The sequence below is a fragment of the Triticum urartu genome, chromosome 6A (genome assembly GCF_056163025.1).
Source record: "Triticum urartu cultivar PI428250 chromosome 6A, HENAU_Tu73, whole genome shotgun sequence".
Taxonomy (NCBI): domain Eukaryota; kingdom Viridiplantae; phylum Streptophyta; class Magnoliopsida; order Poales; family Poaceae; genus Triticum; species Triticum urartu.
The window spans coordinates 606,738,587-606,809,948 of record NC_141878.1 but is presented as its reverse complement, the minus strand read 5'-3'; the positions used below and the strand labels follow the sequence as shown (position 1 = coordinate 606,809,948).

General features: G+C 47.1%; 3 protein-coding genes and 2 pseudogenes across 5 annotated transcripts; 3 read left to right on the top strand and 2 right to left on the bottom strand.

Moving 5' to 3' along the window:
• Positions 1-5,303: 5,303 nt before the first annotated feature.
• On the bottom strand, positions 5,304-7,759 carry LOC125515672 (monosaccharide-sensing protein 2). The gene has a single exon (XM_048681188.2). It carries the CDS (start codon positions 7,582-7,584, stop codon positions 5,407-5,409), a length of 2,178 nt encoding a protein of 725 aa, XP_048537145.2. The 5' UTR covers positions 7,585-7,759; the 3' UTR covers positions 5,304-5,406.
• A 21,022-nt stretch (positions 7,760-28,781) lies between these two features.
• LOC125517105 (F-box/LRR-repeat protein At3g58900-like) lies at positions 28,782-33,410 on the bottom strand (annotated as a pseudogene).
• Positions 33,411-39,388: 5,978 nt separating this feature from the next.
• LOC125517104 (uncharacterized) lies at positions 39,389-46,527 on the top strand (annotated as a pseudogene). The gene is made up of 8 exons (XR_015609325.1): positions 39,389-39,694; positions 40,703-40,852; positions 40,945-41,054; positions 41,823-41,886; positions 42,078-42,129; positions 44,113-44,241; positions 45,371-45,490; positions 46,038-46,527. The product of XR_015609325.1 is annotated as an uncharacterized LOC125517104 (transcript).
• A 116-nt stretch (positions 46,528-46,643) lies between these two features.
• LOC147967233 (uncharacterized) lies at positions 46,644-50,318 on the top strand. The gene is made up of 4 exons (XM_087529361.1): positions 46,644-49,114; positions 49,205-49,341; positions 49,422-49,595; positions 49,699-50,318. Exons 1-4 carry the CDS (start codon positions 47,430-47,432, stop codon positions 50,226-50,228), a joined length of 2,526 nt encoding a protein of 841 aa, XP_087385487.1. The 5' UTR covers positions 46,644-47,429; the 3' UTR covers positions 50,229-50,318.
• A 7,837-nt stretch (positions 50,319-58,155) lies between these two features.
• On the top strand, positions 58,156-70,288 carry LOC125513167 (uncharacterized). 2 transcript variants are annotated; one of them, XM_087529363.1, is made up of 8 exons: positions 58,156-58,743; positions 65,927-66,139; positions 66,236-66,380; positions 66,533-66,596; positions 66,752-66,803; positions 67,721-67,864; positions 69,063-69,182; positions 69,792-70,288. In XM_087529363.1, the coding sequence occupies exons 1-8, from the start codon at positions 58,273-58,275 to the stop codon at positions 70,056-70,058; spliced, it is 1,476 nt and encodes a 491-aa protein (XP_087385489.1). In that variant the 5' UTR covers positions 58,156-58,272; the 3' UTR covers positions 70,059-70,288. The 2 variants fall into 2 exon arrangements, with proteins under 2 accessions (XP_087385489.1, XP_048534155.2); XM_048678198.2 differs by having other exon boundaries at positions 58,159-58,743; positions 69,789-70,288.
• Positions 70,289-71,362: the final 1,074 nt, after the last annotated feature.

The following is a 71,362-nucleotide window of genomic DNA, read 5'->3' as shown; positions in this document are numbered from 1 at the left end:
ATATGTGATGATATCGTTGTAAACTTTCAGTACAATGCTTATTAAACATTGGCGTGAGCAATTCATAAATATTGCAGAAGATCATTCGGTACACAGTCACAAGCGATGAGAACTTTGTTACCTTAACCACATTGAAAAAAAATCCTTGACTCCATTTCACATCAAACACCGCTCCGTCCACTCAGAACATCCTTGCCATTGTACACAGGTTCCTCTCCGTACACCAGTTCTGCACGATGCCATAAAACCACACTACCGTGTGCAACTGACATATTTACAAGCGTGACTCACTAAGTGTCTACTCAATCCATGCCTGTGGTGCCACACACCCGTGACCCTAGAGACTACACACCTGTGCATCATTAACCGAGCCCCTCTAACCAGATATTCGGACCGATGCCTCTACTGTCGTACATCCGTGCCTCTAGAATCTTGACACCAGCAAGTGGGTTCAAAACCGTGCCTCCAGACAACCGTGCTTGTACTGACTACCCTTCCGTGCCTCTGTTTGCTTGATCAACGTGCCTCACTTGAAACCCATAGTAACTCTACGTGCTCCGCATGCGTGATCGCCAATGCTACTTTGGTGTTGCACAGACGCGTCTCTCAGTATACCCGTACCTCCACAACCGTGCTTGTACTGACTATAATTCCATGCCTTCGTTTTGCTCAATCCACATGCCTCACATAAAACCAACACTAACTCTACGTCCTACACACACACGTGCCTCTCGCATGAAACCCATAGTATCTCGCCCGTACAACTTTGGCGCTGCACACACGTAGCTCTCAGTATACCCGTGCCTCCTCACGACCATGCCTGCACTGACTTCAATTCTGTGCCTTCATTTGCTTAATCCATGTGCCTCACATAAAACAGATACACAGCCGTGCCTCAGAGTAAACAACACACGTGCCTCTACTGTATTGATAACTATGACCCCAATTAAATAACATTCGTCCAAAAGAACATCTTTAAAAGAGATGCACAACCATACCTCTTCTACAAACATACAACAGCAATGAACACTTAGGTTCTTAGGTTCATATCGTTTCATATATCAAGACAACATTAACCTGTAGCATAGATTTTTAAACAAAATCCATTTATGTTCAAAGGCTATAACTAACATCACTGCGGCAGAAGATTGAAGATAACAACAAGCCTCCCGTCACGCTCTTTGAAAGTTATCAGCACCAAGCTGTTTACTTCAATAGACGATGCCTGGAGAAAATCACTGAAACCTTCCTGTTTGAAGACCATTCTACTACCCAAGCCAATGAAGTAGGAGCAAGGAGTGCTCACATATATATCATCATCACCAAATTCCAAAGTAACTTCAAGGGTTAAAACGCCAGTCCTAGAAAAAGTCACAAACTCCTTTAGACTCCTCACAACAATACCAGGAATAACCTGACAAAAAACATCAAGCTATCAGAAATAAAACAAAAATTAAAAACTATAAATAGAAGAGATAATAAAAATAAATAAATAAACAGAAACAAAGAAAAAACAGTGGAAAAAAATCTGACCATATGATGACCATTAACATTCATGGAATCAATCCTGTGAACAAAAGGACAACACGGTATGTAGACATCTTCAAAGAGTTGACACCTCATGAAATACATCTGCTGATAATTAAGAAAAACACCACGGGTGTAATAACAACTCCCAACAAGTTCCATCTCGGATTCGCTCAAACCATCAAGAGCTACAAAATATAATTACACAGGCTCAAGGGAATAAAAAAATCATCATGTGCAATAAAACAAGCTAAACACTTCCTTAAAAATAAACCTTACCAACAGAAGGTAAAGGAGACAACGCATCTCCACGACCAACACGATAAAAATCAATACCAATCCATGTTCCATAGTGTTCAAGCCTAATGGTCATTATATCACGAGGACGAACACCATAATCTGACCAATCGTTCCCAGGAAGGACCATGGAATTTACTCCTAGACCATGACTAAACAGAACACCATACAAATAACCCTCATTGCACTGAAAAGCAAGATTAGTATCTTCGTCACCCCTCCTTATGGCTAAAGCCCTACACTCCTCGATGTAACGAGCAAGATGAGCTCTAACACTGCACGGAACATACTGCACAACAAATCAAAACAAGGATCATAATCAAAACCTAAACAGCATGAGAAGCACCAAAAGAAATAAACGTGTGTGCCAAAAAATGAACAATTACAAAATGATATTCTTACAACATGCCTCCAACAACGCCGATCCAGGACCACGCTGAACCCATCTACAGAAGAATCAACAGATGAACACGGGCCACCAGGCATACGGCAACAAGGACAAGCCATAATTGCAAGGAACACAATGATTATCAAGAACTAATCACACAAAACCCAGTTGAAACTTGACATCTGATAGTGTTGGTAGTCCCCACCCGTAACTACCCCATAAATCTCCATATCCCGGAAATATAATGGGAACAAAAAGAGAAACGTGAAAGGGAAACAGGGAACCCACAACCGGTAGGGAACGGCGATCACGCGAACGGGGAAGCGCGGTCGACGCTAAAGAAGGACCGCCGTAAAAGCAGGCAACAAGCGCGGCGGCCGGGACATGGGCCGCCGTAACCATGAGACAAGAGCGGCGGCCGCGACGGACGGAGACGACGGCAAAGAAAGAACAGTGCTCCACAACGGTTCACCCACACCAGAAAGAAAACAGATCTCAAAACATATCAAAAGATTTTACAAAACATTAAAAGTATAAGGACTAAAGTGAAAAAAAAGAAAAACCAGAAAGAAAAACCAGAAACCGGAAAACATGGGAGACGTCGTGCGCGCGACAAGTGTCGCGCGCGGAGCGCCTCGGAAAAGCCTCCCGACCGCTCCGCGTGTGACACTTGGCGCGCGGGGAGCGCTCCCCGACTAATCGTTGCAAGGAGCGCTCCTCAATTAGTGATTTCGGCAGGTCGCTCGCGGATTCCCCGGCGGCTGCTGCCAGAGGGGAAGGGAGTGCGTTCTTTTTTCAGATGAAGAGAGAGCTTGCCCATTAAACTGCATGGGCCAGGCCGGGACAGGATTCACGGGGGAAACCCAACTCTCGTACTGCGCTTGCAGCGGCCCAGTCCACCAAACTATAATTTTTTTTGTTTTGATTCAGCACCGACCTCCCTCTCACTTTAAAAATGTACTTCCCCTGTAAAGAAATATAAGAGCATTTAGAACACTAAAGTAGTGATCTACACGCTCTTATATTTCTTGACGGAGGGAATACAAGATAATTACCCTATTTAAAAAAATAACTACCCTCTTCATCTCAAAATAAGTGACTCGACTTTGTATTAACTTTTTACTAAGGTTAGTACAAGATTGAGTCACTTATTTTGGGATCAAGGGAGTAGATAATTACATGTGCATTGCTATCGAGTATAAATATTGTAGTAGTTATTCCATGATTTATGTATCCATATTAATTGGATCGCGTAAAATAAATGTTACCAAATCCTGTCCGTGGTATACGTATCTAAATAATTTAGGATTGTCGATAGCAATGCACATGTAATTAGATAATCACCGGTATTTGCTGGAATGGGCCGGCCCAGTAGTGCAGTCGCTCATGCGCGCGCACTAATTTGTTTTTTCTTAGTTTCTTCTTTTTATGTTTTCTTTTCTTTTTTGAATACATGGTAATATTTTTCCAAATACATGTTTTATATTTTATTATTGACAATAAACATTTTATAAAACTAAAAGAACACTCTTTTACTTGGTTCAACATTTTTAAATTTGCATACACTTTTTTCAAACACATGTCACGTATATTCTGTTAAGGTTATGACACATTTTTCTACAACATGCAAACATTTTTTTACATTGTACAAAAAGTGTTTGCACTTTAAAATTTTGTTCAGGTTTCAGAAAAATTTTGTGTTTCAAAAAGTGTTTGCACTTTATTTTTTATTTCAGGTTTAAGAAAATGTCTATGTCACCCGCAAAAAAAATAAAAGAAAATATTTATGTTTCAAAAGGTTTTATCTTTATGAAAGTTATTGGTTTTTTAAAGTATTCGAAATTTTCAAAACTGCATGTTATAAAATGTTCAAAGATTTAAGAAATAAATACGCTTTCAATACTTGTTTGCCCCTACAAAAAGTTTTCAAAGTTCGACGCTTTGGTTTCTGATTAAATTTTTCGGCCTCTTATTCTGTAAGTCTGGTCCAAAGTTTGACTCCACGGCATGTTTTTCTCTTTTGGATTTATTACGTGCGCGTTAAGATAAAGAAAGAAATACTTTTATGGCGCGTGACAAAAAACAACTTCCTTTATGTCTGGTGGGCCGGCCCAGTAAAGTCCGCAGCCAACAATCCGAAACATTTTTTAAAAACATTATTTGCGAAATAATTTATGAAATTCCAAAAAAAATATTCAACAAATGCGACACAATTCTGATAATCCGAAAAAAAAAAATCACAGCATGTGAAAAATGTTGTAATTCTGACATTTTTTGACAAATGTGATTTTTTTTAAATCACGAACAACTTTTTTTAAATGCGAACAGAGTTTCAGCATTTCAAATATTTTTTGAAGAACACAAAATGAATTGAATTCCTGCCAAAAATATAAAGCAGGAATATTTTTGTACTTCTAAACATATTTAGAGATGTGCGAGCATTTTTTAAACTTCACGAATTCTTGTTGTGTTATAGTGGGCCGGCCCAAATTCTTGTCCGTGAGAGTAGCTGCTTATCCCACCCAGGATTGTTGTATTCGTGTTGTGCCAAACAGACCTAGGGTCTAAAATAGACCGGGATTAGAAGTTCAAAGTGCCAATTTTTGGGATTCAATGTTCAGGGTTTGATTTAGTTTTCTTCTACAACTTCAAGGTTTATTTTAGACTTTTTCTGTTTATAGCCGAAGCGGTTAGCCACACCTTGTTCAAGTGAGGGGCCGCCGCCACGTACAGCCACACGTCATTCGTGTCCATGCTTCGTTCCAGTTGAGGGGTCGCCACGTACAGCCATCGTGTTCACGTTCTATTTTCCCGGGTTGTCTTCTTCCCGGATGTTTTAAGTCATCTTGAAAACTTTTGAAATCATGCACACGATATTTGTGCCTTAGAAAGTCACATGATTCAAATCCAAGCACAAACTACATTTCGAGGAGAAGAAGAAAGGAAGAAACAAAACATAATTTGAACTAATGTACTTATATCAATAATATAATTTGTAGTTTTTCTTTGGTCCAATTTGGAATCAAATTTTGTTGAGATTTTGGTTTTACATCGCATCTATATATGTACCCCATTGTGCTCACGCTGTCCATGGTTTTGTTCATCCAAAATTTGAAATGACGCTCACACAAAATACATTTGGCACACAAACAACAATTCAAGCAAAATATCATTATCCTTCCGCGCGGCGAGATTCATTCGTCGTGGTCGAGCTTTGGCATGCCCTTGGAGGCGACGTTGAAGAACTCGGCGATGACCTCGAGCGGCAGGCCCTTGGTCTCGGGCACCCGAAGTGCGACGAAGACGAGCGCGACACAGCACACGGCGGCGTAGATGGAGAAGACCCCGGTGAGCCCCAAGTAGTCGAGCATCACCGGCATGCTGTAGGTGACAGCGATGTTGCTGAGCCAGAAGGCGAGGGAGCAGATGGCGATGCACATTCCGCGCACCCTCGTCGGGAATATCTCGGAGCACAAGATGCCGGGGATGGGCCCGAACCCCATGACGAACGTGCAGATGTAGACGATGATGCTCGTGGTCGACACGGCGGCGTGCATGGTGGTCGCCAAGGGGAGCACGTCCGCCGTCACGAGGGACACCAGGGAGACGATCAGCACCGGAATCGTCCAGCGAAGGAGGCTCCGGCGTCCGGCCACGTCCATGAGCCGCATGGCAACGGCAATGGCGGGGAGCATGAGGAGCGTGGTCAGGCCGGAGATGAGGATGGCGGCTGAGTCGGAGCTCAGGCCAAGGCTGGCGAGGAGGACGCTGACGCCGGCCTGGTCGAGAATCTGCGGTGTGTAGTAGAGGATGCCGCTGATGCCGGAGAATTGTTGCAGGATCTGGATTGTCACGCCGCACACCAGCGCGTGCCGGACCCCCGGCTCCAGCAGATCCCGCCACCGCGGCTTCTCCACCACCGAAGACGACGCCGGGTGCACCATCGCTGGGCCCATCGGGGTGATCAGATCGTCCGGCTGCAGGTGGTCGTTGGTGGTGCTGTAGAGCGCCGACTGGTTGACCAGCGCCGCCGCATGCACGTGTTGGCCGTCGCCGCCCGGCTCCTCGTGCAGATACATCCTCTGGACGGCGCTCTGCGGCGTGCCGTCCGCCGCGACACCCTCCGTCCACTTCCACGCGAGCTGCCACCCGCCGCCGATGCCCATGGTGCTCGTCGTCTGGCCCATGCCGATCCCGCTACTGGTGATGCTGCTCTGCGCCCGCATATCCAGCAGCGGCGCGCGGAGGCCCTCGTCATCTATGTTGTCTTCGCGGGAGCCGGCAGCAATCTTGTCGTCATCATCGCTGGGCGCGGCGTTCTCCTCGTCCCAGTCCATGCCGCCGTGGGCACTGAGCATGCTGCCGAAGTTAGTGAAGAGCGTGTTGCCGTTGCCGTCGACGGCGGCAGGCTTCATGTCATGGAGGCCGCCGAGGAGCGCGACTACGGGGTCCTGCAGGTGGTCAAGCATGCTGCCCATTCGCGACAGCCCGGCGATGCTGCCAAGCAAGCTGCCCTGCCGCGACATGCCCATGGAGAGCATGCTACCCTGGCCGCCCAGCGGCACCGGCTGCGCCACCCATGACATCCCGCGCTCCGGACCGTACAACCTGACGGCGGCACCAGCTTGATCACCGTCGTCTTCTTCAGGCGCTGGGCCGACAATGTACTCCTCGATGGTGGTGTCGCCGCCGGCGCCGAGGCCCTCGGCAAGGAGCGCCATCTCACCGTCGACGTCCTCGCGGCCCCTGAGCATCCGCAGCACGGTCCGGGCCTCCTTCATCCTTCCCTTGCTTACCAGCCAGCGCGGCGACTCCGGCAGGAAAAGCATGGCGACGGCGACATACACCAGCGATGGCAAGACGAGCACGCCCATCATGACCCGCCAGTTGGGGCTGGGCGCCAGTGTCATGGCGAACACCATGCAGTAGGCGAGGAACATACCAGTCGATCCAGTGAGCTGCGGGAGCGTGCTGAGGAGCCCCCTAACCTCGGGCGGCGCGGTCTCCGAGATGTAGACGGGGATGAGCGTGACGGCGAGGCCGACTGCGAAGCCATCGACAAGGCGGGCGAGGAGGAGCACACCGACCGTGGGTGACCAGAGCATGAGCATCCCCGCGAGCGTGTAGAGGAGGGAGGAGGCGACGAGCATGGGGCGGCGGCCGACGCGGTCCGAGAGCGAGCCGGAGAAGGTGGTGATGAGCGTGGCGCCGATGAGGGAGGTGGCGACGACGAGGCCCTGGAGCGCGGGCTGGCCGTGCAGGCCGAAGTCGCGCTTGATGTAGAGCAGCGAGCCGGCGATGGTGGCGTTGTCCCACCCCTGCAGCATGTTGCCCAGCGCCGCCGCGAGGGCCACCAGCGCCGCCCCCCTCATCTTGCCGGCTTGCTCGATCGTCCGGCAATGCTGCGATCCAAGAAGAACGGCTGCTCGATCGGAGACAGGATCGAGGATCGATGGATGCAGAGCGCGATGTGCTATCAGCTATATAATAACTTGGAAGTCGTGTGGTGAGAAGAGATGGGAGGTAGGTGGAGGAGTAAGGAGGGAGGCGGGAAGTCGTCGTCGCCATGTTGTCTTGGATCATCACGGCCGTGCGAACAACTACTTTCTTCACTTGGCTGGTCTCATCTGTCACCAGCCTAGCCTAGCTAGCTACTCCTACTAGTACAATTAAGCATAAGTGCACATCTTGGAAAAAAATTTGGACAAATGATAATATGTCAAATTTTTCGCTATAAATTTCATCTTTTCTTAATGTGTTGATGTACACTTATCACCTTTTTTTGCATGTAGGAGAAAGCGAGCATGGGACATTCGAAACGCGGCTCCCCGCGGATGGAAAAATAAAATATTTTTGTTTAATGTTACAAAAATCGGGGAAAAAATAGACCATTATGTTTGTGCTCCAAAAATAGACATGTAGTACATTTTCATGGAGCAAACACATGTTTTTTTAAGGAAGTAGACCCAAGTATTAATTGCAACATGTGAAGAAAAAACAAGTTTGGTGCCTTTTTAGAGCACACACTTTGTTTTTTTTACCCAAATCATAAAATTATTTCCTTTCTCTATGAGCCTTTGCATGCAGGTAGAGCATAAGTAACATGTATGTGTTCAAACAAAATAGATTTATTTGAATTTGGAAATATTCACTAGCATTATAGCTAAACTGTCTTTCTTGCGTTGGAGATGGAAGTTTTCCGTGGCTTCCAGTGGTGGGAGTATTAGCTTTGCTATCATTTTCAGATCTAATTTTGTTTCTTCCCACGTCATCATTTTCTAAGTCTACATATCCGAATGGTTCATTTGACCTTTGAAAAAAAATCAACATTGCAAGAAATGAAACCATAACCAAGAATACGTGGATCATTCCTATACTTAGAACAACTATATACTTAGAGCAACTATAACCAATGAAACCATAACCAATAAACCATATAATGTTCGACATATCGTCTGATTCAGTGATTTATCAGCCGATTTATCGCTGCTAAGATTATATCTTATCTATGCTATTTTTATCATTTGAGCCTATTTATTGCTCTGGCAAGCGATTAATCAGGAATCTAGCGATTAGTCGGGTTGGGCACCTATTGTCATAAACCCCAAAACAGTGCCTCCCCTTGAACAGCCTCACACACAACACATTTCATCCCCCCTTCAATAGGACAAGTGCTAGTGTTGTCCTATTTTATTTGTCATTGACTCATTGTTTAACATGAAATATGTAGTTATGTAGTGTTGAGTAGGGCGTTTTGGAGCTCGGCCTCCATGGAGGCCAGATTTTTTGAAAAAAAAAATCAAAATTCACACTTTTCAATTTCAGAAAAATCTGAAAAAAATCATACAAGTAAACAAGGATGTTATGTGTATGTATGTAAAATTTGAGGATGAAATACCCTAAAATGTGATCTGTGCAAAAAAGACAAATTCATGGACTTTGAGGATGAATAGTGCATCTACTAAAAAGTCTCAGATTTGTTCTTTTTGTGTAGCATTCATTTTAAGGTGTTTCGTCCTGAAAATTTACACACATATGCTTTATGTCTCTAAGTATGTGTGTTTTTTTTTTCAAAAAAATTTGAAACGTGAAAGTTTGAATTTTGACCAAGTCAAACTCGGGCTCCATGGAGCCCGAGCTCTAAAGAGCATTTTCGTGTAGTGTTGTCCTATTTAAAGGCTACGAGCACACTGTCGATTGTTTTCCTTTTTACCTTGTTAGTGCTTGGAACCTGAGAATTGCAAGAAAAAACAGGCCGATTAATAGCCGACCGATAAAATCATTTAATCTCTCGATTGCCAATTAATCTTTAATCCCCAGCTGGCCAAAACGCTAGAGATAAGCGATATCGTGAACATTATTAAAAGCACATCACAAGATATGCAGTTGACAAAAACTAGCAGAATTATCAAACCTATGTATATATGACGTGGAGGCCGAGCTCTGTATTCCGTATCCATATCAGATATGCTTATAGCTAGCTAGGGTGACCACTAACTAATTCAGTGTGCACTGTTTTATAGATTAATTCATTGAAGTGTGGGATATAAGTATACCTGGACGCGAGCCGAGCCGAGCCGGGCTCGCCCCGAGCCTGCCTTATCTCGCCTCTTCTCGAGCCGAGCCGAACCGAACCCAGTGGTCAGACGAGCTAGAGATTGGGGCTCGGCCCGAGCTTGCCTCTTGCTCGGTGCAGCTCGGGAGGCTCGGCAAGCCTAACAACAACTGGTCGCTGCCACATAGGGCCACCATCTGGAGCGCCCGGGAACGGCAGTGGAGGATGGCACCCAGCAGCATGCGGGCGTCGGGATGGTGCTGCAGGGGCGTGAGGAACTTGCCAGCAGGACGGCCACGGGAGTTTGAGGTGGTCATCTCCGTTTTCGGCGGCCGCGGGGCGTGAGGAACTTGCCAGCAGGACGAGGGGAGCGAGCAAGTCGTCAACTACAACGGCCGCGGCGGCGAGCAGGAAGAGAACGCCGGCGAGCGTGGCCTCAGCCTGGTGGTTCGTCTGCGTGTACGCAGCCGCGCTGGAGGCCGGGATGCAAAGCTCGCGCCGACGCAGGGGCTTGGGGAGGAAGGAGAGGAGGGAAGGGAGGAGCAGAGGGGAGCGGTGGTGTGCTGTCAACGACGCCCAGGCAGGCGGAGTGCGGCGGCGACGAGCAAGTGAGCAACCCTAGCGATTGATTCCCCCGTCTGTCTCTCTGTAGTCATTTCGCTGGGCTAGATGGGCTCAATTGGGGTGCGTGTTGTTCATCTGGGCTTTGTTGGGCTGCGAGCGTTTAGCTCGCGAGTTGGACCGAGCCGAATCAGGCTCGGCTTGAGGTAGAAACAAGCCCAAAAGCACAGCTTGGCTCGGCCTCTTTACTTGTCGGGCCGAGCCTAGCTCGGGCCAAGTTGCAGCGAGCGCGAGCCGAGCCCAAAAGCTCGAGCTGAACGTCCAGATTTAGATATAAGCTAACAACATGTCTACAACTATACTAACAGCACATTGGCAATTCCCAATACTATTATTGTTATTGGCGTCCCAATTGGATCCTCATTCTCTATATTTATGGTCAAAGTTTGGCTGGCCTCCAAATAAATAGTGACAATAATACTGTAGATTGATACTACATCTACATTTCAAACCAAATTAAACCATCTCTTTACTATCTATAATATGTGAGGGATAAACAATGTTTTGATCTGATGCCTATATGTGAATTATCATGGTAAGGAAATTGAATAGACATTTTAACATTTCCATGGTGTGCCAGCAATTAAAGTTGCCAAGATAAAAATTAAGCAGTTGTTTGGTGTTGAAAACATGCAATCGATAAGAACTAGAAAAATTGTTATCAGGCCTATGGATATCTTACATCGAGGCAGGATCAAAATCTTTTTCTTAATATAGTACAATCATAGATGCTCACCCATACATTCATTGGCTTAAATCTAATTAACACTTTGAACTACTTTGTAAATTAAGAAGCACACCCAATTAGTTAATTTAATGGCCACCCTAAGCTATAATATATGTCAGACATGGGTATGGAGTGTGCAAGATTCCTACCTTTGTGTTGGCTCAGTATCTCAAATGTGCTCATAGGGTAGGGTGTGTGTGCGCGCGCTCATATGAGTGAATGTGGGTCATACATACGCCCATCCTTCAGTAGCTACCACACGCTCAATTCACCGACAAATTCACATGCGTTATATATATGTTATATGTGCCCTTTTTTAAACCCAGTATATATCCATGTTCGTATATTTTGAATTTGCAATAACACGACTACACATGTGTACTCACAGAAGTTGTGTGGGACTCACATTATCGTTTTGGACTCATCCCTCATGGACCCTCCTCATGTTGTACCGGAGTACATTTGAAATATATGCATGCTCGTTTATGGCACTCTGAAGCAGCGGCACGTCTACAACTATACTCACATCACAATGCCAATTCTCACATTAATTATTGTTCTTTGCCTCATTGAGAAAACAATAATATGGTGGTCACTAAATCATCATCATGCATGCGTTGGAATTTTTCCTATAAGCTGCCGTTGACCTCCCACGATCAATTCTGCACTCAGTCCACCTATATTTATAGAGATGCACTCAATTTTCTATGCTAATTCATACCCTCGTATTTCTTTCCACGTCTGGTGATCACCCATCCCCATATATTATTTCTGGTTAATCCATCATTATCCAGGCGTGTATTTGATATGCATCGTTTGCATATGGTTACTTTATAAGCTTATAGTCCAAGGATATGATCCATAGTGATGTGTCCTTTAAAAATATCTAAAGCGTGAAAATGAATTAAAATCTGGATCGGGGAACATATGACTCGACGATGACTCATGCATACTTAGATACGGACTAGAAATACTATGATAATTATATGTTTAATGATCTATTCATTCCTTGTTGTTCGCAAAAGTATTTGATTTCCTTTTCGTGACCAAAAATGTCCCAATGACCAAAATGCCATGATGACGTCGATGGATGGAGAGAGAGAGAGAGAGAGAGCAACAAAAGGGAGAGGAGGCAGTTGCGGCCATCGTCTATGGAGAGGTGGGTGCCGAGAGGAAGAAGGTCGAGTACAGGGGTGGATTAACGAGCTGCTCGGCTCATTAAGTTTGTGCTCGTTAAGCTCGTGCTCGTTAAGCTCGGTAAGATTAACAAGCAAAAAACCCTGCTCGGCTCGGTTCGTTTGAAACTCGTTAAGCTCATGAGCGCTCGTTAACAGATTTTGATGTGTTACAGTCTACATGATGAGTGTGTAGATATGGTTTTTAAGAAGGAAGATAGTGACTACAAAAGAAAATGCACTAGTTTGTTGCCTCCTATGTAGATTAGATTGAATAGATAGGCTGAGGTGCTACAACAATTTTGTCACGTAAAATGAAATATGTATTGTGTTGTTACTAACGAGCTAGCGAGCTACTCGTGAAACTCGTTAACTTGTTCGTTAAGCTTATTAAGCTTAACGAGTTGAAATTGATGATAGGCTTTATTTATTAAGAAGCGAGCCACGAGTATAACGAGCCAAACTATCGAGCGCTCATTAGGCTTGCGAGCTACGAGCTTTTGGTCTTGCCCTAGTCGAGTATGATGCGGTCATGAACAAAGACCAAACACAACTAAAGATCATTGCTCAAAGAACTACCTTTACAATCCTTATACCATCTGTGGCATCAATCTCACCGAGCCACCGTCAGTCCCCCGCTCCACCCACGATGGTGGGGCGTCAGGTCCGGCCAAGCAAACCTCGGAGACGCCCCGCTGCAGTTGCATGCCACCATCTGAAGGAAATATGCCCTAGAGGCAATAATAAAGTTATTATTTATTTCCTTATTTCATGATAAATGTTTATTATTCATGCTAGAATTGTATTAACCGGAAACATAATACATGTGTGAATACATAGACAAACAGATGTCACTAGTATGCCTCTACTTGACTAGCTCGTTGATCAAAGATGGTTATGTTTCCTAACCATAGACATGAGTTGTCATTTGATTAACGGGGTCACATCATTAGGAGAATGATGTGATTGACTTGACCCATTCCGTTAGCTTAGCACTTGATCGTTTAGTTTTTTGCTATTGCTTTCTTCATAACTTATACATGTTCCTATGACTATGAGATTATGCAACTCCCGTTTACCGGAGGAACACTTTGTGTGCCACCAAACGTCACAAGGTAACTGGGTGATTATAAAGGTGCTCTACAGGTGTCTCCAAAGGTACTTGTTGGGTTGGCGTATTTCAAGATTAGGATTTGTCATTCCGATTGTCGGAGAGGTATCTCTGGGTCCACTCGGTAATGCACATCACTATAAGCCTTGCAAGCATTGCAACTAATGAGTTAGTAGCGGGATGATGTATTACAGAACGAGTAAAGAGACTTGCCGGTAACGAGATTGAACTAGGTATTGAGATACCGACGATCGAATCTCGGGCAAGTAACATACGATGACAAAGGGAACAATGTATGTTGTTATGCGGTCTGACCGATAAAGATCTTCGTAGAGTATGTAGGAGCCAATATGGGCATCCAGGTCCCGCTATTGGTTATTGACAAGAGAGGTGTCTCGGTCATGTCTACATAGTTCTCGAACCCGTAGGGTCCGCACGCTTAACGTTCGTTGACGATATAGTATTATGAGTTATGTATGTTGGTGACCGAATGTTGTTCGGAGTTTTGGATGAGATCACAGATATGACGAGGAACTCCGGAATGGTCCGGAAGTAAAGATTGATATGTGGATAGTAGTGTTTGATCTCCGGAAGGGTTCCGGAATTCACCGGAAGGGGTTCCGGATGTTTCCCGAAATGTTTGGGCACGAGAACACTTTATCTGGGCCAAAGGGGAAAGCCCACGAGGCTTTTGGAAAGTGCAAAAGGAAGTTTTGCGGAGACCAGAGGCTAGATGCCAAGAACCCTGGCGTCTAGGGGGTAGACGCCGGGAACCCTGGTGTCTAGCCCTGGAGTCCGAGAAGGACTCTTGCCTTTCGGGTGAAACCGACTTTGAGGAGGCTTTTACTCCAAGTTTCGACCCCAGGGCTCAACATATAAATAGAGGGGTAGTGCTAGCACCAAAGACACATCAAGAAACACCAAGCCGTGTGCCGGCAACCCCGTCCCCTCTAGTTTATCCTCCGTCATAGTTTTCGTAGTGCTTAGGCGAAGCCCTGCGGAGATTGTTCTTCACCAACACCGTCACCACGCCGTCGTGCTGCCGGAACTCATCTACTACTTCGCCCCTCTTGCTGGATCGAGAAGGCGAGGACGTCACCGAGCCGTACGTGTGCAGAACTCGTAGGTGCCGTGCTTTCGGTACTTGGATCGGTCGGACGTGAAGACGTACGACTACATCAACCGCGTTGATATAACGCTTCCGCGAACGGTCTACGAGGGTACGTAGACAACACTCTCCCCTCTTTTTGCTATGCATCACCATGATCTTGCGTGTGCGTAGGAAATTTTTTGAAATTACTACGTTCCCCAACAGTGGCATCCGAGCCTAGGTTTTATGCGTTGATGTTGTGCATGAGTAGAACACAAGTGAGTTGTGGGCGATATAAGTCATATTGCTTACCAGCATGTCATACTTTGGTTCGGCGGTATTGTTGGATGAAGCGGCCCGGACCGCCATTACGCGTATGCTTATGCGAGAATGGTTCTACCGACGTGCTTTGCACACAGGTGGCTCGCGGGTGTCAGTTTCTCCAACTTTAGTTGTGTTGGAGAACGTAGCAGAATTTTAAAATTTTCTACGCATGACCAAGATCAATCTATGGAGTCATCTAGCAACGAGGGAGAGGGGAGTGCATCTACATACCCTTGTAGATCGTGCGCGGAAGCGCTCAAGAGAACGGGGTTGATGGAGTCGTACTCGTCGTGATCCAGATCACCGATGACCTAGCACCAAACGGATGGCACCTCCGCGTTCAACACACGTACGGTTGGGAAGACGTCTCCTCCAACTTGATCCAGCAAGGGGGAAGGAGAGGTTGATGAAGATCCAGCAGCACGACGGCGTGGTGGTGGAAGCAACGGTGATCTCGGCAGGGCTTCGCCAAGCTCAGGGAGAGGGAGGAGTGTCACAGGAGGGAGAGGAAGGCGCCAGGGGCTAGGGTGCGGCTGCCCTCCCTCCCCCCCACTATATATAGGGTCCCTAGGGGGGCGCCGGCCCTAGGAGATCCAATCTCCAAGGGGGGGGCGGCCAAGGGGGTGGCTTGCCCCCCAAGCCAAGTGGGGCGCCCCCCACCCCTAGGGTTTCCAACCCTAGGCGCAGGGGGAGGCCCAAGGGGGGCACACCAGCCCACCAGGGGCTGGTTCCCCTCCCACTTCAGCCCATGGGGCCCTCCGGGATAGGTGGCCCCACCCGGTGGACCCCCGGGACCCTTCCGGTGGTCCCGGTACAATACCGATTACCCCCGAAACTTTCTCGATGGCTGAAACTTGACTTCCTATATATAAATCTTCACCTCCGGACCATTCCGGAACTCCTCGTGACGTCCGGGATCTCATCCGGGACTCCAAACAACTTTCGGGTTACCGTATACTAATATCTCAACAACCCTAGCGTCACCGAACCTTAAGTGTGTAGACCCTACGGGTTCGGGAGACACGCAGACATGACCGAGACGACTCTCCGGTCAATAACAAACAGCGGGATCTGGATACCCATGTTGTCTCCCACATGCTCCTCGATGATCTCATCGGATGAACCACGATGTCGAGGATTTAATCAATCCGCATACAATTCCCTTTGTCAATCGGTACGTTACTTGCCCGAGACTCGATCGTCGGTATCCCAATACCTCGTTCAATCTCGTTACCGGCAAGTCACTTTAGTCGTGCTATAATGCATGATCCCGTGATCAACCACTTGGTCACATTGAGCTCATTATGATGATGCATTACCGAGTGGGCCCAGAGATACCTCTCCGTCATACGGAGTGACAAATCCCAGTATCGATTCGTGCCAACCCAACAGACACTTTCGGAGATACCTGTAGTGTACCTTTATAGTCACCCAGTTATGTTGTGACGTTTGGCACACTCAAAGCACTCCTACGGTATCCGGGAGTTGCACAATCTCATGGTCTAAGGAAATGATACTTGACATTCGGAAAAGCTATAGCAAACGAACTACATGATCTTTGAGCTATGCTTAGGATTGGGTCTTGTCCATCACATCATTCTCCTAATGATGTGATCCTGTTATCAATGACATCCAATGTCCATAGTCAGGAAACCATGACTATCTTTTGATCAACGAGCTAGTCAACTAGAGGCTCACTAGGGACGTGTTGTGGTCTATGTATTCACACATGTATTACGATTTTCGGATAACACAATTATAGCATGAACAATAGACAATTATCATGAACAAAGAAATATAATAATAACCATTTTATTATTGCCTCGAGGGCATATTTCCAACAAGTTGAACCAAGTGTGGCTACACCCGGTCCTTGCGAAGGTTAAAACAGCACCAACTTGACAAACTATCGTTGTGGTTTTGATGCGTAGGTAAGAACGGTTCTTGCTAAGCCCGTAGCAGCCACGTAAAACTTGCAACAACAAAGTAGAGGACGTCTAACTTGTTTTTGCAGGGCATGTTGTGATGTGATATGGTCAAGACATGATGCTAAATTTTATTGTATGAGATGATCATGTTTTGTAACCGAGTTATCGGCAACTAGCAGGAGCCATATGGTTGTCGCTTTATTGTATGCAATGCAATTGCGCTGTAATACTTTACTTTATCACTAAGCGGTAGCGATAGTCATGGAAGCATAAGATTGGCGAGATGACAACGATGCTACAATGGTGATCAAGGTGTCGCGCCGGTGACGATGGTGATCATGATGGTGCTTCGGAGATGGAGATCACAAGCACAAGAAGATGATGGCCATATCATATCACTTATATTGATTGCATGTGATGTTTATCTTTTATGCATCTTATCTTGCTTTGATTGACGGTAGCATTATAAGATGATCTCTCACTAAATTTCAAGATAAAAGTGTTCTCCCTGAGTATGCACCGTTGCCAAAGTTCGGCGTGCCCAGACACCACGTGATGATTGGGTGTGATAAGCTCTACGTCCATCTACAACGGGTGCAAGCCAGTTTTTGCACACGCAGAATACTCAGGTTAAACTTGACAAGCCTAGCATATGCAGATATGGCCTCGGAACACTGAGACTGAAAGGTCAAGCGTGAATCATATAGTAGATATGATCAACATATTGATGTTCACCATTGAAAGCTACTCCATTTCACGTGATGATCGGTTATGGTTTAGTTGATTTGGATCACGTGATCACTTAGAAGATTAGAGGGATGTCTTTCTAAGTGGGAGTTCTTAAGTAATATGATTAATTGAACTTTAATTTATCATGAACTTAGTCCTGGTAGTATTAGCATATCTATGTTGTAGATCAATAGCTCGCGTTTAGCTCCCATGTTTTATTTTTGATATGTTCCTAGAGAAAACTAAGTTGAAAGATGTTAGTAGCAATGATGCGGATTGGATCTGTGATCTGAGGTTTATCCTCATTGCTGCACAGAAGGAATATGTCTTTGATGCACCGCTAGGTGACAAACCTATTGCAGGAGCAGATGCAGATGTTATGAACATTTGGCTAGCTCAATATGATGACTACTTAATAGTTTAGTGCACCATGCTTAAACGGCTTAGAATCGGGACTTCAAAGACGTTTTGAACGTCATGGACCATATGAGATGTTCCAGGAGTTGAAGTTAATATTTCAAGCAAATACCCGAATTGAGAGATATGAAGTCTCCAACAAGTTCTATAGCTAAAAGATGGAGGAGAATAGCTCAAGCAGTGACTATGTGCTCAGATTGTCTGGGTACTACAATCGCTTGAATCAAGTGGGAGTTAATATTCCAGATAAAATAGTGATTGACAGAATTCTCTAGTCACCATCACCAAGTTAGTAGAACTTCGTGATGAACTATGATATGCAAGGGATAACGGAAACAATTCCTAATCTCTTCGTAATGCTGAAATCGACGAAGGTAGAAATCAAGAAAAATATCAAGTGTTGATGGTAGACAAGACCACTAGTTTCGAGAAAAGGGCAAATGGAAGAAGGGGAACTTCAAGAAGAACGGCAAGCAAGTTGCTGCTCAAGTGAAGAAGCCCAAGTCTGGTCCTAAGCCTGAGACTAAGTGCTTCTACTGCAAAGGGACTGGTCACTGGAAGCGGAACTGCCCCAAGTATTTGGCGGATAAGAAGGATGGCAAAGTGAACAAAGGTATATTTGATATACAGATTATTGATGTGTATTTTACTAGTGTTCGTAGCAACCCCTCGGTATTTGATACTGGTTCAGTTGCTAAGAGTAGTAACTCGAAACGGGAGTTGTAGAATGAACATAGACTAGTTAAGGGTGAAGTGACGATGTGTGTTGGAAGTGGTTCTAAGATTGATATGATCATCATCGCACACTCCCTATACTTTTGGGATTAGTGTTGAACCTAAATAAGTGTTATTTGGTATTTGCGTTGAGCATGAATATGATTTGATCATGTTTATTGCAATACGGTTATTCATTTAAGTAAGAGAATAAATTGTTGTTCTGTTTACATGAATAAAACCTTATATGGTTACACACCTAATGAAAATGGTTCGTTGGATCTCGATCGTAGTGATACACATATTCATAATATTGAAACCAAAAGATGCAAAGTTAATAATGATGGTGCAATTTATTTGTGGCACTGCCGTTTAGGTTATATTGGTGTAAAGCGCATGAAGAAAATCCATGCTGATGGGCTTTTGGAATCACTTGATTATGAATCAGTTGATGATTGCGAACCATGCCTCATAGGCAAGATGACTAAGACTCCGTTCTCCGGAACAATGGAGCGAGCAACTGACTTATTGGAAATAATACATACTGATGTATGCGGTCCGATGAGTGTTAAGGCTCACGGCAAGTATCGTTATTTTCTGACCTTCACAGATGATTTGAGCGGATATGGGTATATCTACTTAATGAAACACAAGTCTAAAACATTTGAAAAGTTCAAAGAATTTCAGAGTGAAGTGGAGAATCATCGTAACAAGAAAATAAAAGTTTCTATGATATGATCGGAGAGGTAAAATATTTGAGTTAATAGTTTGGCCTTCAGTTAAAACAATGTGAAATAGTTTCACTACTCACGCCACCTGGAACACCACAGTGTAATGGTGTGTCCGAACGTCATAACCGTACTTTATTAGATATGGTGCGATCTATGATGTCTCTTACCGATCTACCACTATCGTTTTGGGGTTATGCATTAGAGACAGCTGCATTCACGTTAAATAGGGCACCATCTAAATCCGTTGAGACGACACCGTATGGACTATGGTTTGGCAAGAAACCTAAGCTGTCATTTCTTAAAGTTTGGGGTTGCAATGCTTATGTGAAAAAGTTTCATCTTGATAAGCTCAAACCCAAGTCGGAGAAGTGCATCTTCATAGGATACCCAAAATTAACTGTTGGGTACACCTTCTATCACAGATCCGAAGGCAAGATATTTGTTGCTGAGAATGGATCCTTTCTAGAGAAGGAGTTTCTCTCGAAAGAAGTGAGTGGGAGGAAAGTAGAACTTGATGAGGTAACTGTACCTGCTCCCTTATTGGAAAGTAGTTCATCACAGAAATATGTTCCTGTGACTACTACACCAATTAGTGAGGAAGCTAATGATGATGATCATGTAACTTCAGATCAAGTTGCTACCGAACCTCGTAGGTAAACCAGAGTGAGATCCGCACCAGAGTGGTACGGTAAACCTGTTCTGGAGGTCATGTTACTTGACCATGACGAGCCTACGAACTATGAGGAAGCGATGATGAGCCCAGATTCCGCGAAATGGCTTGAGGCCATGAAATCTGAGATGAGATCCATGTATGAGAATAAAGTATGGACTTTGATTGACTTGCCCATTGATCGGTGAGCCATTGAGATTAAATGGATCTTCAAGAGGAAGACGGGCGCTGATAGTAGTGTTACTATCTACAAAACTAGAATTGTCGCAAAAAGGTTTTCGACAAGTTCAAGGTGTTGACTACGATGAGAGTTTCTCACTCGTATCTATGCTTAAGTCTGTCCAAATCATGTTAGCAATTGCCGCATTTTATTAAATCTGGCAAATGGATAAACAAAACTGCATTCTTTAATGGATTTATTAAAGAAGAGTTGTATATGATGCAACCAGAAGGTTTTGTCAATCCTAAAGGTACTAACAAAATATGCAAGCTCCAGCGATTCATCTATGGACTGGTGCAAGCATCTCGGAATTGGAATATACGCTTTGATAAGTTGATCAAAGCATATAGTTTTATACAGACTTGCGGTGAAGCCTGTATTTACAAGAAAGTGAGTGGGAGCACTACAGCATTTCTGATAAGTATATGTGAATGACATATTGTTGATCGGAAATAATGTAGAATTATTCTGCAAAGCATAAAGGAGTGTTTGAAAGGAGTTTTTCAAAGAAAAACCTCGGTGAAGTTGCTTACATATTAAGCATCAAGATCTATAGAGATAGATCAAAACGCTTGATAAGTTTTTTCATGAGTACATACCTTGACAAGATTTTGAAGTAGCTCAAAATGGAACAGTCAAAGAAAGAGTTCTTGCCTGTGTTACAAGGTGTGAAATTGAGTAAGACTCAAAGCCCGACCACGGCAGAAGATAGAAAGAGAATAAAAGTCATTCCCTATGCCTCAGCCATAGGTTCTATAAAGTATGCCATGATGTGTACCAGATCTATTGTATACCCTACACTGTTTTTGGCAAGGGAGTACAATAGTGATCTAGGAGTAGATCACTGGACAACGGTCAAAATTATCCTTAGTGTAATAAGGATATGTTTCTCGATTATGGAGGTGACAAAAGGTTCGTCGTAAAGAGTTACATTGATTCCAGCTTTGACACCGATCTGGATGACTCTAAGTCTCGATCTAGATACATATTAAAAGTGGGAGCAATTAGCTAGAGTAGCTCCGTGCAGAGCATTGTTGACATAGAAATTTGCAAGATACATACGGATCTGAATGTTGCAAACCCGTTGACTAAACTTCTCTCACAAGCAAAACATGATCACACCTTAGTACTCTTTGGGTGTTAATCACATAGCGATGTGAACTAGATTATTGACTCTAGTAAACCCTTTGGGTGTTAGTCACATGACAATGTGAACTATGGGTATTAATCACATGGTGATGTGAACTATTGATGTTAAATCACATGGCGATGTGATCTAGATTATTGACTCTAGTGCAAGTGGGAGACTGAAGGAAATATGCCCTAGAGGCAATAATAAAGTTATTATTTATTTCCTTATTTCATGATAAATGTTTATTATTCATGCTAGAATTGTATTAACCGGAAACATAATACATGTGTGAATACATAGACAAATAGAGTGTCACTAGTATGCCTCTACTTGACTAGCTGGTTGATCAAAGATGGTTATGTTTCCTAACCATAGACATGAGTTGTCATTTGATTAACGGGGTCACATCATTAGAAGAATGATGTGATTGACTTGACCCATTCCGTTAGCTTAGCACTTGATCGTTTAGTTTGTTGCTATTGCTTTCTTCATGACTTATACATGTTTCTATGACTATGAGATTATGCAACTCCCGTTTACCGGAGGAACACTTTGTGTGCCAGCAAACGTCACAACGTAACTGGGTGATTATAAAGGTGCTCTACAGGTGTCTCCAAAGGTACTTGTTGGGTTGGCGTATTTCGAGATTAGGATTTGTCACTCCGATTGTCGGAGAGGTATCTCTGGGCCCACTCGGTAATGCACATCACTATAAGCCTTGCAAGCATTGCAACTAATGAGTTAGTTGCGGGATGATGTATTACGGAGCGAGTAAAGAGACTTGCCGGTAACGAGATTGAACTAGGTATTGAGATACCGACGATCGAATCTCGGGCAAGTAACATACCGATGATAAAGGGAACAACGTATGTTGTTATGCGGTCTGACCGATAAAGATCTTCGTAGAGTATGTAGGAGCCAATATGGGCATCCAGGTCCCGCTATTGGTTATTGACAAGAGAGGTGTCTCGGTCATGTCTACATAGTTCTCGAACCCGTAGGGTCCGCACGCTTAACGTTCGTTGACGATATAGTATTATGAGTTATGTATGTTGGTGACCGAATGTTGTTCGGAGTTTTGGATGAGATCACAGATATGACGAGGAACTCCGGAATGGTCCGGAAGTAAAGATTGATATGTGGATGGTAGTGTTTGATCTCCGGAAGGGTTCCGGAATTCACCGGAAGGGGTTCCGGATGTTTCCCGAAATGTTTGGGCACGAGAACACTTTATCTGGGCCAAAGGGGAAAGCCCACGAGGCTTTTGGAAAGTGCAAAAGGAAGTTTTGCGGAGACCAGAGGCTAGACGCCAGGAACCCTGGCGTCTAGGGGGGTAGATGCCAGGAACCCTGGTGTCTAGCCCTGGAGTCCGAAAAGGACTCTTGCCTTTCGGGTGAAACCGACTTTGAGGAGGCTTTTACTCCAAGTTTCGACCCCAGGGCTCAACATATAAATAGAGGGGTAGGGCTAGCACCAAAGACACATCAAGAAACACCAAGCCGTGTGCCGGCAACCCCGTCCCCTCTAGTTTATCCTCCGTCATAGTTTTCATAGTGCTTAGGCGAAGCCCTGCGGAGATTGTTCTTCACCAACACCGTCACCACGCCGTCGTGCTGCCGGAACTCATCTACTACTTCGCCCCTCTTACTGGATCGAGAAGGCGAGGACGTCACCGAGCCGAACGTGTGCAGAACTCGGAGGTGCCGTGCTTTCAGTACTTGGATCGGTCGGATGTGAAGACGTACGACTACGTGAACCGCGTTGATACAACGCTTCCGCGAGCGGTCTACGAGGGTACGTAGACAACACTCTCCCCTCTCGTTGCTATGCATCACCATGATCTTGCGTGTGCGTAGGAATTTTTTTGAAATTACTACGTTCCCCAACACCATCGTCACGTAGGTCCCTGACACAGCCATCGCAGCTCTACCCCTCGCCCACACCAACAGTGCAGCCAAGCACCTTGTAGTCGTGATGCCTCGCGCGGGCACTACATCCTCGCCTACTCACCACCACCTACGCCATGACGCGCCAGCCGAGGAGGAAAGGAGGCGCCCCACCGCTGCTGAACAGGCTTCGCCCGACGCACCCTCCGGCTGTGGCAAGGTAGAAGAGATGAGCAAAAGGCACATGGCCGAGGGAGTGGGTGTGGGCTAGGGTTCAAGGTATGAGATTGCCAATCGTGTCTACCACACCGTGAATGTCAACCTGATGTGGGCGACAAACCGTATTTGGGCTTGCAGCCATACATTTAGACGGCAACCCCTATTTGACGCGCGCGAGTTTCAAAATGACCTGGCTTCGTTGAAGTGAGGGTCCCCTGCGCCCTAGTTTGCGCCAACCCATGTCGCTCTGCTGTTTCTTTTTGTTTCAGTTTTCTGTTTCTATTTCTTTTCTTTTTTTTCCATTTCCTTTTTTATCTTTCGTCTCTTTTTTCATGTATTATACAAAGTTCATTGCATGTTTAGATAAAAAAACTCTTCATTGTATATTTAAGTAGAAGTTCACCCTATATTGAGAAAATGTTCGACATATCTAAAAAATCATTGTGTTTTCAAAATTGTTCAGCATATACCGCAAAAATGTTCAATGTGCATTTTAAATATTGTTCAGTGTATATCACAAAAATGTTCAACATGTATTTATGTTTGTTCAGCATAATCACAAAATGTTCAGTGTGCATTTTAAATTATTTTCAGTGTTAAAATTGTTAAATATATATTTTTTTCATCATATATAATTTTTTCTAACAAATGTTCAGAATTTCAAAAGTTTGTTCATGTTTTTCAAATTTGTTCACTTTCTTGTAAAATTTTTCATATTTTAAAAGTTAGTTTGAATTCGAAATTTGTTCAAATTTTCAAACATTATTCTCATTTTTCAAGAAAAAAATTTCACAACTTTTTCAAGAAATATCGACACAATTGAAATAAAACCAAACTGCCGATGTACTTAGTACTTTAGGTTTAGTGCTTCCATTTAGCAACAATCAGTCGCTATCTCTACTGACTAGCAAGGCAGGTATGTATCTATTGAGAGGTCGGGAGTTTGACTCCTACCGTTCTATTTTCTCTTTTCGTCCCATTCATACATTCGTCGTCCCGTTTGTGCGCCCGCTTCAGTAAAAGCTTGCCTATTGGATGCACACGCGCGTCCAATACGAGCTCTCCATTCAAACGGGTTGTGTTTTCATTTCTTTTTTTTTCGGTTGTGCTTTCGTTTTTGTGGGTCATTCAAAATTATCCAATGTGTCGGGCCAGTGGCTTACAAGCTCAAGTTACCAGACGGGAGCCAAGTCCATCCGATGAAGCAAGCATTACCAGCGTCTTTTATACTACACTAATGTTAAAAATGTTCTTATATTATGAGACGGAGGGAGTAACTAATTTCGAGCTTTATTTGTGACTCATCAAGCAAGGAAAGAAGATGGTGGCGCAATTGCAAAACTTACACATCTTTTGGAAAGAGAGAAGAAACATCGAGACAAACTGAAAACCAAAAGGAAGACGCGTGCTCTGGAAGCCACGGCCGGCCCATGAATAGCGACTGCAGCTGCGTGTGCGTGCGAGGGGTATCAAATGTAATCTCAGCTGCAAAATTTGGTGCTCTTTGAGTAAAATTGGTTGGGGGTTTCTTTTCTTTAAAAGTAAAAATTGGTCTGGGCAACCTACCTCGTCTGTTTACCCCCAGCTAGTTTATTCCCGCAGAGACGATGTTGTTGGTGGTGCTAATATTTGATTTTCTGATGATAATTGGTGGATGAGATTTTATAATTGAACTTGTATTAGACTAACAAACATGCCCGTGCGTTGCAACGGGAGAGAAAAATATCATGAATATATCCCAATAAGCATGGCTCAAGACTCCTAACAGATCCACGTCCTCTAATTTGACACGACGACGCCTGACCGTGTCACCGCTTATCCTTCTTCCCACCTTCACGGACAATGACCGTATGTGATGCCCACCTGATAACAATGCGTCAAATGTAGTCTATCCTAAAGCGATGGGTTCACCAGGCATGTCACAATCATTGTGTCCATGCAAGAAAATGTTTAAAACTTCAACAACTAATCTCGGCGAGCTAGACATGCGGGCTGCCCTTCTCGAGCTACTCCTTGCACCTAGTCCATACACCTCCCCTCATACTTCTACTCCCCTCTGCATGAACAAGCAATGGTTGCCATGAATCAGGGTTAGCCCGGTTGAGGAGGTGGATCGTGACACATCACCGAAGGTGAAAGGCTCATCGATGACGAAGTGGAGGGAAGGGTGTAGAGGCAGGACATCACATGACGAGATATGACTTGGGTTTTCCTACTCCCCTTTGTAAGAGAGGATGTGTAGTGCCTCATTGACAACGGCATAGTGAGCGGCAACCATGGTTTATGTGTGTATAATCCATAGCAGTGTATGTACGTGCATCGTCTATGTATAATCTAGCTTCTATCAGCTAGTGACACATATCAAGTGTAGCATCATAGCGCTCATTGAAGTTCTCAATGAATTGCACTGTGAACATCAAGCATGCGCCAACGCGTCTTATTGTCACGTGCATCTTCACGGGAAAACGATTCAACTCGCTCTTGTTAAATGGAGGAGTATAGGAATGTTTCCCTCTACATATTCATGGGGTTCAATCGATTGGAAATCCCGAACGAGCAGGTTCTTTGTCAGTTTGCGGCCATACGTGGTTGACTCTTAGCCGGGGCTCGGATGTATAGTTGTGAGCCTGAGATTTATCTTCACCTCAGCGTCTGCAAGAGTTAGGCTAAACCCCATTTCTTACCTACTTGTGTGAGTTTGAATTGACATAAATATAAAAGTGTCTTACTCATGCCTGTGCCAGTTCAACCAACAACCCATAAGAAATGTATCTAAAAAATGAACATGAGTGAGCTGTCTCGGTTCCTTAATAAGGTGAGAATAACGGTGGACATGTAGGTCTCGCTGTTTTTTCTCATTCTTTTTGTTTTCTATTTCCTTTTATGTTTATTTTTTTTCCTTTTTATGTTCCTTATTTTTTTGCTCAAATAGTTGTTTTGAAATTTAAAATATTGTTTGCAATGCCAAAAAATGTACTCATTTAAAAAAATCACAAATTCCAAATTGTTCACATTTTAAAAATGCATACATTTTCGAGAAAACTGTTCTTTCTTTCAGAAATTGGACACTTCTTAAAAAGTGTTCCTTTATATGTTTACAATTCAAAATTTGTTCAGCGTATATCACAAAATTTTCAATGTAAATTTAAATATTGTTCAACATATATATGTTCAATGTGTATTTAAAAATTGGTCAGTGTATATTACAAAAAAATTCTACATATATTTAAAAATTGTATAAAGTGTATTTAAATATTGTTCACCATATATCACAAAAATGTTCAATGCATATTTAAAAATTGCTCAGAGTATGTCACAAAAATGTTCAGTGTATATTTAAAATTGTTCATCGTATATAAGAAATTCAATACATATTTGTAATTCCAACATTTGTTCTTTTTTCAATAATTGTTCACGTTTTTAAAGATTGTTTGTATTTCCAAATTTATTCATGATTCTCAAACATTATGTCAATATTTTAAGGAAAATTGTTCAAATTTTTTCAAGAATTATTTGAAATAAAAAAAGATTTGCGGCTGTAAATAATACTTTCAATTTAACGCTGCTAAATAGCTGCACTAAGTGGCTAGCTCGTGTGGCTGGCAGAGCTGCTACACAGTGTGAGATTGGCGGTTCAATTCCATCGGCGCACTTTTATTTTAAGTGACATATTATTTTTCAACCCAAAGGACCTGCAAGCCCACACACGTCGCTTGGCCCATAACTAAGGCAACGGGTTTAGAATGAATACGCGAGGAGAGAAGCAACCTAGAAAGAGATTGGAGAGACGCGTCAAGCCAGCGTTCGCTTCGGTCCTTTAATATTAGGTATAGATATAGATATCGCTATCTTCTGACACGTAGCCAGTACATGTATATAGGAAGCATCACTAGTAGAAAAAAGACCTAATGTGAAACACATTAGTCTCGGTTCAATTTTGGCCCGATACTAATGATACCATTAGTCCCGGTTCGAACGGCTATGCATTAATGCCGATTCGTGTTAAATCTTTATTACTGGTTCGTGCCACGAACCAGTACTAAAGGGATGGTGGCAGGCTGGCGTCAGGCCGGAGCCCCCTTTAGTACCGGTTTGTGCCACGAACCGGGACTAAAGGGGTCTGACCTATAGTCCCGGTTGGAGACACAAACCGGGACTATAGGGCAATTTTCAAACTCTACCCCCCCTCCGTGTATCGCCATTTTAGTTTTGGAAAAAAAACAAATGATAATGATAAAAAAAATTCAAAAAATAAAATTCTTCGAGATGTAGTATAACTACATCTACTTGTTAGGAAAATTAAAAAACTTAAATTTGGACATGTTTTGCAAAAAAGTGTTATGAAAAAGTAAAAAGGCTATAACTTTTGCATACGATGTCGTAAAAAACGTATAATACATCAAAATGTTCAGCACGAAAATCCGCATCCGATTTTGACAGCCTACGGCCTGTTTGCAATTTTTTAGAATCCTCAAATTCTAAAAGAAAAAAACTTATGCTCAAATATCAGTTTTTTTGAATTTTGGTCAAACTATGGTCAAACTACTTATTCAAGAAATATTAGTGTTACTAAATAATTATTCAAGAATATTAGTGTTACTAAATAATTATTTTAGTTTTTTGAATTTTGGTCAAATCTGGTCAAACTATGGTCAAACTGTGGTCAAACTACTTATTCAAGAAATATTAGTGTTACTAAATAATTACTGTTTTCTAGAATAATAGTTTCAAACTCAAACGGTGAAACGTGTGACCTAATGCTCAAGCTGAAATACTGAGGGTTAATAGGATTGATAGCTTACATTTGTTAGGAAAACAACAAGTGCAGACTTAGAAAGTAGGGGGAATAGAACTCTGAAGTTAAGCGTGCTTAGGCTGGGGTAGTGAGAGGATGGGTGATCGGCCCGGAAGTTAGACGATTTGGAATGAGTGAACCACACATGAGCAGTTAAGAGGGGTGATTAGAGACTAAATCATCAAATAATTCAGAAAATTGAAAATCGAAAAAAATAAATTTTTTTTCCAAAATTTTCAAAAAACTAAAAACCTTCAGAGTTCCCCCATACCACGGCGCGAGCTCACGCCACGTGGTGGTCCTTTAGTCTCCACCCTTTAGTGCCGGTTGTAGAACCGGCAGTAAAGGCCCTTACAAACCGGTAATAAACCTCTGTTACTCTCAAAAAGACAAATCTATAAGTACATTGCAATCTACATAATAGACAAATTAGTGGTTGTTTTTTTCTAATTATTTTCATCCCGAGAGAGAGAGAGAGAGAGAGAGAGAGATATGGTATTGCCAAGTTGTGGAACTATGCCTTTTTTATTCAATCATATGACAACTTTGTTTACAAAAAAGGTTTCGGAACATGGTGAAGCCTTTGTACTCAAAGTGAGAGACTCGGAACATGGTGAAACTCAACCGCCTGGATCATACGCATATTGGAAAGCAGCAAACGTCTAAGTTTGTCGAGTGATTGTGGAATATTGAGATGATCAGTCACACCGCGGCACGCAATCATCTCAAAGTCCTCCAGACTGCAACAGCTTGATAGAACATAGCAGGCCCGGAAGATGTCCAATTACTTCTTTTTGCGGGTGATGTCCAATTACTTGGACGCAGTGCAAATGAAGGCTCCTGAGTTTCATAAACCCACCACATACATCTATATCTGCAGGTTTTATGGAAACATTAGTGATAAACAAGGACTCAATAAAAGGGCCATATTGATGAAAAGCCTCCAGAGGAAAGTGATATACTTGTTCAGTTGGTCCAGCATTGTTTCTTTCTGGCAACAGGTTCATATCAATAATCTTAGCCTTTGATGCGGTGGCAAAGCGGACATCCGATGAGTCCCTCTGAAGCCTGCACCTGATGCTGAATTTATTGAGCCCTATTCCACTATGCTGCTGAATAACAGAACTTACTGTCTCGATGAATTTTGCTATTTCCATTTCATGCTCTCGGTATCTTCAGTGGGCCTGTCAAAGAGTCCTACGTACGTCGTTCCAAGGCTGCATTCAAAGCATAGGTTAGGATGCTGTGTCCACAGCTTTCTCCAGTTTTGGGACACAATGCTTGTACTGGAAGCCTCTTTCAGTGACAGCAGTGACAGTATAAGAAGTTGAATTTCCTACACAAAGAAATTAAGGATGGGTTTTAATTTAATTAACAGGACGAAAATTATTGGCAGTTTTGATAAAATGATGAAGGGAAAGAGAGAAAGAAAGAAAGAAGAACCGGACCTTGAAAGGTCCTCCTATTGAATGAGGTGGGACCACAAGACATATCCCAACAAACTATGGATCCAAAAATTGTTGCAAACATGAGTATGATGTTTAATTTGGAACAGAGGACCAATTTGAAGATGGTACGTAGCATTTAACAATGTTGGACCAATTTGTCATGATTAATCCCTAACCCAAACAAATGAAGCGGCTACGATAGGAAAGGAAGGGAAAAAAATAGTTTGGGTTTCTGTTTATTTACCTCAGGGAGGTCCTCCATGTGGAAGGAAGAGCCGTCGCGGTGTTGTTCCGCTTTGCCGGCGCGTCCTCCATAATCTATCACTGCCGGTTGGGTGCTCCTCCATAATCAGGAAGATACGTATTTATAATTTTCTTGAGTTGAGACCAACACCGACGTACTTGGCTGTTTTCAATTTGGAATCCTTTCAGTTTGTCATAGAGACGGATAGTATTTCCCTTCTTTCTATTAGTTCTACTCCTAATAACAAAAAAAATAGGGGTGGGAGGGGGGGGGGTGATTTTTACCTCCGTCCGTTTGGAAGGGGTGAGCCCCAACTCCGTCATCAATGTTGGAAAACGTTCACTGAATTCAAAAAAAGTGTATTAATTTCGGAAAAAGTTTATCGCATTTAAAAAACCCACGAATTAGAAAAAGTTTATCTAATTTTTGAAAATATTCATCGAATTGAAAAAAAGTTTATCTAATTTGAAAAAAGTTCATCAATTTTGAAAAATGTCATCAGATTTTAAGAAAGTTTGCCAAACGAGGAAGAAGGTAAAAGAAGACAGAAAACAGAAGAAAGAAAAGGAAAAACAGAAAAGAGAAAGCAAAGAAGATACGAAAGAAAAACGGTGAAAGTAAGCACATCAAGTTTGCGTGGTGGGGTTGTTACTGCAGCGTGGAATTAACCAGGAAGTCCCGGGTTTGATTCTCACCAATAGCAGATTTTTTACAGTCTGAAAAATAGAAAAAAAGTTAGATGGGCCGGCCCAATGGGGAGGGGGTGTGCGCCCGTTTGCAAATTGTACTGTAACAATGCTGACGGCGCCGAATAGCATTCGCCAACTGACGCTTAATGTGCCAAATAGGAAACACCACTTGCTAAACGACCATGATGGATGAGGAGGAACCACCTTATCTGGGCCCAATAGCAAGCCGGCTAATTCAGTACATGCAGAATGAGACATCAGGGAGGGATTCCAACCGGAGCTATACGGGCCAGCCCAATATGGGCTCCTGCCAACAGTTTTTAGTACTACCCTGTAAAACCTGTTTTATGCGTGTTTCTGTGTCAGCTTTCCTAGTTTGGGTTTGGGCTTTTTGTGTTTCTTTACTAGTTTGTTCACTTTTTGTGTGAGCATTTTTGATACACCAACAACATATTTTTGATACACATTGAACATTTTTCAAATATATGATGAATTTTTTTCATGTACATGATTTGGATTTTTTTGAATATGTGTTAAAAAATTCAAATACACGTCGACATTTTTTAAATGTATGAAACAGTTTCTAAACTACACAATTTTTTTCAATATAACGAGCATAATTTTGAGTCAAAAATGCCACTTACATTTTTTGTATGGTCAGAATTTTGTTTTTAATTATGACATCCATTTCACATTTTTTTTAAATGCATGAATATTTTTAAATTTGTAAACATTTTTATAATGTCACGATTTTTTTTAATGCTATAAAAAATTTAAAACTTGTGGGAACATATTTTTTTAAACTGCATGAACATTTATGGAATGGGCGATGTACTTTTTAAAATTTAAATATAATATTTTGCATTTTCAGATATGTGAATGAAATTAATAAAACCAAAAGAACAAAAGAGAAGCCAGCGCTCCTGCGCACTGGGTCGCCCCATTATGGAAACACTTGATGTGAGGGAGGTCTTCCTTTCTTGCATGAAACGAGACTTGGGAGATTTCGCCCCACCAGGGATATATGTCAAAGGGATCCTTTGTCACCCTATCTTTTCTTAATTACTGTTGATGGCCTTTTTTGCCTATTAAAAATTCGTTGAGAGGTGCACTATATGCATCTTAGTTAACCACTTGGTCTTCGCAGGCAACATCATGCTATTTTTTAAGATAGATGATGACATTCCACAATAGGTGCTGGAAGCATCCTGTGGCGCGTCATGCCAACACATTAATGGACATATGTCTTCTTTTTATTATAGTTGAAGATGTTCAGATTCTCAGAAGAACCATGCTATGCGGACGACAATTTTTGAACGATTCATGCATGACGATTAAATCCAGCCGGGGAATCTCGTCCTGAGCGGAGCAACAGCCATTGGATTCTTGGTTGTCCATAGATCGTCTACGCTTTGTCGTTTGTGAAGCATTTTCATTCGCAGAAAGATGAGATCACGGCTATCATAAATGTTCACAATGAATATGTAAGTGAAAAGTATCTTGGCATGCCATCGGATACCAGGAGGTCATATAATGGAGTATTCGAGTATTTGTGAGAGAGGATCTGCGAAAATGTACAAATATGGATGGGTAAGTTGATGTCATGGTCTGCTATGGAGGTACTTACCCAATCTGTAGCTGAAGCAGTTCCATCCTATCTCATGTAATGTTTGAGACTACCTCGGGCACTCTTCCCTCACATTAACTTAGGGCCCGTTCGGTACGTCTCCACCAGCCAACTTCAACGTCTCCGCGTGTGGAGACGACCCGAACGCTTTTGCTCCTGGAAGCCAGATCCGCAGAGACGCTCGCGATGCAGTGCAATTTGGTGAAGCAGCAGATTCCCAGCTCCCAGAAAAACAGAAGGAGATGAGAGAAATTACAGGTGCTTTGCCATTCCGAAGTGAATCTAGATCGAACCGGTACGCACGACTGACTCCTCCCTCCCGATCGAGCGGCTGCTCTGCCCCCATCCCCACTTGCGCGTGATGGGTTGGGCCCATGAACAGGAGCTGGAGCGCCAGAGCTCAGCCGAACGCTCCTGGCTAGCGCTGGCTCCAAGGAGAAGCTGGCTGCGCTGGCTCCCAAGAGAAGCTGGCTAGCGCGGGAGCCAGGAGAACTTCCGAACAGGACCTTAGTATACAAAAGTTTTGGTGGAAGGACATTTGCAAGCCAAAATCAGCACGTGGGTTGGGTTTTAGAGCCATATAGTGTTTGATCTCTCTTTGTTGGCAAGATAGGGATGGATGGAGAATGCTAAAAAATAATCCTAACTCACTAAGTGTGAAAATTCTTAAGGAACGATATTACCCAAATGAGATTAACTACTAGTAGCGTGGGGTCATAAACAAACGCTACTGGTAAAATTCTATCTATAAGCATTTTCCTAATAGTGCTAGGAACACCTAGATGAGATTAGAAACCACATATACTCCTTCCTTAAGGGGCCCCGTGGTGGGGTTTCTTTAGCAGAGAACTTATAGCTGCTGGAGGACAGAATCTCTGGCCCAAAGAATGCGGAATTAACACTTCCATTCTCGCCGGAAGAGGTGGGGAGGGCCATCGCCTCTATGAAGACGGGGTCAGCACCGGGGTCCGACGGGCTCCCGGTGTCTTTCTTCCAGAAATTCTGGAATGTACTAAAGCCAGTTAAAATGCCAATGTTCCATGAATTTTATGTTGGGACTTTTGACATGTCTCGAATAAATTACGGTATCATTACCCTGATCCCCAAAGTTTTTGGGGCGGCGGACATTAGGCAATTCAGGCCCATCACGGTGATCAACGTGTTGGAACGAATCTTCTCCAAAGTCGGTGCGACCAGACTAGCTAATGTAGTTGATCGTCTAGATCATCCTCTACAAACCGCTATATTGAAGGGTCGACAGATTCATGATGGGATCTTGGCCCTTCATGAAATTGTTCACGAGATGAGGTCGCACGGACATAAGGGAGTGTTCCTTAAGTTGGACTTTCAGAAGTCCTATGACCAGCTAGACTGGTCCTTCTTGCGGCTAGTCCTTCAACGTCGGGGCTTTGATGAGAGATGGTGTTCTTGGGTCATGCAGTTGGTCCGGCTGGGTAATACGGTGATTAACATTAATGGTGAGGTAGGGACATTCTTCATAGCTTTTGCGGGAGTGAAGCAAGGGGATCTGATTTCCCCGCTTCTCTTCAACCTCGCGGTTGATGCCCTGGCAGACATCCTGGATAAGGCTAGGAGGGCCGGCCACCTATTGGGGTTACCCACTTGCAGTACGCCGATGACGCCATGATCATGGTGGAGGGGTCTGACCTGGACATGATCAATCTCAAGTTTCCCCTACTCTGTTTTGAGGCCATGTCGGGTATAAAGATTAACTTTGATAAGAGTGAGGTCGTCATCCTAGGATTCTCGGTGGAGGAACAACAAAGGATTGCGGATAACCTCAATTGTAAGATGGCATCATTTCCCATTACTTATCTGGGAATGCCATGGCCGACTCGACAATCCTGATGAGTGCCTTCGACCCATTGGTGGGTCGTGTGGCATCTCGGTCTGAGCCCTGACACAGACGATTCACCTCCAAGGGGTGCAAATCGGTCTTGATTAGCGTTAACCTGCCAAGCCTTCCCTTGTATATGATGGGATTGTATATTCTATCAGAGGGCGTCCATAGCTCCTTTGACAAAAAGCTTGCTAGGTTTTTCCGGCAAGCCGCTAATGGGCGCCAGAAATACCACATGGTCAAGTGGGCGGACATGTGTATGCCCAAGGACCAGGGTGGGCTCGGCATTATGGCCTCCCGGCGTATGAACGTCGTGCTCATGTTGCGATGGGTGTGGCGGATAATACGTGGTGCAGGTGGCTTATGGCTTCGGCTCATTCATGCTAAATACCTTCAAGGTGAGCCTCTCCTAGCATGTTCCTGCCCTGGAGGTTCGTAGTTTTGGCGATCCATGCAAAAGATCAAGGAGGAAATCTGTATTGGATTTCCTTCTCCTTAGGGAATGGGGGCGGGATCCAATTCTGGCTAGACCCTTGGTTAGGCCATGAGCCGCTGAGGAAAATAACAAGTGCAGACTTGGAAACGAGGCGGAATAGAACCCGGAAGTTAAGCGTGCTCAGGCTGGAGTAGTGAGAGAATAGGTGACCGGCCGGGAAGTTAGATGATTTGGAATGCTGATGGATGATTAGAGATTAAAGGTTAAATTGAGAAGTGATGCGGGTGATTAAAGACTAAATTGTAAAATAATTCAGAAATTTGAAAAATAAAAAAATCCGTAAAATTTTCTTTAGGGAGGTTGGTAACCGGGACTAAAGATGGAGTTCCAGACAGCGGCCACGTGGATGGCCTTTAGTCCCGGTTCTGAAACCGGGACTAAAGATAAATAGGCCTTTTTCTACTAGTTGTGTGTGTGCGCGCGCGCGTGCGCTTTGTCTGATGGGCGACGGTCGGCAGGCCCACAGTGGGGTGGTGGTGGCTACAGGCGGTTGCAACTATGTGGTAACAGGGAGGGCAGTAGTCGGTCATGTGGATATCTAGTACATCGGCTACTACTGACAGCGAGGAAGGGGAGGCGCGATTTTCGTTGAAAACTGAGCCGACTTCGACATGGCGCACGATGACAACGTCTACTGTAATGACCTACCTTTTCAAGTTGCAGTTCAAACCACTTGAATGAAACCCAAATCTTTAGGCTTGCACCGGCCAAGGGCATGAACCTTTAAGTTTTTTTATTCAGCACCAACCCTCACTCTCTTTTTGAAACAAAAAAAGACAACTCTATATCCAAAAAAGAGAGAAAAAATCAGCACCAATCAAACATGTTGCCGCTATCCTCGAACAACAGCGAGCCCTGCAGCAGCCCGAACAACCCATCAATGCTAATCTGAAGAAAAATAAGCGTTATAGTGGATTAGAATCAAAGTGGGAAGTGGAAGACGCGAGGAGAAGTGGGGCGAGGCAGCACATCGTCCTCCTCCTCGGACTAGGCATTGTCGCTCCAGGGCGAGTCATCGGGGGATCGGTCTGTGTTGTCTTCTCCATCGTAGGGGAGTTCGGGCTTGTCTTCTCCGTTGAGGAGCCCCATCCCAGACGAGGAGCCAAGGGGTTTGGGTGGTGCCACGGGGGTGGTGGAGCCATGGGGGTGGTGGAGCCATGGAGGTGGCCGCGGGTGCCCCTTTTTGGTGACCTGGTCGCCGGAAGTCGCGGAAGAGCACACCCCCAGCCCCCTCCACCCCTCCCGACGACTTGTTTGGCCAGCCCATGCGCGGGGCGGGACACTCCTTGTTTTTTTCCAAACATTTAGGCAACATGATGAGTGGCCAAGTAGGGAAATATAAAAATTCTAAGTACCATTTGTTATTACGATACAAATTATAAAAAATGCCAATCCTTAATAATAAAAATGCCATATTTTTTAAAAGTCCATCTCTTGATAAATGAAAATGATGTCTCTTAAATAAATAAATAAATGTCATCTCTTGATTTCCAAAATGCCATGTGATGTAGTTCAAAAAAGTAAGCTACCACATAAAAATTTCCAACAGACAAATCACCATCTACTTAAAAATGGGGGAGCCTGGGACTCAATCCCAGTTCTCCTGGGTGCGAGGGTGAGTGGCCAGCCATTGCGCTATGAGGTAGTTTTTTTATTATACGATATGCTTGCTAGCATTTATCAGAGAGAACGGACTTCTTATATAATCCGATGTGGCTCTGATTGTTGCGCCAAGATTCGCGCAAACTAAACCGACGGAAGATTGGGGGTCGCGACGAAATCGTCCACATCTCACCGTCGTTTTCGGGAAATAAAAAAACAGCTATGCGTTCGCCTGGGCACGCGATTGCTGCCGAGGTGTTTGGTTTTGATCCAACCCCATGCCTCCTTGTGCTCCCCGTTCCGCCCGAGCATGTTGTGCATCTCCTGTGGTGGGGGCGGAGTGATGCGGCTCAGCCACACCAATACCTAGTTGTTGTCTCTCTGCAAGACCGTCTCGTCCTTAATGGAGTCCTACAGGCACGCCGACTGAAGGTTCAGCTCGATCGCCAACACCCAGTTACTATCGTTGGTGCAGTTGAGCACCGGGAGGGAGAGGCTAATGCCGCTATAACCACTGGTCTCGCACACGACCTCCCTTATCATGATCTCATCATCAGTCCCGCGACATGCCATAATGCAGCCACGACTCTACAGGTGATGCCGTTTTTGCCGCGGTGGCGCCTTGGAGCCGCCAGAGGCTAACTGTTGCTATGGTGGCGTCTTATAGCAGCCGGAGACTGACCACTGCCGTGCTCCTCTACTCAACATGGTCGCCTGAACAACGCTCTGATGTCAATTGTTTGTAGGAACTACTATTCTCGGGCCCCAAACTATGAGTGCCCGGGAGCACTCTTAGTAGCTGGCTCATTGTGTGTTACTACTTGAAACTCAGCTGATTGAAGCAGGATGTTTTTTTCTCCTGATTTTCCTTTCTTAAGAAGAAGAAATACATGCCTTTTAGAGCATCTACATCCGGGTACCCCAAATTAACCGTCACAAAACGCCCAAGTGGACGACCCGATCATTAGCCAGCCTCAAATGCCTGGGCTGTCTGGCGCACCTCATATCCATCCCAAATGTAGGGCAGATATGGGGCGGCCCGGACGCGTCCGCCACGTTGGCTTGGCGCAGCCTGGACCACCGGTGCCCCACAAATATCCTCATCTAGAAAACCCTAGACAATAGTCAATACACAGTCCACTTCACTCCCCTCTTCGTCCACTACACATCTAATCCCCACCGATCTGAATCTAGCTATGGCCGACGATGGAAACAACATTGCCTCCGCTGTAGAATCCGGCGACCCCGACGACTGGGCGAGCCGGCTACGTGAGCGGAGCCCGATGGTGTGGAGGAGGTCACCCACCGCATCATATTGAGGCGGTCGCACATCGACCAAGGTGACACCGGCAGCGGCGGCTCATCTTCCTCAACACGCTTTGCTGACGACGTAGCACCGGCAATGTCGTCGACCCATCCCGCCCATCGTTCAGCTCCTGCCCCTCCGCTCCCTACATCATTTAGGTATGCCACCCACGACCACCAAAGCAAGTTCCCTTTGCTCTAGAACTGGTACCAAGGCACCGCTGGGTCCTTGTGCCCACACTGGCGCCTGCGTGCATGGGGACGCCAGAGTATGAGGCACGTGCAGCCCGCCGCGAGCAGCAACAGGCGAGGGAGAGGGCATCAGTGGGGTAGGCACTGACGCACGATGGTCAAGCGCGAGCACACTGGTCGATCCTGAGGACGTGCTCTTCATGTCAGCCCTCTTCCGCTCTCTCACGATGGCGGAGATAGATGGTCGGCGCCTCCGTCGCAAGAATGCCAAGGCACACCGACTCAGCATTGAGTTGTCGGAGCGCCAGGCAAACAAGGATGCATCGGCCAAGGCGAAGGTGGTCTGCCATGCGAAGGAGCAGGACAGTCTGATATGAAGGTTCTCGGGGCAAGCGTGCTCGAAGGACTCCGACCTGATGGACGGCTCCACCTCCAGCTCGAACGACGAACCACCGATGCACGCCGACGTCTACATGGAGCAGGGGCACAACCACACTGATAAACAGAAGAGGAAGGTGGCGGCGAGGAAATGGTGATTTCCTCCACCCTTCCCCTGTTTTATTTATGTTTAATCTATGTTTTAAGTAGTTTCTAATATGGATTTGCACTGTTTGTCGAGGAACTTCTGATGAACTATGGTCCTTTTGTCCCGCGATGAAATGGTGATCTGTTGAACTGCTTGTTGATCGTGTTAATACTAGCGCTGCATGGGTTTGGGGTTCCGGATATGAGGGACGCGGTTGTGGAAGCTAACATATGAGGCGTGACCAGTCAATGCCCACGGACGAGCCCGGGCGTGTCCCGGGCATTTGAGTTCCCGAATTTGCTATTCATGGCTTTAGATTTTTTTAGAACACAAATAAACTAACTCCATGAGGGTGATGACCGCAGTGCTTATGTCAATGTCCTAGATGACATCACCGCTGATCTCATGCCCTAGGATGACATCCTGGCTGACCTCACTAGTTCAGACATTGTTTAATCCTGCACTAATTATGCATCTAGAAATGGCGAAGGGATGGGACGTCTACCAGCGAGGTTCACGGAGGAGGGGCGGATCGATTTGTGTCCGCGTATGGCTCATGGTTAGGCTCAACGACAGCATGTCGCGAGGGCTGTGCAGTTGCGACTGCCCACTACCTATCTGAATATAGCTATGGCCGACGATGGAAACAACAGTGGCTCCGGTCTAGAATCCGGCGGTCCCGGCGGCTGGGCAAGCCTGCTGCGCGAAGCGGTACCTGACGATGTGGACGAGGTCACCGTCTGCATCGTGTTGAGGTGGTCATGCGTAGACCAAGGTGACACCGGCACTGGCGGCTCATCTTCCTCAGCACGCACAGCCCATCGACGCAGCGCCGCCGATGTCGCTGACCCATCCTGCGCGCCGCGCAGCTCCGTACACTCCTCTCCCTACATCCTTTACGTATGCCTCCACCACCACTAATGTGGGTTCCCTCTGCTCCGGAACTGGTACCCGTGCATCGCTCGGTCCTCGTGCCCGCACCGCCACCTGAGTCTGAGGCACGTGCAGCTCGCCGCAAGCAGCAATGGGCGAGGGAGAGGGCGGCGGCGGGGTAGGCATTGACTGCATGCCGGTCACACACGAGCACGCCGGTCGATCCCGAGGACGTGCTCCTTGTGTAGGCCCTTCGCCACTCTCTCATGATGGTGGAGACGGATGCGCAGCGCCTCCCCTGCAAGAATGCCAAGGCACACCGACTCGGCATCGAGTTGTCGGAGCGCGAGGCAAACAAGGAGGTGGTGGCCAAGGCGAAGGCGGTCCGCCATGCAAAGGAGCAGGAGAACCTAATACGAAGGTTCTCGGGGCAAGCGTTCTCCAAGGACTCCGACCTGACGGACGGCTCCATCTCCAGCTCCAACGACGACGCACTGCCGCATGCCGACGCCTACATGGAAGAGGGGCACAGCCACGCCGACAACCGGAATAGGAAGTGGCCAGCGAGGGAAATGGTGATTTCCTCCACACTTCCCAAGTTTTATTTATGTTTAATCGATGTTTTAAGTAGTTTGTAGTATGGATTTGCACTATCGGCCGCGGAACTCTTGATGAACTATGGTCCTTTTGTCCCGCGATCAAATGGTGATCCGATGAACTGCGTGTTGACCGTGTTAATGTTAGCATTGCATGGGTTTGGGGTTTCGGATATGAGGGACGGGGGCTGTGGAAGCTAACATATGAGGCATGACTGGTCAGTGCCCGCGGACGAGCCTGGGCGTGTCCGCGGGCACATTTGAGCCTGGGCACGTCCATGGCTTTAGATGCTCTTATAAGTTATAACACAAATAAACTAATTCCATGAGGGTGATGACCTCAGTGCTTATGTCAATGTCCTAGATGACATCACTGCGGACTCATGTTCTAGGATGACATCCTGGCTGACCTTATTATTTTAGACATGGTTTAACCGTGCACTAACTGTGCATCTAGAAATGGCGAAGGGATGGGATGTCTATCAGAGGTTCACGGAGGAGGGGCGGGTCGATTTGTGTCCGCATATGGCTCATGGTTTGGCGCAACGACGGCATGTCGCTGGGGCTGGGAAGTTGCGACCGCCCGGGGGCTAGGTGCGGTCACGAGCGACCACGATTTGACCCTTTTCGGTAAATCGTAAATCTTAATATGGTGAATGGCTTGCTAGGGACGGGGTGAATCGATGCAAATAAGCTCAGCGCCATAGTATACGCCGCAGCAACCTGGTGACTCGGCTCTACACCACCTGGCGCTCAATGTGCACAATGAACCTACGCGTACCACATTCTACATCAAATTCCAAAACACCTGGCAGGAACGGGACTTGCACAAATTCTGACCGGAATTGGCACCCACAGTATTTGTTTTATCCGGGGGGAATTAGTGGAATTAATTTAATGGGATTAATTGCAAAAGTTGGTGGCGTGCTGTGAGGAGGAGTGCCAAAAGGGGCTGCATCGGCCGCGTGATCGAGCCTGGACTGACCGCGGCTGAACACACAACCTGCTGAACTGGTAACGTACGCTTCTCCCTCCATCTCCATCTCCGACGAATCTGCTCGTGTTCCAGTTAAGGACGACTTCAACACCTCCCCGGACCACTCCGGCGACGGCAACGTCCCCGTCCAGTACAATCAGGTACTAGGTTTTCCCTCCCTCTTGCCCAAGATCGGCTCCGCCCTATCTCCTATTCGGATCTATACAGGTTGGTTTGTGTTGGGTGGTCGCAGGTGAGGAATTGGTTCCAGAACCAGAGGTCCCGCACAGTCGCATCAGTCCACGAAGATGATGATGCCCCCGGTGGCCGAGGAACACCACCCAGTGGCCGTATCCTACCCAGGTGCTGGAGGAATCCCCATCTTAAGTTGATAAGTTGTTTTTTCCCCATATTTAGATGTAATAATTTTCCCCATCTTAAGTTCAGTTGCTAGGATGATACATGATGGTGTGTTTCTGAAGATCTGGTGGTCGAGAATTTCTGCATATCAGTGTTATGCTCCTTCAATATGTTGTTTGCAGGGGTACCTCTCTCGGTGTCTAGGGCTCCTTAAAGGTTTTGCATGCCATGAAGCTTGTCGTCGTGCTGTATCGATTAGTCGTTGACGCCATTTAGTAAATTGCACGGCACGTGGTTCGTGCGCCTGTTACATTTATGCACAACTGCAGGAAGATAATGGCAATCCAATTAATATTGGCTGGTATGAAATCAAAACAAGCCGACCCATTGCCTCGGTCATTGAAGATCCTTTGGGATATTCCAGGACACATGATTGTTTGGTGGGCCGTTAGCTTTATTCAGAACAGTAGACAAAATTTTCAACTCAATTTCATGTTTGCGGCTTCTGACGCTTCATAGCCTTAGCATGTAGTTCTTTTCATTTGTGGGCCCTTCAAAGCATGTCGTCGCACTGACTCGGCTATATAGGCTTATTTCGGCTATTGCAGGACACATGGTTTGTGCCCCCTTTATTTTTATTCATAACTCTTGGCCACATGCATGGCACAATTTTCGTGATTGTCGTAAAGAAGATTTTAGTTTTGTAACCGACCAAACACATACAATGTATCATGTTGATTATTGATTATTGATACTGTCGTTACCAATCAGGGAATATTTCTTCGGATGGTGACAAGGTCATGTTTGAAGCAAAATCTGGTAGAAATGGCGCATGGTATGATCATATATACATCTTTTGTGTCCTTTGATGTCACATGTGGTCTGTTTTTGGGCCTGTGATTTAATTTTCTGCGTTAGTGCGCATGTGGTCTGTTACTTGCATAAACCTTTCAGTGTTACATGCTTGACCATAGAACTTTGTTTCAGTGTTACATGCTTGACCATAAACCTTTCTTGTTGTTACAGGTACGATGTTGCTGCCTTTCTGTCCCACGGGTTCACTGAAACAAAGCACCCGGTAATGACCATAGAACTTTTTGTTAAATATGACTGATGTTACTAAATTCTTTTCTGACATTCTTTATTCAAGAACTTTGCTAGATCTAATGCAGTATTGATGTCACAACATTTTGATCACCTGTCTTATCTAACTTTATGTTATACGAGTCCTGTGTGTTGGGGAAGTATCACTACAAGATAGTGCAAATAAAATACTGAACAGTTAAGAAGACATAAAAAACATTGAGTATTTGCTACTTTAGGCTCATATGGAAAGCCCATACTTGGTGGTATAATTTTACTTGCACATTGTCTGTGTTTTTTCATGTAAAACAAAATGTAAATTGGATGTTTCTTTCAAAGATTATATAGCTGTGTAGACGTCTCAGAGTTTTAAAAAGGAAAATGTTAGTTCACACCCTTCAGTTATCATGAGAAGCAATTTTAAACCTTTAACCACAGCGCTACTACACCCTTGAGTTGTGGAAACTGAAGCGTAGCAAACTACAATGGTGGTTTTCAGCTGCATTGCCACCATGGAACCCCACTGACCCATTCTGCCCATGATCTATTGTCAGCATAGGGAAAATATTAGATTATGTATATGGTGCAAACGTGCAACATAACATCCTAACGCGCGACACAATCTACACCACCTGATTGTGCATTCCTTGTCGTGATCATGATGTCATGATTGGATCATCAATGACGGCATGACGTGGCCCTGATGACAGCCATCACACAGTAGTCTCCTCCAAAATGGATTATTCAGTTAAATTCTGGTCTGCTCCACAGGACATTGTCGTCGTCCCTGCATGGTCGATTCATAATCAAGTCCTGGATGCTCCTCTTCCGCATAGCCAGCAACAAGGAGGGGCATCTCTGAGCCAAAGTGCCCTCCTTCTAGGTGAAAAACGAGCCAGACGCCAATCACTAGAACAAACAAACCTGTCAAGCTAGGTTCTTGTATTGTACATTTCCTTAAGGAAAGAGGCAACAGAAATAGTACTGCTAATTTGCTAGATTACTGTTTTATTTGTCTTCTGATATTTCATCCTAGATGAAGAAGGGTGCTAATTGTTAGAGATATTGCCACATTACTAGTTTGTTAATATTATGGGTATATGGTCATTCTCAAAAAGATATTAACACTGATGAGGGTTCCTTGTACTTACTCTTCTATGGAGAAAATGAAACCCAAAGAAGTGAATGGGGATTTTGTTTTGTCTACAATAAGGGAAGAAAGGGTTGAAAAAATGTGCAGCAAAGCCAGCAACAACATATATAATAAAAAAAAAGTGCAGCAAGCTGGCAACAACACTCGGTGCCAATATCATTGCATAAGACTTTTTTTCAATGAATAACTTGGCGCAATTTTTCAATGAATAACCAGGCGCAAATTCCAGACCCAGACTCGTATGCATTTAAACTGTAAAGCATATGCATCCTTGCTGTGTTAATTTCCAAATTAACTAACTGATCCATGGACCTCTGCGCTTACTACCTGTCATCCACACCATGGCGTTACTAGCTGCCAACACTTTGTTTCCGTACACTATGGCTGCCCAAGTTGGATGATTTTCAATAATTCTACTATTTCTTTCTTCCAGTGTTCTTTGGAGAATCACAACAGCAGTAGTAGTATTGTTATAGACTCTAGTTACCTCCACACACACCAAAGGAAGAAGTCACAGCCATAGTGTACGGAAAGAAGTTTGCATCATGTAGGTGTAGTGTATGTAGTAAGCGTGGAAGGCAAACATGCTTGACAGACACCAATGGGCTAGTGGGGGAGTTGCACAAACCGTCGAGTCCTAAGCGATATATGTGGTTAGGAGTGATTTCCTCTTCTTCTCACAGTCATCGGTGAAAACTAGACTCGATCATTTCGAGAATTACGCAATACCCATGTTCCTCTAGTGTTTAATCACTCTCGACAGCGGGTTCAATACATGTGCATTACGCCAACTGTGCTTGCATTTATTTGGTTTTTGTGTTTCAGGAAGTACTAGTTCGATTTACTTGGTTTGGACCTGAGGAGGATGAATGGGTTGATGTTTGTAAATGTGTGAGACAGCGTTCTCTTCAATGTGTTACTGTGATGCCTGGGGATCTCATTCTTTGCTTTAAGGTAGCCATCATAAACGACTTCTGTTCACCTGACTTGGCAAGTTAGCATCTCACAACATGATAATTCATATCTTCATGAAACTTTAAGGCCCTGTTTATTTGGGCTTTTCCTTCTGCTCTCGCAGCTTTTCCACTTTGGAAAAAAAGCCAGAAAAGATCCTAATACAGGCTATTTGCTTCGTCTTTTGGCTATTGAATAAATATTATTATATGATGGTATAAGCTAAAAGCCGAAGGAAAACGCACATATTTTGGATCTTTTGTCGCATTTTGTCGAAGCGGAAAAGCTGCAAAAGTATAAGCAAAAGCCCAAACAAACAGGGCCTAAATTACCCATCAGAATACTAAGCCAGTTTATTTTAGCCACGGAATATGTATCCACTCCCGCACAGCTGCTCCATTTTGCTTTTGTTATGCACTTGAAAATTCTGCTTGTTAACTAATTATTCCATTTTGCTTTTTTATGCACTAAAAGTTGTTATTACAGTTTGTGAGTTTTCAAATAATTGTGGTTGATAACACCTATTAAACGGCTTTACTATAATAATCTTTAAGAATTGTAAGTTTCAGTGCTGCATGTATTTAACTACAACATGTGTTTCCTGTGTATTTCCATATTCTTGGTAATCATATTACATAGTAACTCACTGTGATGCCACTTGGTCCAACCGGCACATGACCGTAAAATCAATGCATTTTATTATGTCATAATTTTTAGTACTAAAACTGATTTTAATATAAATCGGGTGTGAATTTATCCAATAAATATTATTATTACTTTATTATTAAATTGAGCACTGAAAGCTTCTTTTTTATTTTATAAAATAAAGGATCTAACCAATATCTGGTCATTTATAAAGTGGATAAACCAACCTTCATTAATTAAGGTTGTCTACTAATCCTCATGTTGGTAGTTGCACACAAACACTGGTATACCGATAAATTAGAGCATTGAGAGGAAGTGTGCATGACCTTACTGCTCTTTCGAGACAGTATTATACACTTCGAGGGAAAGTTGATTAAAGAGACAATCAAACATTCATGTGATGTAGCCGTCTCGTAATGTAGGGTTATCATTTACTCGAGATGATTTCTCACTAGAATAAATTTTTCTGTGCTGAATTGAACAGGAAGGCAAAGAGCAGGCCCTCTATTTTGATGCACACGTTCTTCAAGTTCAAAGGCGCATGCATGACATAAGGGGGTGCCGCTGTAGGTTTCTTGTTTGTTATGATCATGATCACTCTGAGGTAATTCTCCTTTTGTCTACACTGTTGAGGGTTCATGCATTTACTCTAATTCCATTGCTACACCATGGTTGGATGTCAGAATTTATTGAGGCTTGGGTCCTGGAGATGCATTTCAGTTATAGGGCTGTTTATTATGACAACTAAAACCCAAGTTGCCTGGTTTATCAGACCTCAAGCATATATGATTTATAAGTAGTTGGCTATGGTTTTCTTCTTCATAACATGCCTGGACATCAATAAATGAGTAGCTCGTCACGGTCCTTTCTCTACCCATTACCCATCCTAGTTTCTGTAGGCAACCAAACTTACTTCAAAATTTCCATGTGATTTCATTTCCAGTCTGCAATTTTTTTCACGACCAAACAAAAGAAATCTAAATGTTCTAGTAAGATTGATGGGAAAGAATAATGTAATATATTATGTTTTTATTCTAGGCTAGTTATCTTACTATATTGTCAAACAAAACGGGAAGAAGAGTAACGAGTTTAGTTTGTTTTATGATGTTTATACCAAATAATTTAGTTTTGCATTTCTGTTCATGTGACAGGAGTTGGTTCCACTGAGCAAGGTACGCCGTCGATCAGAAACTGATCACATGCACCAGAAAGCCCAAAAGCCACACAAGATGATGGATGTGAACACTGACAAGGTTACCGGGTGCCGGGGTACTGATCCACGGGCACCTATGGGACCGGCGGGCCGGGTCCCTTTCAGTTCGGCGGGGGCGGAGATCGTGCAAAGAGCAAATCGAGGCGAAGCACGCGAGCGATTTACCCAGGTTCGGGCCGCACGGATGCGTAAAACCCTACTCCTGCTTTGTGATTTTGTATTGATTTCTAGCTCGGCAGCGCGGAGTGCTACAGTATACACCAGCGGCTAGCAAGACCGAGCATGAGTGTTCGAACTGGCTAACCCCCCTCTACGTTGCATACGGGCCTTCTTTTATATGCTCAAGGGGCTACCGACAGGTGGCAACGGAGGTAAAGGGCAAAAATGGAAAGGTGCTGAGGTAGGCACAACTACCTGCTGCTACAGTGTATCATACCTAACCCTGACGGCAGGGGACAAGGGTCTTAAATGCCCGTCTGAACAGTGCGAAAAGGGACCGCCAGGGACGCCACCGTTCGCCACGATGGCGATCTTGTCAGCGCCGCTTGCCACCGCACGTCCCTAGCTGCACAGCCTTCCGCCACGTACGCCTGGAAGGGCCCCAGAGCGACACGTTGGTGGATGTGCTGGAGCGCGGGCGCGGAGAGGTGGCTTGCCGCGGCAAGCGCCTTGCCGCGGTCGTTGTCTTGTCGCTTCCGGGAGCTTGTCGCTCACCGGGTCTTGCCGGAACGCGTGGTGCGCCGCGGCAAGTTCCTTGAAATGCCTTGAGTGGCCTTCCCGGCAAGATCCTCTTGCCGGGGTCTTGTCTTCTTGACTTGGACACTTTGTTCTTGAATGGCTCCAAAGGAACCACGGAGGATCTTGGCAGTCACCCGGCAAGCCTTGCCGCGGGATGCTGCGACTGCCCTTGCACAAGTTCGGGATACTAGGGTACCCCTACTCTAGTACACCGAAAGGAGCCCCCGGCCTGGGCCATACACGGTGCCGAGCGCTGTTGGGCCAGGCCCAAAACAGGGCACGGGCACGCGCGGCCTAGGTTACGCCGTATCTCACTCCGTATCCACCGCGCCCTCCCCGAACGGCACGCGTTGAATGCGGCGTCGTGGGAGAGGTCGTGGGGGTTTCTTTATTCGGAAATGCGGAACGTCCGCCCCCTCCCCCTTTATAAGCAGGGGAAATAGGGGCAGTTGGCCCACTCGCCCGTTGCCGTTTTCAATCTCAGAAATCTCCGCCGCTCCCTTGCCTCCCCAAAGCTGAGAGAGAGAGCAGCGCTCCGCCCCCATCGCCACTAGCACCACCAACGCCGTCGACCTCCTCCACTACTTCCGCTATGGCTCCAAAAGCCGACAAGGGGAAGACCGTGAAGACGACCGAGGCGCAGCGGCTCGCGGCGCTGCGGAAGGAGCGGTCCGTTTTCCCCCCCAAGCTCGGCGCGAAGGAGCTGAGGGAGAACTACTATCTGTTCTGGTCGGCGGAGACGCGCGCGCATCCGCGCACAAAGGTTCTCCCCGCCGCCGCTTGGAAGAAGGCTCCGAATGGGTACCCCTTCTTCGCATTGTTCTTCTATTGTGGGCTCTGCCCGCCCTTCTCTGATTTCTTCTGCGACATCATGAACACCTATGGATTCCATCTCCTTGACTTCACCCCCAACGCCGTCCTGACAATGGCAGTTTTCGCACACCTCTGCGAAAACTTTGTCGGAGTTCTTCCCAACGTAGCCCTCTTCCGCCACTTTTTCATACCCCGAGTAGAGAGAGGAGAGCCTCTATCCGGCGGGATTGCCTGGATCTCAAGGCCCGGCAAGAAAGAGACCTATCTGGAGGGAGAATTCCGCGGCAAGTGGGAGGAGTGGAGAGCTGATTGGTGCTGGATTGACGAGGAGAGCCCGCAGCCATTTACCATCCGATGCCGAACCCCAGTAGCACGCGGCAGCGATTGGAGTGACATGGCTCCGGAGGACGCCAGGCTGAAGATTGCCGTCACCAGGATCCTGCGCCAGAGGCTTGCCGGGCTTACTGTTGGCGCCGTTGGCGCAGACTTCCTTCGCCGCCGCATCGCCCCCCTGCAGGAACGGGGGAGGCCCACTTGGGAGTTCAAGAACGCGGCAGACATCATGCGGCTGCGGCTAGGCCTCAATTACAACTTCACAGTCCTGGAGCTCAACGCGATGCTGCAGGAGCTGTTCAAATATGACCCACAGCATCCCGAGGTGTTCAGGTTGCCGGGGGGCGTCGTGCCTTTGTGCAACAATTCCGCGCTCGACCGCATCCGTGCAATGATGCCGGAATGCGACTCGCACGGGATTGTGCCAACTTGGCAGGAGCCTGCAGACGAGGTCGTGCAACAATTCTTCGATGACTTGGTGGAAGTGCCAATCCGCCTCGACGAGAAGGACGGCCTCACCCGCGACACCACGGATGCGGAGATGGCGCTCATCGCCACTAGGCTGGAGGAGGCAGCGGCAGCCGCAGCCGCGGGCGAGTTCGGGTTCACTGTGGAGGAGGCCGATGCAGCAGAAGCGGCAAGCCGTGCCGAGCGAGGGGAGCCTGCCGGCAAGAAGGGGCTTGCCGGGCAAGACACCGAGCCGAGCGAGCCCGCCAAGGACACGAGCGGCTCGTTGCAAATCGACTCTTCTTCCACCTCGTCTTCAGACAGCCCACCAGAAGCAGAGCCTCCATCCCCACCAAGAAGGCGTCTCCGCAAGGTTGGTGATGTGGCGGAGCGGCAAGCGGGACAACAGTCGCCACACCGCGTGACACGCTCGACCACGGCAAACACCGTTGCCGCGGGAGCGCCTCATGCTACGACGGCAACTGGAGCGGAGTCTAGCCGGACCACCGCTTCAGTCCCTGCCGCTACTCACGCCGCGCCGACAGCCGGGGCGGGGTCGTCTCAGACCGCCGCCACTGCTCCCACCAAGCGGCCAAGGGAAGCTTCTCCTCCGCCTCCTCGCGCCGGGCGCGCGCCAGGCTTCGACTTCTCCGTGTTAAGCTCCGACGAGGAAGAAAAAGAAGAGTAAGCTTCTCTTGTTGTACTTGCATTTCTTCAACTCTTGCTGTTGGTCTTGTTTCTCACTTGCTTTTCCCTGAATCTGTTCCTCTTTAGGACTCTGGCCCAGAGAGCGGCAAAGAGAGCTAAGGCCCCGGTGATCATCATCGAGGACGAGCCCACTGCGACAATAGGTGGCGCGCCCGAGACAACCTTGCCGGAGCCGGCGACTTTCCTCCATGGCAGCCCCCAGCGTAAGTGTGTGAATTATTTTCCGCGGCGAGGCACGCATGGGTAATTGTCTTTGCTGATATCTGCTTGTTGACTTGTGTAGGAGCCGAGCAGCCCCACCAGGAGCCAAGGGAGAATCCCCCGACAAGGGAGAATTCTCCGGCAAGGGAAGGCTTCCCGGTGAGGGAGAAGTCTCCGGCAAGGGAGGGTTCTCCGGCGAGGGACAGCGCCAGCGGCCCCCCGACGACGGAGACCACGACCGCAGAGCCTGGTGCAGGTACTCCCCTTGCTTCAAAACTTCTCTTGGATCCTTCTTTTCTTGATCTTTATGGGTTTCTGCTGGATTCTGTTTGACTCTTCTCCCCTTTTCCGGCCGTCAGATCCATCCGCTGCGGAGCAGATGGAGACAGAGGTCGCCGCCGACGAAGCAGCCGGTGCTGGAGACGCCACCGGCGTAGAGGCCGCCAAGGCTGACGCCGCAGCAACTGGCGAGGAATCTGGCGATCGTACTGACGGCCCAGAGGCCGCAGGAGCGCCAGGCGCTACGCCGACCGCCGACCCATCCGCCGAAGCCGCAGCGCCAAGTTCCAAGGAGCCCCAGCCGGGCGTTTATTTGAAGGCCGGCGACGACGTCTTCATCAATCTTCCCTGGGCATCAAGCTCCATAGCGCCGGTCGAGGGGGAGGTCTTCGACGGAGAAGTGCTCGCCTCCGCGGGGCTGAAACTGGTCGACGCGCCAAGCAGCAGCAGCAACGAGCCCGAAGAAGAGCGGCTGCTGCGCAGGTTGATGTCGCTCTACCGCGCGCGACAAGCCAAGCTGGAGTCCCGCGAGGTGCTTGTCGCGAAGGCGGGAGCAGACATTGAAAAGCGCGCGGAAGAGCTCGGGGGTTTCCACCGGGAAGCCCTCTGATCCCTGGCGGAGGAGCGGGAGCAGCTCGCTGAAGCGCGGAAGGTCTTTCTCCTCGAGAAGGCTGAAGCCGAAGAGCGCCAGCGACTTGCCGCTGTGAAGCTAGCCGCGGAAGAGGGCGAGCTGGCGCAGCGGAAGGTCAATCTTGACGCCCACGAGGAGGAGCTTGCCTCGCGCGAGGAGAAGCTTGGCGGAGCCCTCAAGCAAGCGGAGGACGCAGCCGCCGCTGCCGAGGCCGCCAAGGAGGAGTTGAAGACGAAGGTGGCGCGGCTGGAGGCCGATCTCTCCGAGAAGGGCAAGGAGCTCAGCGTCGCCAAGGCCTCCAACGTGGATCTTGAGTTGAAGCTAACCACTTTGACCAAGACTCTGGACAGCGCCAAGAAGCGGGAGGCGGCCTTGAAGGAGGAAATCAAGACCGACAAGGCACTGCTGGAGAGTGCTGCCACCGCCCAGAACACCTTCAGGGAGACTGTGACGCACTGGACGGAGAGTCTGGTGAACGCCGCCACAGATATCGACAAGGAGCTGGCGCAGCTGGGGATGGAAGATCTTGGGTATCCCTCCGACGACAACCTCCAGCCCAGCGCCAAGCTCGTCCTATTCTTCAAGGGCGTGGCGATGGCCCTTCAGCGACTCCGAGAGAGGATCCCCAAGCAACTAGCTGACGAGTCGCGCGAGATCTGCGCAGGAGCCCTCGAGAAAGTGTTGATGAAGGTGGCCTTCCGCAATCCGGGCCTCCGCCTCACCAACATCCTCAGGTCCTTGCCGCTAGAAGCTGATCTGGAGGAGCTCAAGGCCCTTGCCGCACCCATTGTGGACAAGGTGAGCGGGATCAAGCGGGTCGAAGGCGATCGCGTAGATTAGGCCGCTCATTTCTTCTTTTCTTGTCGCTGCCCATCATGTCATGAAAACAATCTGTTAGAGCTGCGACAACCTATCTTTGTAATGTAACTTGATTGTGGGCAATGATTGCAACGTTACTCCCTTTACTTGATTTCTCCCTTTGTATGTTTTTGCCCTACACTTTTAGGGAACTTGCCGGTGCAGGCACCTGAGCCGCGAGCGCTGAGTACGGAACGTCTGCAGCCTGCTGGCGGTGCCGCTACCGGCAAGAAACCTTGTCGCAACTAGTTGCAGCTCACTTAAGTTGCTGAGCGAACTCGAAACAAAGTAAGGGCGCTAGCGGCTCACTTAAGTTGCTGAGCGGACTCGAAGCAAAGTAAGGGCGCTAGCAGCTCACTTAAGTTGTTGAGCGGACTCGAAACAAAGTAGGGGCGCAACTAGCTATGAGTTGGTTCCTCCGCGCACAGGTTTCCCATACAAAGTGTGGTCGTTCAAGGGAGATAACTTAAAATTTAAAAAATTTGATTGCTCAAACTTTGGCAACTTAGCTTTTCTGTTGTTTGCTTCCCGACAAGGCGAAACTTTCTTGAATGACGCCTGGCCCATACCATCCATCGTCTTCTCCTTTCCCCCCGGCAAACTTGTGGGCGAGGGGAACCTTGCTTCCAAAAGGAAGAAGAGACAATACAGATATGGAGCTTTACGGTTCGTTATTGCTTACCGTGGAGTAGGTGCTGCACAAAGTGTCAGATCATAGATGCCAGAAAATAGAAAGCATAAAATTGACAAAATGTGCGGAGCACAGGAGCTTTACTTATGCACGGGATCTGCGCCCGGCTTTGTACAAAGGATTACATGCAACAGCGGCAAGACTTGTACAAAAGGTGGTTGCCGGAACAGGTTCCGACAACCGCGCCTTACGGGTAAAACTTACGAAGATGCTCAATGTTCCAGGAGTTGCTCACCGGAATGCCATCTTCGGTCTCAAGGCGGACAGCGCCAGGCCTAGTGACTCGTTTCACCCGGTAAGGGCCTTCCCACTTCGGCGTCAACTTGTTGGAATTCTTGGCGGACTGAACGCGCCGAAGAACAAGGTCGCCTTCCTCGAGACTTCTGGCGTTAACTTTGCGGCTATGGTAGCGGTGTAAAGCTTGCTGGTAGCGAGCAGCTCGCACAGCAGCCTGAAGACGGTCTTCCTCAAGGAGCAGCGCGTCATCTTGTTGCAGCCGCTCTTGCTCGAGCTCATCATAAGCGAGCACTCGAGGTGACCCGTATACGAGTTCCGTGGGGATAACTGCCTCTGCTCCATAGACTAGAGCAAAAGGTGTCTGTCCAGTGGCTCGATTTGGCGTCGTTCTGATCGACCAAAGAACCACCGGCAGCTCCTCGATCCAGTTTCTTCCGCACTTGTGCAGCCTGTCGAAAGTTCTGGTCTTGAGCCCGCGCAGCACTTCAGCATTTGCCCTCTCCGCTTGACCGTTGCTTCTCGGGTGAGCAACAGAAGCGAAGCAGACCTTGGCGCCAAGATCTTGGACATACTGCATGAAGGTGCGGCTTGTGAATTGTGTACCGTTGTTGGTGATTATCCTGCTAGGGATCCCGAAGCGGCAAACAATCGACCTGAAGAACTTGACTGCTGACTGTGCTGTCACCTTCCTCACTGGTTCCACTTCCGGCCACTTTGTGAACTTGTCGATTGCAACGTACAAGTACTCAAAGCCCCCGATAGCTCGGGGAAAGGGGCCGAGGATGTCGAGCCCCCAGACCGAAAATGGACAGGATAAAGGGATCGTCTGGAGAGCTTGAGCTGGCTGGTGTATCTGCTTGGAATGGAACTGGCACGCTTCACACTTGGTTACTTGTGCAGTTGCATCCTGGAGGGCTGTTGGCCAGAAGAAACCTTGCCGGAATGCTTTGCCGACAAGTGCTCTTGCGCCAATGTGGTGACCACATATGCCTCCATGTATCTCTGCCAACAGCTTCTGTCCGTCTTCCCGGTGTATACACTTCAATTTCACACCGTTGAGTCTTCTTCTGTACAGTGTCTTGTCGACAAACTGGTACATACTTGACTGCCGGGCTACTCTTTCCGCTTCTTCTTGCTCTTCGGGAAGTTCTCCCGTCTGAAGGAAACGGACAATCTGCTGCGCCCATGCTGGAGCTTGTGGCTCGACAACAAGGACTAAAGGCAAATCTGCCGCTGCGGGAACATCCGCTTCTACGGCGAGAACCTGCGGATCTGCCGGAGCTTGACGTTCCCCGGCAAGTTCGCCGGGGCAAAACTTGCCGGGAGCTTCTGCTTCAACGGAACAAACCCTGGGGTTTGCCGGAGCAGACTGCTCCTCAGCGCTCTTGGTATTGATCTTGGGGATTGCTGCGGGAACATCCGCTTCTACGGCAAGAACCTGCGGCTCTGCCGGAGCGTGACGTTCTCCGGCAAGCTTGCCGGAGCAAAACTTGTCGGGAGCTTCTGCTACAACGGAACAAACCCTAGGGCTTGCCGGAGCAGACTGCTCCGCAGCGCTCTTGGTGTTGATCTTGGGGACCTTCTTGGCGGCGGCTTCGGGAAGCTCTGCCGGCAAATAGTCACCAGAAACCAACTTCCTCTTCTTGCTCTGTCCAGTTGATGGCGTCACGGACGGTTGAGTCAGCTTGAGCACAAAGATCCCTGGTTCCACAGGTAACTTAAGTGCGGCGCACTTTGACAGGCCATCTGCAATGGCGTTCTGAGCTCTTGGAATATGTTCCATTTGTAGGCCGTCAAAGTGCTCTTCTAGCTTTCTCGCTTCGTCGACGTAAGCTTCCATCAACGGACTCTGATAACTCTTGTTTACTTGGCGGACGACAAGCTGTGAGTCACCCCTGACAATGAGCTTCTTGATCCCAAGGTCTACCGCGATCCGGAGACCGGCAAGCAAGCCCTCATACTCTGCAGTATTGTTTGTTGCTTGCTCCTTGGGAAAGTGCATCTGGACTATGTACTTGAGGTGCTCTCCGGTGGGTGCGACAAGCAGCACACCAGCGCCGGCGCCTTGCAGCGAAAAGGCACCATCAAAGTACATCAGCCACTCTTTGTTTACTTCCTTGTCGGGGATGCTCGTTCCTGGAATTTCTTCATCTGGTGTTGGCGTCCATTCTGCTATAAATTCTGCCAATGCTCTGCTCTGGATAGTTGAAGTGCTCTCAAACTTGAGGCCAAAGCTTGACAGTTCCAGTGCCCACTCAACAATCCTGCCTGTCGCTTCTGGATTCTGCAGTATCCTCTTCAGCGGAAAGCGAGTGACAACTGTGATCTCATGTGCTTGGAAGTAATGGTGCAGCTTTCTCGAGGCCATGAGAAGGCCGAAAAGCAATTTCTGCACACCAGAGTACCTTGACCTAGCCCCCTGCAGAAGGGAACTGACAAAGTAAACTGGGCGCTGTACCATCTTCTTGTGTATCTCGTCGTGTATCTGCGCAGATCCATCTTTGTCGGGACCAGAGCTTGTCGACGAAGCTCCCTGCTTGTCGCTGGATGCGCTTGCCGTGGTTGCTGGCTCATCATCTGCCTCCCTCTCTTCTACTAACGCAGCACTAACCACTTGATTGGTTGCCGCTATGTACAGCAGCAACTTCTCTTGTGGCTTAGGTGCGACAAGTATTGGAGGGGAGGACAGGTATCTCTTCAGGTCTTGCAGCGCAGCCTCCGCTTCCGGAGTCCATTTCATTGGACCTGCCTTTTTCAATAATTTGAAAAACGGCAGGGCGCGCTCAGCAGACCGAGAGATAAACCTGTTGAGAGCAGCCACGCAACCGGCAAGTTTCTGTACATCCTTGACGCGCTTTGATGCTTCAATCTGCTCAATGGCCTTGATCTTGTCAGGATTGGCTTCAATTCCCCGCTGAGACACAAAGAACCCGAGAAGCTTGCCGGAGAGAACTCCAAACACACACTTCTCTGGGTTGGGCTTGAGGCTGATCTTGCGCAGATTTGCAAAGGTCTCGTCTAAATCTTGAATCAGGGTTGCTCTGTCCTTGCTCTTGACCACTATATCATCCATGTAGGCTTCCACATTTCTGTGTATTTGTGGCTCAAGAGCAACATGGACTACTCTTGTAAATGTCGAACCAGCATTTTTTAATCCGAAAGGCATCCGTACGAAACAGTACGTGCCACATGGAGTAATAAATGCGGTCTTCTCCTCATCCTCTTCTGCCATGAAGATCTGATGATATCCTGAGTATGCGTCAAGAAATGAAAGCAAATCACATCCGGCTGTGGAGTCAACAATCTGGTCAATGCGCGGCAAAGGAAATGGGTCTTTGGGACAAGCTTTGTTAACATCGGTAAAATCGATACAAAGTCTCCATTTCCCGTTTGCCTTGCGCACGACTACAGGATTGGCCAACCACGTGGGATGGAGCACTCCTCTGACAAGGCCTGCTGCTTCCAGTTTCTTGATCTCTTCTGCAATGAATTCTTGGCGCTTCACTGCCTGCTTCCTGACTTTCTGCTTGACGGGCCGCACATGGGGACAAACGGCAAGGTGGTGCTCAATCACTTTCCTGGGAACACCGGGGATGTCAGACGGCTGCCACGCAAACACGTCGACATTCGCCCGCAGGAAAGCAACGAGCGCGCTTTCCTATTTAGGGTCGAGCGTGGCACTGATGGTGAAGGTACCACCAGTGCCGTCCTCCTTGGCGGATACCTTCTTCGTCTCTGGCGGAGCTGCCATCGTCTTCTTGCACTTGCCGGTGGAGCTCGATGGTGCGTCCTCGACGGCAGCGCAGCACTCCGAAGAGGTGCGCTTGCCGGAGTGGGCATCAGAACTCTTGCCGGACTTGGTCTTCTTCCCCCGGGAGCTTCAGCGGCAAGTGGATTGCGATCTGCCGTGGCTGCTGCTTCCCGGTAGATCTTGTCGGCACAGATAAGAGCATCCTTCTTGTCGCCGGTGACAGAAATGACGCTTATCGGGCCTGGCATCTTCAGCATGTTATATGCGTAGTGAGAGGCTGCCATGAACTTGGCGAGTGCTGGATGGCCAAGTATCCCATTGTAAGGCAATGGAATATCGGCAACGTCGAATGTGACCTTCTCAGTCCTGAAGTTTAGCTCGCTGCCAAATGTTACCGGCAGTGTGACCTTCCCCTTCGGCTTGCTCCTTCCCGGATTGATTCCTTGGAATGTGCCGGTCTCTTCGAGCTCGCTGTCAGGGATTTGGAGTTTTTGGAGTACAGCGGAGGAGATCAAGTTTAAGCCGGCCCCGCCGTCAACTAGCATCTTGGTGACTTTGAGGTTGCGGATAGTTGGTGATACCAACATCGGCAAACACCCGACCGCAGTTGTGCGATCAGGGTGATCCTCAATGTCGAAGATGATAGGCGTGCTGGACCACTTCAGAAGCTTGCGTGATTCGATAGGTGGTTCTGCTGCATTAACTTCCCGCACCCACTGTTTGAGTTGGCGGTGCGAGGTATGCAGAGAAGCACCACCGTCAACGCACAAGACCTCTGTGGCTTTCTGAAACTCCTGCTCACTGGTCTCAACATCATCCATGTCTTCATCGTCGTCTTCATCGTTGTCGCGGCCGCGGGGAGGTCTATCTCCTTGCCGCTGCTTGGCCTTACCGCGGCGTCCTCCTCGGCCGGCGCGCTTCTTGCCAGATTCTGCAGCGCCACCTTGGGCCCTCTCCTTGTCTCGCCGCTCGTACTCAGCCTTTTGCTGCTGGACAAGCTGCTCGACCTTTTTGCAGCTCTGGAGGTCATGGCCCTTGGTGCGGTGAATCTTGCAGTATTGCTTGTCGGAGCCGTCCTGCTTGTCGACGGCTGCCACAGCTTGGCAGTTGGCGCACACGGCAATCTCCTTGCCGGAGCTACCAACTTTGGCCTTCTTGGCGCCACCTTCGTTGCCGAGCTGCTCAACGACTAGCACCTCTTTGCCTTCCTTCTTCCTGTTCCGCCGCTGGTTTTTCTTTGCCGGGGCAATATCCTCACCGTCAGATCCTTCTGCTCCCGTCTTCTCTCCGGGGAGTCTCCTCCCTTCCTCAGCGCGTGCACACTTGTTGGCCAGGGCATATAGCTCACTGACGTCTCTGATCCTGCACATCGCCATCTCCTCCCGCATCCTGCGGTTACGCACGTTCTGATGAAACGTGCTGATGACCGCGGCGGGGTGGACGTCTGGGATGTTGTACTGTACACGGCTGAACCTCTGAATATACTTGCGCAGGGGCTCTCCTTCCTTCTGGACGAGCAGATGAAGATCACTCTCTTGGCCATGAGGTTTGTGGCCGCCTGTAAAGGCGCCGACAAACTGATGGCATAGATCAGCCCAGGAGGATATGGAGTTGTCCGGCAAGTGCATGAGCCAGGACCTGGCGTTGGGTTTGAGCACCAACGGGAAGTAGTTGGCAAGGATCTTGTCGTCCTGCCCCCCAGCAGCCTGCACCGCGATGGTGTAGATGCTGAGGAACTCCGACGGATGCGACTTGCCGTCGTACTTCTCTGGTACATCTGGTTTGAAATTCTTCGTACTGGGCCACTGGACTTGCCGCAGCTCACGAGTGAACGCAGGGCAACCTACCGCGTACGGCAATTCGCCTGGTTCCCCTAGCGCATGCATGTCAACAGAGGGCCCAGCGCGCTGGTCTGATTGACGTCGCGCTTCTCTTCGGTGCTCGATGCGAGTACGAGCGTCTTCTTGTTGTCGTTCTTGAAGAACTTGGCGCTGATCGCGACGAGCTCGCGGATCTGACGACGCGGTGGAGTCGCTGTCGAGGTGGACCCGGCGAGTCGGCGATCTTGGCCTTCGGGGTGGAGAGTGCACAGTAGTTGCACCCCCACCAGTCTTGTCGTCTCTGGCTCGTGCCTGGCTGGCTTGCCGCGGCTGAGACGTGCTCGGCTGCCGTGGAGCGTCGCCGTTGGCGAAGCCGATGAGACTCTGGATAGTGGCCCTCCAGTCGTCGATCTTGTCCGCCGCTGGAGGGTAGTCTAGGAGCAGCTGAGCTCGTGCCAAAGCTTCTGCTGCGGTGGCGGGTGGCGGTGGCGAACGGTGCGAGGAGCGGGATATGCTCGGACTTCTAACTATGTTAGAAGGAGCAGTATCTCGTCCAGGCGACCGTGTCTCGCTCGCGCCAGCAGGTTGACGTGCGTGGTGGTCCTGAGCGCTCCGAGAGCCACCAGCTCGGTCTTGGTCTAGCGAACGCATGGTACCGTGAGTACCATGACGCTGCCGGTCCCGCGCCTCCTGAGACGGGCGCGGTGCGTGTACGGACGCCGAGGTCTTGGAGTGCGCCCGGTCGTTGTGGGAACCGGCTACGCCGCCGATGGGCAGCGCAGCCTTGTCCTGGGACCTGGCAGCACCGTGAGTTCCCTCGTCGACGCGTGTCCATCCGCCGGTGCCTGCTCCACCAACCGTTTGCTCCGGCGGTGGCTGGCTCGGCGCGGACGGAGCAGCTGCCTCCGAAACCTTCTTCTTCGGTGGCATGTTGATGAAGATGATGAAGATCTAGCTGGCGAGAACGCCGGATCTGGTTCACACAACTTCGACGCCCCCTACCTGGCGCGCCAAAGATGCCGGGGTACTAATCCACGGGCACCTATGGGACCGGCAGGCCGGGTCCCTTTCGGTTCGGCGGGGGCGGAGATCGTGCAAAGAGCAAATCGAGGCGAAGCACGCGAGCGATTTACCCAGGTTCGGGCCGCACGGATGCGTAAAACCCTACTCCTGCTTTGTGATTTTGTATTGATTTCTAGCTCGGGAGCGCGGAGTGCTACAGTACACACCAGCGGCTAGCAAGACCGAGCATGAGTGTTCGAACTGGCTAACCCCCCTCTACGTTGCACACGGGCCTCCTTTTATATGCTCAAGGGGCTACCGACAGGTGGCAACGGAGGTAAAGGGCAAAAATGGAAAGGTGCTGAGGTAGGCACAGCTACCTGCTACAGTGTATCATACCTAACCCTGACGGCAGGGGACAAGGGTCTTAAATGCCCGTCTGTGTCGCCTAAACAGTGCGAAAAGGGACCGCCAGGGACGCCACCGTTCGCCACGATGGCGATCTTGTCAGCGCCGCTTGCCACCGCACGTCCCTAGCTGCACAGCCTTCCGCCACGTACGCCTGGAAGGGCCCCAGAGCGACACGTTGGTGGATGTGCTGGAGCGCGGGCGCGGAGAGGTGGCTTGCTGCGGCAAGCGCCTTGCCGCGGTCGTTGTCTTGTCGCGTCCGGGAGCTTGTCGCTCACCGGGTCTTGCCGGAACGCGTGGTGCGCCGCGGCAAGTTCCTTGAAATGCCTTGAGTGGCCTTCCCGGCAAGATCCTCTTGCCGGGGTCTTGTCTTCTTGACTTGGACACTTTGTTCTTAAATGGCTCCAAAGGAACCACGGAGGATCTTGGCGGTCACCCGGCAAGCCTTGCCGCGGGATGCTGCGACTGCCCGTGCACAAGTTCGGGATACTAGGGTACCCCTACTCTAATACACCGACACCGGGGGTGGGGTTCCCATTCCACCAGATCAATTAAGGCCATCTGACAAGCTGGTTGCTCCCTTACTAGACGCACATACTAGCACCTGCAGCAATTCAGTGGCAAGTGTTGAGATGGGGCATGCGGAGGCTGCCCCAAACAGTGAAGCTGCAAATGAAGCACATGGCGACAAGATGAATGTGGGAGTGTCGTTCTTTCGCTTCCCTGTGCATTTTGTTGTGAACTTAGTCAAAAAAATGTTCGCCTAGAAACTTCCAATCGAGGAAGGATGGTTGGTTGCCCAATAACTGTAATGTGCCCTTGTTGACTGGATTGCTTGTGTGGTGCACAAAGTGTTGGATTGGGTATCTATATCTATATAGCTATGTCATCAGAGAAGATATTGTTTTGTGGTGGTATTGTCTTTTGGGGTGTGGGTTGTGCTTCAGAACACCCCCCTTAAATAAAACATTGGCGAATCTCAAAAAACAAACATTGGCTGTTGTGTCATTTCCTGTAATTAGAATTAGCAAGGGGTAATTTTATCCCACGGAAGGCCCTCCAAATACATGATCCGTCTATATAGATTGCCCTTTGTCCTCTTGCGCTCTCCTTTCATCTCCTAGTTAATGGCTGCTGCAACTAATGTCTGCACCAATTCCTTTCCTTGTTTTCTGCCTTTTTATCAGTTCTCATTTGATCAGTTTAGCACCAACGTCTCACTCCTCCCATTTCCGAAGCTAGTATTGCCTTTACAATTGACAACTAACAACAGGTTTGGATCTGATGTAACACCATGCATTGGCACCATGGAGGAAGCAGATCCACGGAGGAAGCAGATGACTCTATGACATCGCAACATTGCTAGATGGGATGGGAGCTCCTTTACCAGGATAACGGAGGCATTGTAATGTATGATCCCTTTTTATGAATCAGATTTGCCAGTGTTGCAAACAAACACAACTTTGTTTTGGATCAGGGATAAAGACAAGAAAAACATATTTACTATAACCTGATTTTCAATTGCTTTAACATGGCAATTTTCATCACCATTCCCCACAAAATTTCAGAAAAGAAGAGATACAAAAGTGGGAAGTATTATCATATGTGCAATTGAGTTTAGTATATCAGAACTAAGTTTCTGCTCACGTCTCGTGGGTAGCTCCTGGGACACACGGGCGAATGCCGCCGCCGCCCCAACCAACTCCTCATTTGCTTTCTCGTTCCTCGCCGCCGCTGCCAACAACCTCCAGGTGGCCCGCTGCGGCGGCGATGCACATCCTCTGCCTCCTTCTTTTTCCGCTGATACCCGGGCATGCTCCCTGTCTCTCACATGGCAACGAGGTACGGATCTCACCCCTGCAGACTCCCTCCGCCTCAGCTAGCCGTGGCCTGTTTGGTGGCGGCGTGGCCCTCAACGGGCGTGGGTGTGAGGCGGGCTGCTACCACCGGCCATATTGGCGCAGCTACTCATGGGTTGGTGGCGGTCGATGAGGGGGTTCCAGGCCGCCGTTGGAGGCTGGATCCGCCAAATCTAATAGGCTTCTGATCCGATCCAATAGCTTCTTTCAGCATGGCCCTCACCTTGTTGGTTCCCTTGTGTCTACTTCTGCGCGCTCGGTAACCTAGGTCTAGGGTTCGATTTCATGCCGATGCAAGCTACAAGGTTTGGGTGCAGTGGGTGGTGGAGTTGCACTAGTCCAGGGGGAGATATGTAGTTTTGAAGGGGGGAAGTGTCATGTTTGAGAGAGACATTTTGGGTTCTTGTGTTCCATTTTTCCTTAATGTACTTTTAGGTATTTTTGACAAAAGGTACATAAATAATCAAATACACAAGCTCGTTGAATTTTTGTTTTGAATTTTAAAATATTTAAATCATTGTTTATTAGCAGCATCGAGACCGCATGGAATGCTGCTAGTATACTTTTAGCATATCAGGATTTCGAACAAAATTTGGGCATTGTGTTCCAAAACATTTAATGTACGTTTTAGGTGTTTTTAACAAAAGTAAGTGAAAATTTCAAACACACCAAGTCTTTTAATTATAGTTTTGACTTTTGAAAGAGTTATTACCATGTCTTTTAATTTAGAACATGTCTGCAGCACGCAACATGTGCACATGATGCTAATATGTACGCATTGGAAGTTGTTTGAAGCCACAAAGGTGGGCCTGCAAATGTGGTATGCAAGTATCGTTATTGGCATTTGATGCGGCCCGCACACTGCTAAATTTTAGGGCACTAGCGGCGCTCTCCCTCTATCTACACATTGCTGGTAGTTCAGGCCGTGAAGGCTCCCTTTGTGTACCATAGTAGAGGTGTGTGATTTTACCGCACGCCTCTAGTCTTGACGCAGTAGTAGCGCCCCCTTTCTTTCTACACGCGACTGGTACTTCGCCAATTTAGCCACAGCGGCTGGCTTTGCCTGCACGCTGGTTGTAGTAAAATCCTATAAGGATTCCTGCACTAGTGTTGTAAAGACCAAGTGGATGTTGCTGCGCAAACAAGTGAACAAAACAATATAATATCAACCCATGAAGTTTGGTATATGTGCAAGCATGAAGGAGATATTACTTACATGAGATGGTACGACACAAGTATGTTGCCTTCTCCATATATGCAAGCGTGCCAGTGCCATTCCAAAGGTACTCCATCATGATTTCCTTGCTTTGTTGCTATCCTGCATGTGTTGAGGATCAAGTATGATGATGATGTTACAGTTCAGACATGTGGTCTTCATGGCATTATAAAGTGCCCAAAGCCTTGTGAAGCATACATCAATCATGAAAAGGCTTTGATGAATTTGATACCCTGTTGCACCTCGACTGTGTAAAATGTGGCTAGTTGTTCAGCTTCCATGATTCGAACGACCTCATGGAGAGGCTTTAATTAGTTCCCTTGCGAGGTAATTCTACTCATCCACCGGTACCGTCTGTTGACAAACGATATGATAGTATCGACACTGGCAGCATATCATAAAATATACCTACGAAATCATAGTCAACAATATCTGCAAGGGTGGAAAGGGGATCAAGGTCTGCAAAGGTATGATCATCACAAACAGCTGAGGCAAGCTAGCCATCATCATGCATCAGCGATGACGGGGGTGTTGACGCTCAAAAGTGGCATGATCCTAAGTGTGGCTTCAACCTATAGCAAGATGAAGTAAAATATATGGCATTGGATGGCCCCTCACTGTGAAGAAATAAAATAAATAAGAGGATAGTCAAAAATGGATCCTAAATACGAAATGACCATTTCAGATATGCATGTGTTGACACGAGATTATGGCAGACAAGAAAACACAATTAATATGACTTCAAATGGAAAAAAAAATCTACATAAAACGTCTTAGTTTTATTGAAATGAACAACTTTAATTTTTGGATCATCTCATTCCGAGGTCGTATATGAATTCTACGGCCAAAATAATACATTGCTATTGGAAAATCTGGAGATGGTTGGAAATCCTCAAGTTTGGACTAGACTGTCCATTCCAGACCGCAAAATATGGACTGTCTGCATTTCTCAATGTAGATCTAGAGGAGGAGGTATATGTGAAGTAGCCTACTGGGTTTGGACAAACGACGAAGCCAACAAGAATGCATGAAGAAGGAACCACATGCAGACCAACGAACGTACCATGAGGTATGATGGGAACGACGGCCACCATCATTGCGGCGGCATTCCCTGCAGCCAGAGTTTTCTCACCTTTAAGGTGTCACTTCTTTTTTTGAACCACTTCGGTAGAGCCCAGGAGGTGAATGGTAGTGCAGACGATGGAGCAGAGGCGAGGTGCCCTAGACCCCCATGGGAAGCCGAATTGCCTCGCATCCTGCAGCTCAGATGCACCGGGAGCTTGGCACATGGGGACATCAAAGACTATCAGCCCTTCACTCGGACCGAAGCCGGGGAAGGATGCGGTCGTCATTGGATGGCCTCCTAGCTAGGTTGTGGAGGAATTAGCCATGGCAGAGGCAGGAGAAAGAAGCACCGAGACGTACAATCAAGACAGAGGTGGCCGAGGAAGAAGTGCGTTAGGGTAGGAGCATCACCAAGGCAAGTCACCTGGTAAATGGCTCACATTGGCTCAAAAAAATGAATGGGTGTGATGTTCATGCACAATGGTCCAAGACTTAAATGGCAACTTCGTGATTTTGACTCATATGCAACGCCGAAACTCCCGGCGGCACCATGTCCGGCATGAAGACCGCAGGAGCGTCTGGCAGCGTGACCCTTCGCTGCGGAAGGGGGCCCTTCCAGGGACAGGCCCACACTACGTCCCCCGCAAGTTACCCGGCCTCGACCACCTCCGGCGATAACGTGTGTCCTAAAGACAATCTGTCATAGTAAACCAAACCTCAGCTTACCTTACTAGAAGATGACATCGGTGATGATGAACTCCGCCGTTCCTAAAAATCCGAAGCCACCCAAGGGAGGCCAACATCCTCTCAGTATTCTTGCACTAGTTCCTCCTTAGTCTTCATCTTTCTCGGCTGCACCATAGTCGAGGGCCATCATCCTCTGCTTGCTCGTCGCTGGAGAGGACCACGTTTGCGGCATGCACAGCGGCACTGTCCTGAACAGAATGCACCTTATCACCATCATAGGCAGCCAATGCTTTGAACTTGGAACCAGATCCTGGTGTTCCCGTGGCTGGTGTGATGGCACCAGGAGACATGAGCATGCGGTGGACAACACGCACAATGCAATCCACGACCAGCATTGTGTCGCCGTCCATGGTCCTGTCTCCTTGCCGCAAATGGCGGCCCTCCTCGATCTTGCAGTGGTCATTCCAAAGGAAGAAAAAGTGGAAGGGTGATCGAGGTACACGGTGCCAGACGCCATGCCAAACTGCCATCACTAGTTCACCACTAGAGCGGGGTGAGTGGATCCAACCAGAGTCTTGTCTTTGTCTTTGGCAATATTTGTCCTAAAACATGCGCAAATACACCTACATCCAAAAGGTGGGCCTACCGTCCATGTTGGTCACGATTGCATGTGAGGAGCACCAAAAGGGGGGTGGGTGTCGGCCCGCGTGAGTTTGGATATCAAAAAGGAAGCAAAGGCCGACAGATCGAGAGGCACACACAACACGGGAGGAATACCAAGCTACGACGGAGGTAGGAGAACGAAACACCACCCCGTACAACCAAGACAGAGGTGGCCGAGTAAGATGTTTTTTAGGGTAGGAGCGCCGGCAACGCAAGTCACCTGGTAAATGGCTCACATCGGCTTGACAAAATGGACGGGTGCGATATTCATGAAGAAAGGTCCTGGACTTAAATTTGTGATCCACCAATACGGCTATCTGCACTATTGGCAACTTGGTGATTTTGACTCGTAGGCAACGCTGAAACTGCCGGCAGCTCCACATCCGGCATGGTGTCTGGCACCACTATTGGCAACTTGGTGATTTTGACCTTTCGCCGCGGGAGGCTGCCCTTCCGGGGACGCAATGCGTCTCCCGCAAGTTGCCAGGCGACGGCCCAGAGTCGAGACCCTCCGGCGATAACGCGCATCCTGAAGACAATCCATCATAGTAAACTTTAACTCCGTCGTTCCTAAAAACCCGAAGCCACAGAAGGGAGGCCAACGCCCTCTCAGAATTCTTGCACTAGTTTATCGGCTGCACCGTAGACGAGGGGCGATCATCGTCAGCATGCTTGTCGCCGGAGAGGATCATGTTTGCGGCGTGCACAGCGGCACTGTCCTCAGCAGACTGCACCTCATCCGCATCACAGCGGCCAAAGCTTTGAACCTGGAAACCAGATCCTCACGATCCCGCGACTGGTGTGAGGGTGCCAAGAGGCAGGAGCTTGCGGTGGGTGACGCGCACAATGCAATCCACGAGCACGATCGCGTCGCCGGCCATGATCCTCTCTCCCAGCCGGAAATGGCGGCCCTCCTCGATCTTGCGGTCCCCGTTCCCAAGGAAGAAAAAGTGGAAGGGTGATCGAGGTACAGGGTGCCGGGACGACTTGCCAAACGGCCATCGCCACTTGAGCGGCGGGGGTGGATCCAACCAGAGTGGGAGAGCGTCCGAGTCTCGGGGTCAGAGCAGTGTTTCTTGTCTTTGTCTTTGCCAATATTTGTCCTAAATAAAACATGCGCAACTACACCAGTAGGCAGTAGTACATCCAAAAGGTGGGCCTGCCGTCCACGTTGGTCACGATTGCGTGTGAGGAGCACCAAAAGGGGGGTGGGGTGTCGGCCGCGTGAGCATAGATCGAGAGGCAAACACAGGAGGAGTACCAAACGGGATCTGAAGAAGGAAGCAAAGGCCGACAGATCGAAAGGCACACACAGCACAGGATCCTCCCTCCTCCCTCCGGTCCTCTCATCTCCATCTCTCTTCTTCTATTCCGGCGGCACAGCGGCTGTCCTCATCTCACCGGGGTACGCCGTACGCAGGCGCAGCAGCCAGGGGCCGGAGAGGTTAGGATGACGGGGCTACCGCCGAGGCTCGTGTTCCGGTTCACGCACAGGGAGGTCGCCAAGATGGAGGAGGTCCTCCGTGACCTCAACGCCATGCCGCAGCGTCCCGTCATCCAGGCCCTGACCGACGAATTCAACACCTCCTCCCACCGCTCCGGCAACGGCAAGGTCCCCGTCCAGTACAAGCAGGTACGTAGTACAATTTCCCTTACAGTTGCTCAACATCCGGCCATATTTTCTAATTCCGATCTATATATGTGGGTTCGTGTGGGTCGGCACGCGCAGGTGCACACCTGGTTCCAGAACCGGAGGTACACGCAGAAGCGGAGGGGTGAGCGGCCGCCGGCACGAGGGAAGATGCTGCCCACGGGAGCTGAGGCACAGCACCCAGCTTCCTACTGGGTTCAGTCCTCTTGCCCTTCCAACGCAGGTGCTGCGCTCTTCATCCGCCCGTCCGTTACTTTTATTGAGAATTTTATTGTTGGTTGTTTACAAGATTTATGTTTTGTAACCGACCAAACACATACCATGTATCATCTATCATGTGGACTATGGATTATTCATACTGTCGTTACCAATCAGGAAATACTTCTTCCGATGGTGGCCTGGTCCAGCTTGAAGCAAAGTCACCAAGAAATGGTGCATGGTATGCAGCAGATATACATATTTCCTGCTTTCTTTCTTCTTTTCTGCCGATCGATGTCACATGTGGTCTGTTTTTGTGTATGTGTGTGTGGTGGGTGTGGGTTAATTGCTTGAAACCTTTCTGTTTTAATGCATGACCAATCTTTGTTGTTACAGGTACGATGTTGCTGCCATTCAGTCCTGCAGGCTTTCTGAAACGGGAGACCAGGTAATTTCATTTCCTAGCACCAAATTTATGAAAAAGGCAACTTCTTATTAAATATGATTCATGTTACTAAATTCACTTCTGCCATTCTTTAGTCAAGCACTTTGCTAGCACTAAAGCTAGAGACGATTCTCGTCAATCTGTAGTTGGATGGCATCGGGTGCCCTAGCACTTCTTATAGCAGGAACCGTATTGGTATTCAATCATTGTCAACACATGTATTATGTACTCCCTCCATCCAATAATAGAACATGTTATTACAACAAATGTACTCATAACTTGGTCTAATAACATCTTATATTACAGAACATGTTATAGAAGTCCTGTGTGTTGGGCAACTATAAGTCCATCCTTCTCTACACTTTTACAAGATGGTACTAAAGTACTGAATCGAATCAGACGACATTGGCTGTTTTCATGTCAGTTTGATGATTTGCCATAATCCTAGCAATTCTTTCTTCCAGATATTAATGGCGAATTACAGCAGGAATAGTAGTATTGTTTTATGTGTAATCTTTAGTGTATGTAGCAACTATGGAGGGCAAATATGTTTGGCGGGCACCCAAGGGTTGGTGCAGTGTTGCTCAAACCCATCAAGTCCTACGGGGAACATGTGATTGTTGTTGTGCAAGTGGCTGTGGGCCTTGTGATTCTACTTGAGTATGGGTTGACAAGAGATGTACGTAGAGGAATAAAAAGCAGATTTGTTGATATCGCTGCCAATTTGGCAAAGATTACTGTGAAAACCAGTTTAGGGTGGTCTGCGCTTCTTTTTGCAATTGAGGGAGATAACTAGGCTCGCTCATTTTTCGACAATTGTGTAATGCTCATGTCCGGGAGTGTTTAGTCACTCTCCATAGTGGGTCGCTACCTGCGCATTATGCAAACTGCACTTACAATTACTTGTTTTTTCTATTCAGGAAGTACAAATTTGGTTTTCTGGATTTGGGGCTGAGGAGGAAGAATGGATTAATGTTTGTAAATCTGTGAGACTGCGTTCTGTCCCATGTATAGCCACAGAATGTGTTGGTGTGCTTCCTGGGGATCTTATTCTTTGTTATCAGGTAGTCATCTTAAACGACTTCTCTTAACCTGACTTAGCAAGTTTGCATGGCACAACTGATAATTCATGTCTTCATGAAGCTTTAATTATCCTTTGGAATTACTAAGCCAGTTTATTTTAGCCACAGAAATATGTATCTAGTTCCAGGCAGCTTTTACAATTTTGCTTGTGTTATGCACTTGAAAATTATGCTCATTAACTTACAATTCCACCGTTATTTTCTTTCTCTCAATTGTTGGCCTCTGATAGAGTGATGGGTATGTCGGTCCAGTCTCACTGGCCTGCTTAAAGTTCTTAGTCTTCGGAAGTTTCTTTTTTAACTGCGGTGCACATGACAAACAGAAATACTGCTTACTGCGCCAAGTCTTTTATTTGATCCTTTTTAAGAGATATAATTGATTATATATTTCGACTGTGCTGACACTCATGGTTCTGTAATTCAATGGATATATTCTTTGTTTGTGTAGACTTTAAAAGTAGTAATTCCATTCTGTGAGTCAAACAATTATGCTTACCAATAATTATTAAATGCCTTTTTAATCATTAAGAATTGTAAGTTCCACTGCTGCATGCATTTTATATGCTATATACAGCGTCGTAGCTGCAGTAAATAGGACATTTTATTAAGGAGTACAACATATGTTTCCTGTGGCTTTCCATATCTTGGCAATCATATTTCATATAATAGAATTTTACTGTGATGCCAGTTAGTCAAACCAGCAGCACTGATTTGACAATTTATTAGTCGAGGTGTGAATGGCCAAATGACTGTAAAATCGCCACATTTTATTAATAATGTCATAATTTTGAGTTTTAGTATTAATTCTTAATCTCAAATAGCATGTGAATTTATTCAATGAATATTATTATTACTTCATTATTAAAGTGAGCTCTGAAAAGCTTCTTTTTTTTCCTTTTTCGTTTATAAATTGGATATACCAAGTTTCATCAGATAACGCTGCCTAATAAATACTAATGTTGCTAGTTGCGCACAAACAGCAGAGCATCTAAGTAATGAGTTTTGGTTACTGCGTGCAAGTAACATTCTGAAGGGAAGTCTGGTAAAAAAACATTGTGAAGGAAAGCTGAACAAAGGGCCAATCTATTTTCATGTGAGTTAGTTGTCTTGTAATGTAGTATTACCATTTATTTGAGTTGATTTCTCACAGGAATAAACATTTCTGTGCTGAACTGAACAGGAAGGAAAAGAGCAGGCCCTCTATTTTGATGCTCATGTCCTTGAAGTTGAAAGGCGCACACATGATATAAGGGGTTGCCGCTGCAGTTTTCTTGTTCGTTATGATCACGATCACTCTGAGGTAACTCTCCTTCTTTCTAACACTGTTGAGTGTGCATGCATTTACTCTGGTTACAGTGTTACCCCATGTTTGGATCTCATAATTGGGGCTAGGGTTGTTTGCCTGCACATAAAATTAGATTTTGGACTTTATCCTTGATTCGAGAAAGAATTTGGTGACAACTACTACCTGTGCTACCAAATCAGGACTTCCACCCCTATGATTTACATGTACTCGGGTATGGTTTTCTACTTCATAGCATGCCTGGACATCAGTAGATGAGTAGCTCGTCATGGTCCTTTGTCGACCTATCAGAAGTTCAGAACCCATCCTAGTTTTTGAAGGAAACCAAACTTACTTTGGAATTTCCTTGTGATTTCATCTCCAATCTGAAATTTCTTTGGCAACGATACACTGTAAATCTGGATGTTCAAGGAAGATTGACGGGGAAGAATAATAGTGCAGAATACTATGTTTCTTTGTTCTATGCTAATTATCTTACTATGTAGTGAAATAAAACGGCAAGCAGAGTGATGGGTTAAGTTTATTTCTATGTTGTTTAGTATGAATAAGTATATTTTTTTGGAAAAGTTGTGCCTTGATTTTTCATTCATTTTCACGTGACAGGAGATTGTTCCACTGAGGAAGGTATGCCGTCGACCATCTTCTGATGTTAAGATTGATATTGTTATTGATCATAGTCTAGCTGAGAAGAAAGCTCAAAAGCCGCACAAGAGGATGGATATGAACCCTGATGAGGTCACCGTGGTTCCGAGCCTGCCATATCAAGGAGGACCATCCGACAATCTGGCTGCCTCCTTACTTGTCATGCCTGATGGCACCCACAATGATTCAGTTGCAGATGTGCAGATGGGGGATACCGAGGCTGCTCCATAAGTTAAAGCTACAAGCAGAGCACATGGCGACAAGTTGATCGTTGGAGTATCGTTGTTTCACTTTCCTGTGCATTTCTTTAATACAAAAATGTTGGTCTATGAACCTCGAACGAGGAAGAATGGTTTCCTAGTAGGTAACTATAGTGTGTCGATCTTGACCTGATTGTTGTTGTGGTGTACCTCCAAATTAATGTTGGCTTTGGAATCTATATCTATATAACTATGTCATGAGAGAACACATCGTTTTGTATTGGTGGTGTGTTTTATCAGCTCATTAGGGTTTGGACAGGCATAATTTCTAAAACAAAGAAAGCGCACACGCACCAGAAGATTTCTTGCACAAAGCCAATTGTGGTCACACATCTACATTTATGGTACATAACTTAAACACCAAAGGTTGAAATATAATTTTACATAAAGCGGTATGTTGCATTGCCCTTATGGCTAATACATGGCATCTAGGGGATGGCACCAGGAACATTGCAATTTTCTCACGGTTAGAGGCATCAACGACAGGTCGCAGTCGCTAGGGCTAGGCTGATGAGACTACCCGTGGGCTAGGTGCGGTTACATCAACCATGACATGACCCCTTTCAATAAGTCATAAATCCCAATATGGTAAATCGTTTGCTACAAACAGGGTGAATCGATGCAACTAAGCTCAGCACCATAGTATACGCCACAACAACCTATTGACTCCGCTCACCTCACAGAGCTCACTAGCGTGCTAGTGAAATGACGCACGATGATGCACAATGGACGACCAGGGTGAAATGAAATCTTGGACAGGTGATTTGGTGCATGTGTTACCTTGACGCGGAAGTGGTTGAGGTGAAGGCGCATGGTCTAGCTGGTTGAGGCTGACAACATTGATCTGTAGAACCAGGATGAAGAAGGCATCCGTGAACGCCCGGTTTCTGCCCTGTCGATAGCCAATACGACAGCCCCGTGGCTGTGAATCTCGACGAGAAATCCGTCCGTAAACCATACCTTCCGAAGATCTAGCTGTCCATCTTGGCAAACGCGTCAACCAATCTGGAGATATGGTTTGTCGTGCATGTGTTGAGGACCTAGACTTTGCCTCATTTGTTGCTATCGTGCATGGGCCTAATAATCGCCTTCTCCTCGTTGAGGAAGATGTGGCCACCCGGGTGCGCTGGTGGTCGGACCGTGCTCGCGGTTTCGACCAAGCTCGGGTTCGCGACCTTGGAGCCGGTACTAAGGGACATCGAGTCCTCCTTGATGGACTCGATGCAAGCCATCATCAGGCTTGATCCCTTATCCTCCTCGGTCTGGATGAAATTT

Bases quoted from the DNA above. Each gene is read 5' to 3' on its own strand.
- LOC125515672 (XM_048681188.2), bottom strand. From the start codon at position 7,584: ATGAGGGGGGCGGCGCTGGTGGCCCTCGCGGCGGCGCTGGGCAACATG.
- LOC147967233 (XM_087529361.1), top strand. From the start codon at position 47,430: ATGGCTCCAAAAGCCGACAAGGGGAAGACCGTGAAGACGACCGAGGCG. The intron at 49,342-49,421 runs GTAAGTGTGTGA...TGACTTGTGTAG, and splicing joins CCTCCATGGCAGCCCCCAGC to GAGCCGAGCAGCCCCACCAG. The intron at 49,596-49,698 runs GTACTCCCCTTG...TCCGGCCGTCAG, and splicing joins GACCGCAGAGCCTGGTGCAG to ATCCATCCGCTGCGGAGCAG.
- LOC125513167 (XM_048678198.2), top strand. From the start codon at position 58,273: ATGACGCTGCCGGTCCCGCGCCTCCTGAGACGGGCGCGGTGCGTGTAC. The intron at 66,804-67,720 runs GTAATTTCATTT...TTTTCTATTCAG, and splicing joins TTTCTGAAACGGGAGACCAG to GAAGTACAAATTTGGTTTTC. The intron at 69,183-69,788 runs GTAACTCTCCTT...TTCACGTGACAG, and splicing joins ATGATCACGATCACTCTGAG to GAGATTGTTCCACTGAGGAA.